Source organism: Lithobates pipiens, unplaced genomic scaffold (genome assembly GCF_037356315.1).
Source record: "Lithobates pipiens isolate NorthernLeopardFrog02 unplaced genomic scaffold, aLitPip1_a1.2 Scaffold_11, whole genome shotgun sequence".
Lineage (NCBI taxonomy): Eukaryota > Metazoa > Chordata > Amphibia > Anura > Ranidae > Lithobates > Lithobates pipiens.
The window spans coordinates 19,040,315-19,112,403 of NW_027507696.1; the positions used below are offsets into that span (position 1 = coordinate 19,040,315).

At 44.6% G+C, this 72,089-nt stretch overlaps 2 protein-coding genes across 2 annotated transcripts in view; both read left to right on the top strand.

Annotated features, from left to right (window-relative positions):
• The window catches only part of PPP1R3E (protein phosphatase 1 regulatory subunit 3E), an 11,361-nt gene extending 9,844 nt beyond the window's left edge, over nucleotides 1-1,517 (top strand). The window contains exon 2 of the mRNA XM_077469312.1: nucleotides 1-1,517. This exon is cut by the window's left edge and continues 4,567 nt beyond it. The gene's annotated coding sequence lies outside the window, so the exon portion shown is untranslated.
• Nucleotides 1,518-12,207: 10,690 nt separating this feature from the next.
• Nucleotides 12,208-55,798, top strand: LOC143960607 (twisted gastrulation protein homolog 1-A-like). Its single transcript, XM_077469374.1, has 5 exons — nucleotides 12,208-12,359; nucleotides 29,957-30,076; nucleotides 31,766-31,865; nucleotides 36,311-36,520; nucleotides 53,886-55,798. Exons 1-5 carry the CDS (start codon nucleotides 12,348-12,350, stop codon nucleotides 54,125-54,127), a joined length of 684 nt encoding a protein of 227 aa, XP_077325500.1. The 5' UTR covers nucleotides 12,208-12,347; the 3' UTR covers nucleotides 54,128-55,798.
• Nucleotides 55,799-72,089: the final 16,291 nt, after the last annotated feature.

Below are 72,089 nucleotides of genomic sequence, written 5' to 3' on the forward strand. Positions count from 1 at the left end.
CACATATTATATGGCAACACTCAGCAGTAATCTCAGAGCTTTTGCACGAGGGAAGCTTTAAAGATAATAACATGCTTGTAATATGTTAAATGCACATATAAATTTATTGAAAGATTGTTGTTGCAATGAATGGTCCAGTGACAGAGTCTCTTTAAAGTTAGCCTGTGCTTCATTTAAACATTTTAAAGTAAACATACTGCCTAAGACTGAACACTACATGATGCTTTTTATTATTACACAGAAAGTTTTTCCCTGTCTCTTATTCATATTGTTTCACCTGGTTACTGGGTCTGTCTTTCTCTAATTTCATGATTTGACCCTAATGACTACCTTTCATTTTCTATCAAATAAGTGGGCTTTAAAGTGGATGTAAACCCACTCTCATCCTTTCTAAACTACTGCAATATTGGTTATCTAGAAGGATATACATGCCTCCTGCATGTATACTTATCTGTCCAATGTCTCCCCTCTGTCTGCTATGAGACCCGAAAACCTGCAGATTTTGTGGGTGGGTCTGTTTTCCAGGGCTCAGTGGGTGGAGTCGTGATGTCTCCACCCACTGAGACATCACGATAGCTATACACTCCCCTTATCAACATGCATTTTCTCCTGTGTATTTCTTACACTGAACTTCTGCTTTGATCACTAACATTCAGTCAAAACCCAGAAAAGTCCCCACATGACTTTAGCATGCCAAATCGTGCTGAGATGTGGAACAGCCAATCCTTGCAGAGCAGCAGAAGAAAGGAATGGAAGGGAATTATAAAATAATGCATGTCTCAGGCTAGTGCACGAGATATGTAAATCGCCTGTCACTCACAGCAAGGGGGAGGATTTGACAAAGTTTGTAAAGATTTATCTCACTGAACAATAAAAGGATTGCTCAGAGCTGGATTAACTCTTTGTGGCAAGACTGGGCTCAAATGATAGGAAATCTTACACTCTACATTATGACATATAAAAAAAAAAAAGAAAAAAAAAAGAAAAATCGGGTTTACATCCACTTTAATGGCTAGTAAAAGCATTCAGATTGGTCACGGTGATGGCAGCTGTTAAAGCTTAGCTAACAATTCAGGGCATCTTGTGATATCTACCCTTAGGCAGGACATTTGGTTTTCAAAGTTTAAAATTGAGTACAGATACATATAAAAGTCAAAATGTGGCAGTGTGAGACTTTAGTAAAATGATTAAGGTAAACTGTACATAGAAATGATTGATGTTCTAGTGATGTATTTAGTGATTTGATATATAAGTGGATCATGTCATGTGCAGGGTGCAGGGAACCAACTGATTAAACAATTCAACTGCCAAATTCATAATAGCTTAAGGAGTAATGAATTATTAGTTTATAAGGGCAGTCTGACTTTCAAATTGATGCCTTTTTCATTACCTGAGAGGCCTTATAGCTGCCTTATTACAGTTTGTTGTTTTTTTATGTATGTTGATAGTATTGTCTCTTGTTCCAGATATCTAATCTTGGTTTGCTAAATGAATATATGCTCTGTTGAAACTGAAAACTTGTGTTTTATTCTTCATTTTATGCCATTATGCCATTTTAAAAATTGTGAACAGTTATATTGTATAATAGTATAGCAGTCATAATGTAATAAGGTCAGTAACCATCATTACCAGTGTGTTTGCACAGAGTTCAGTAGAATGACTATGCTAGCTAACAGAGATGTTTTTTTTTTTTTTTAAATGAATACCTTTAAGCCCCATACACACTATCAGATTTTCTGCTGATTTTTTCCTTCAGATTTACCAAAACCATATAATATGAGGTCAAACCTTAGGAGTTTCAATTTGTATGCAATCAGGTAGTCATAACATGACCTCCTTATCCCCAGAGACCTGTCATTTATGTTGAATTGGGGATTTCATTAATTACTGCAATAAATGACAAACACACACTGAAGGTCAGATTGGCTATTACACTTAATTTGCAATCAGGACAGCAATCTAGACAGAGAGATCTGTTAGCTGGCAGCTTTAGGTAAATGGTTCAATGTTCAGCTGAAACTCTCTTAAGGGAAGCAGAAGTTTTTAAAAATTGCTATCAGTCAGAGGTTTTGGTAGATCTGATGGGTAGAAAGGATTTTGTACATCTATTTTGCCAAAAAAGTTCTTGACTTGTGTGTTAGTGATTTTTTTTTTAATTCAATAGTGCCCGCAACACCTGCACAGTTCATTGTACACTAGCAGCATTTCTAAAGCTGGGTATACTGTACATGTTCAACAAGAGGGTTGAATGAAAAAAAAAAACTAACAGATCCTTGTAACAACACAACAATGTGTGATGTGGGAATCTCTCCTGTTGTGCTATTGTATTTTGACAAGGGGATTATGGGATTGTAGACATTGGATGCAAGCACTGATCAAATTCTGGTTTTCCAGCAAGACCATTCGACAGGAGCCAGTTGTGAGAGGTTTCTGCTGAAAAGACAGAAGTACACATGTGCGTTTGTACCGGGCTTAAGATTGCCAAGAGTGCGCCTGTGACCAGCCAACTCAACATCAGCTTGAAAGGAATACCAAGCACCAGTTAGTAACAGAGAAACCACCTGAGATAAGCATCAGAGATTACATTTATAATTGCTCAACACAACCAATAAGACATTTAATGCTGAGGGTTTGCCTTGTTGGTAACTGGGTACTAAAACTTCACACAGCTTAAAACACATGGCTGAAACCCTCTGGATAATAAACTGCACATCTGTCCAAACATGACCAAGCAGAGAAACAGGAGCATCCACAGAAATCTGTCAGAACAGAGTTGATTTTTGGAACTGGTGTTCCTGCAACAGCTGACTCAGTGAGAAGCAGCAGATGCTCAGCCCAGACGCTCAGGAGCCTTCTACCAACAGTGTGTATGTGCTTACAAGTAGGCCCCCAGTTCATACCCCCATTCCTGGGTGGAATAATTATACCACTGGAGGGTAAATTTGGACAGTTTTCAAACACATTTCTATGATGTGCTGCCATATGCCTCTCCTGCAAAAGACACTTAGAGACTTGTCCTTCTTATAGCCAGTGATGATGTTCTATGTGAGGACAGATTCTGACACTTAAAAAAAAAAAAACAATAACTTTAATTTGCTGGCTAGCTGGTCTGTCCATCCTGCCATATGATCCACCCAAGGGTTAACTAGGCAGTGATGTACAAAACCTTTATTTTTTTATTATCTATTGAGGGACACAGCATAATGATAATAAGCGACCTAGGGTTTTACTGCCACCAACTGCAGAAATGGACACTAAGAGCATAGAAAACCAAAAGCTAGTCTCCTTAAAGTGATTCTAAAGCCCCATACACACTATCAGATTTTCTGCTGATTTTTTCCTTCAGATTTACCAAAACCATGTAGTGCAAGGGCCTACCTGATTGCATACAAATTGAAACTCCTAAGGTTTGACCTCATATTATATGGTTTTGGTAAATCTGAAGGAAAAAATCAGCAGAAAATCTGATAGTGTGTATGGGGCTTAAAGGTATTCATTAAAAAAAAAAAAAAACATGTTAGACTTACTTGCTCCAGGAAATGGTTTTGCACAGAGCAGCCTCAATCCTCTTCTTTCTGGGTCCCCTGCCAGTGGGCCTGGCTCCTCCCCCCTGCTGAGTACCCCCAATAGCAAGCCTTTTATTCAGTGCAATGGAGGCTTGCTATTGAAGGCTCATTGAATTGTGTCAGCAGATACAGGGAGAAAATCCTGTCACAGCAGGGATCGGGGGGGGGGGGGGGGGAGATTGGCCAGTGCATGCATAACATGTTAAATGGTACACCCTGGGGATATGTAACATGTTATTAAAGGTAAACTTATCCTTTAAGGTAAAAAAAAAACTTTCTGCCTTTAGAACTACTTTAAGATTATAACCTCTCCCACCTCACTCCTGCTGAGTTGTGTTTAATGTCCTTAAGAAGTTCTTTTGCTCTACTAGCAACAGGTACTGGTAAATCAAGATTCAATGTTGGAAATCCTGGAGGTCCCTCCAGTTAGCCAATGAGTGCAAGTGTTCTCCAATTTATTAAGTATACTGGTGGTCTCTCTACAATGGCCCTGCAGTAGGCAGCGGCATTCCATTGGAATTCCAGTTCGTACAGGATTCCACACTTCACAGGAAGGGCCAATGTGCAGTATCTGAGCTTCCTTGCAGAAGTTTCAGGACTAGAGTTATGGCAATTAGTCTGTCTTCAGCTCTGCAGACTCACTTCTTGTAAGTGGCTGTAGCAGTTTTCTTGTTGTATCGGGGACCCAAGTGTTTGCTGTATGTGGTAATTATTACACAAATGGCTGTAGCTGTCTCAGCACTGTGTGGGGGAACAGTACAATTCTCTTGTGCTTGTCTGTACATCTTACCGCAGTTAAGCAAGCTGAGCAATGTGTAAAGGCACAGAGGATCATCTTTTTTTCTTCTCTTGGGGCAGTGCTTGTGTTGTTTTTTGGTGACCTGGCAGTGTTTATGCCTGAACCTCAGTTTGAAATTCCCACTGCTTTCATCTTTGGCCTGACGACACAGCACATGGAGGAGCTCATGCACACCTAGGTCTTTTTTTACCCTGTGGTTCTCTTCAGATGCCACATTGCAAGAAGATTTCCAAATGCTTGTGCCATGATTTAAGGGATAAGTTCACCTTAAGTAACATGTTACATGTAATACCCGCTTACTAAAGTAGCACTGCACCCCCCTGATCCCCCGTCTACTGCACACTGTGCACCTCCCTGCACCTGCTGTCAGAATTTAAAAACAGGGCGACTGTGCAGGGGCTCCGACCCACACAGCTGTATAATTCATTCACAGAGTTATGTGAATTAATGAACGACAAGTCCTGTCTGCCACCACCGTAGATGCGTAGCGCCCTCCTAGAGGCAGGGAGTGATCTTCAGAGGCAAGCTAGCATTTACCCCAAGGCTGAATTCAAGGCTATATTCGAGAGTTCTGAACAGAAATTTGGCACCAGTCACTTCTGATATTTTCAAAGCTTTAACCACTTACTGCCCGCACACTGTCAAATGACGGAGGAGTCTTGCAGCTCTCGTTTTGGGAGGATGTCATATGACGGCACCCCAGAACAGCTGCTGCTGCGGGGGGGGGGTGAAGTGAGGCAATTGCGGCCACGCCGTGTTCCTAGCACATGGCACGACCACGATCTCTGTAAAGAGCCGATGACACAGCTCTTTAACCATGTGATCAGCTGTGTCCAATCATAGCAGGTCACACGTAAATGCGGAAGTGCCGTAAATTGTCTCTCCTTGCCTGCCACTGACACAGAGTATGTGGCGAAGAGCCGATCAGCGGCATATCCTTGCAGGGGACACAAGGACAGGTAATCACACTATTTACAGTAAAGCCCCAGCAGTGCCCATCAGTGACACCAATCTGTACACATTAGTGATACCAATCAGTGCTACCTTTCAGTGTCCATCAGTGCCTGCTCATCAGTGCTGCCTATCCATACCGCCTATCAGTGCCCAATGGTGCTGCCTATCAGTGCCACCTATCAGTGACCTCCAGTGCCACCTATCAGTGCTGCATATCAGTGCCCATCAGTGTGGCATATTAGTGCTTTCTCATCATTGACACCTAATGAGTTCCTATAAGTGCCACATCATCAGCGCCCATAAGTGTCACATCAATGCAATCTATCAGTGCCCATCAATGCAGCCTTATCAGAGCACATCAGTGTAGGAAAACATTTTCCTTTTTTTTAGTAATAAAAAAACCCAGCAGTGATTAAATACCACCAAAAGAAAGCTCTATTTGTGTGAAGAAAATGATTAAAAATGTATTTGGGTACAGTGTTGCATGACCATGCAATTGTCTTTCAAAGTGCAACAGCGCTGAAAAATGGGCTGGGCAGGAGGAGGATGAAAGTGCCCTGTATTGGTAAGTAGTTAATGTGGAACTTGAAAGAAGGTAGTAGGAGAGAGGATTAGGGGTTTCAGATACCAGTAGCAGATCACTTACACTTGTATCCAGAAAAAGTATACCTTCACAGTACCAGAACCTTTAAGCCAACCTGGCAATGCTGTAAACACATTTTCACATGCAGAACAAGATCCAGCTTCACAGTTTTAGAACCTTAAGACCCCTTTCACACTGGAGGCATTTTTCAGGCACTTTACCGTTAAAAATTGCACCTGTAAAGTGCATGAAAAAAGCCTCCAATCCCAGTGTGAAAGCCTGAGAGCTTTCACACTGGGGCACTGCGCTGGTAGGACGTCAAAAAAAGTCCTGCAAGCAGCTTCTTTGAGGCACCTTAGGAGCAGTGTATGAAATCAATGGGCAGCGCCTGCAAAGCACCTTGGCAGTGGCGCTTTGTGGGCGCTTTTAACCCTTTATTCAGCTGCTAGCAGGGGTTAAAAAGCCCGAAAAGTGCTGAAAAAACAACAATAAAGCACTGCTGAAACTAGCGACGATTTACCACCGATGCCCAGCAGTGTGAAAGGGCTCTTAAGCTGACCTGGCAACACTGTAAGCACGTTTTAGATGTAGGTGCGTCTTCAAAACGAGTTACCAGGCCCTCCTGAGAAACCGGCCTTCAGCCTGGCTCTCACTAGTAAGGGTCCTCCCCTGGATCTTCTCTATTTGGCTTGGTTCCTTCCACGCTGGGCAAGACAGCCTAAGGACCACCTCAGAATTAGTAGGCCTCAGACAGGCTTCCTGGCCTACTTGCAGAGCTCAGTTCAGCAGCACATTCCAAGACCAGGAGGGCCTGAGGCAAGAGAGCAAGCATATGGCCCCTTCCAAATATATATCCTCTCCCAGAATTCACCAGTGGCCAGGAACCCTGGTCTGGCTGGAAGAAAAATAAATATTCATAACTCAACCTAGTTGTACTATCTCATACTGGCCTTTGGTACCAGTGACACCTACTGGAGACAGTGAAAAATGCACAACCTAAATGAGATTAGGGAAAGACCAGCTATAAACTGTACAATCAATCTGAGCTGCCTACAGCTCAGTCAAAAACTAAATTTGCATGGTAGCCCCAGTTTAGAACCAGAGGACTACAGACAGCTTGTAGTTCTTAATGAACTGAGAGGGTGCTGGGAGTGCCCTTGTAGTTCATTGATTCTTCCTGCTCCTCAGTAACTGTCTTCCTCTACGGGAGGTATGGGCAGACAGCTGTACTAAGAGTCTGCAGGTGTCTGGCATTGACCCCTGCACAGCCATTTACTGGGAGGATCAGTGTCCTACTGTTTCTCCACCCCCATCTCTTCCAGCCCCTTATGCAGCTGAGGATGGAGATTATGTGATCACTAATAAAAATTTTTTGTTTAAATGGTATTTATAATATACTACACATATATGCACAAAAATTACAGTTTCATTTTTATTTTAAACTAAATGGGTTGTTTTACAAGGTAAGGGTTCGCATATACTTTGAAGTTGCCAAGAGGGTTACAGACATACAGAAGTAGTTACGGGGGGGGGGGGGGGGGGCGACGACTCCCTCCCTAAAGTTCTGAGATGCAGGAACTAGGCAGCCTTTGTCAACCTCCAGCACATGTGCCCGAATAGGCACATGATGCCTTCTGAGTTGCCATGCGATGACAGACAGCTTCCTAAACTGTAAATTACAAAGCCTGTGGTAATTATTGAGGAGACCTTTGTGACAGTGGGGGATGTCTAGCTCAGTGGTAGATGCATTTTCAGTGGGTTCCCAGCCAAAAGGAACTTTAGTTTAAGGGCGTGGTAGCCCACTTTTATTGCAAGTAAACAAAAAGGAAAGGTCATACATTCATTTGGTTGCCCAATGTGTTCCCTAGATGTGTTCTAACTGTGGAGGGGAATGTGGCTGACTAGAGGAGGCTAGAGATCTTTGTTCCTACTTAGTAGGAACACACAATCTCTCTCCTCTCCCCTGACAGAACTGATCGTGGGTGCCCGGTGGTCATCACGCTCATCGGTTCCAAGTAAAAAATTAGTTCGCAAAGGATATACCTGGTATATTTTTTTAAACCAAGAAACACCCCAGAAACAATTATTTACTCCCCAGGCCCATGCTATGCAAAAGTAAAAATTAATCATGCAATTTGACACCTTCCTATCCTGCATCAAAATGTTCCTTTTGTTCTTCAAAGTCAAGTTTCAGTTCCTGAACCCACCCTTGGGCTCAGTGGGTTCTAAGTGCCCTTGGCAAACAATGGTAATAAAAGCTGTGGATAAATCTACCTCCCCATGAAGGTCCAACCCCACCAGCTACATCAGAGTTTACAGTTCTAAATTTCAAAAGAGGCATTTGTCCTTTCTTGGATTTAAAGGCCCTAAATGTGTTTGTACATCCTCAAAAGTTTTGAATATAATCTCTTTGGTCAGTTTTTGCTATCCTTCATCATGAAAAATTCTTAGCATCCATTGATGTAAGGGATATGTATTTACACAGTATCCCAGTTCTGGGTCTTCATCATTTCAGAGGTATTCGGCTAACTATCTGCTGCTGAAGGAGCAGATTTTTCTGACCTTGGACTCCAACGTATTAATAATGATGCAGACTTTGCAGGACTTTGGGTGGGTGCTAAATTTTTTTGTCTTCACTGGAAAATTGTCTCGATGGACGCCAGTCTTTTGGGTTGGGTCAGAGCTCTGGATCATCTGTCTGTTCAGGTTTGTTAGTAAAATAATGTAAGCTTCCAATCAACATCTTAAGCCCCGTACACACGAGCGGACTTTTCAACATCCAAAGTCCGACGGACTGAGTCCGTCAGACTATTCGATCGTGTGTGGGCTGCAACGGACTTTTGACTCGCCAAAGTCCGAAGGACTTTAGAATATGGAACATGCTTCAAATTTTTCCGAAGGAACTCCGCCGGACCCGGGCCCTTCAAAAAATTCGCTCGTGTGTATGCTATTCCGACGGACTAAAACCGACGCTAGGGCAGCTATTGGCTACTGGCTATGAACTTCCTTATTCGAATCCAGTCGTACCTCATCACGTTCGAATCCGTCGGAGTTTAGTGTGATTGTGTGTGGCCAAGTCCACTCAGCCGAAAAGTCCGTCAGAACTCCGTCGGAATTCCAGCAGAACTCCGACGGAACTCCTTCGGAAGTCTGTCAGACATAAGTCCTCTCGTGTGTACAGGGCTTTAGAGTTATAAACAATTCAATAATGATTACTTCATTGGACCCCCTTTCTGACTGGACATCTGGTGCAGCATTAATCAGACAATGCCACTGCTATAGTTTACATCCAGCATCAGGGGGCACCCCAAGTGTTGTAGTAGCGACAGGGTAGAGTCTAGTTTTGTCCTGGGAGCAGCTTCATTTTCCAGTGATTTCCATAGTACACATCCCCAAGGTGGAAAATTCACAGCCCGATTTTCTCAACAGACAACATCTGAACCAGATGTCTGCGTAACGGGGTCCAGATGTGGACTTCCTAGCATCTCTGCTCAAAAAGAAGCTGGGAAGGTTTATTTGCAGGATGCTGGATGTGAAAGGAGAGCAGCAGATGCTCTGGTGGCACTGTTGGATCGGTATACCCTGGTCTATGCATTTGCGTCACTGAAACTTTTACCTTGTCTGCTTTGAAGGATTGATTCAGAGAGTATTCTAGTAATTTTCAATGCTCCAGATCTGGTCTTGGAGATTGTGATATGCCAACTTCGTTTGTCTGTTACCGTATTGGTCAGATCTGTTATTGCAAGGGCTGGTCTTCCACCCTCTTCTCGGTCACTGGCTTTGACGGTATGGCTGTTTAAATCCAAGTTCTGATAAACAAGTGCATTTCGCATTCAGTAATCTCGACCATGTTAAAGTTCATAAACTTTTTCCAGCAAGATCTACTGTGTCATCGAACTTTGAAGACTTCTTTCCATTGGAGTGAGTTTCCCTACATGCTTTTTTTGGCAGGTTGTGTTCTTTTTTTTTCTGCAGTGGAAGTAGAACAACACTTGGCCATTAACATCATCAAAGGTCAAGTGACTTCATAGTCCATTCTTTTTCACCATCCACTTGCTAATCATTTGTTGATTCAAACTTTTATACAATGGGTTACACACATAGCTCCCCTGTCAGATCTCCTTTACAGAATTGGAATTTAAATACAGTATTGTTTGGGTTACAAAGACTTCCTTCAGGACATGTTTTTGGCGATGCTATCCTGTAAGGTAGCCTTTCTTGTTTTTAGGAGTGCTCAGTTGTGGTAATAGGGAACCCCATCCAATCATACTTAAAGAGAAGGTTGTTTTGAATTTTTTTTGCTCAAAGTGGTGTAGGGGCTTTGTCCTCATCTGGAGTGTCCCTATCCAAATTTAGTGTTTGCAGCTAGGCTGTAGCCAGGTTAAGTTTTGTTTGTTATTTGTGTTTGTTGTTTTTTTTCAATGCACAGACATTGATGCCTTCTACCTGCTGCTGTTCAGTCTTCTCCATTAGTTTAAATGATGAAGTTACAATGTATTGGGTAATGAATATTTATTCTGGCTTGACCAATCACTGAGGGGTTTATTCCAGTCATGTGAACTGAGCAAGAAGATAAATAGAGAGTGACTTAGAATGGTTCTTGCCTCTCAGACTTTGCCTAGCAAGGATGTCTGTGTAAGAAGATCATGTCTTTTCCTGTGTGGCCTAGGTGTACCCCACCCTTTAAGCCTAGTACACACGAACCGAATGTCAGGAGACATCGGCCAGTTCAATAGAAAGGGGCATGACAGAAAAAGGTCTGCCATTCGGCTCCCGTTCTGCTGTTCAGGAAAGTTCAGGCGGAGGCAGGCCCGTCCCCCTCTCAGAACAAAATAGAACAGCTTTAGAAACGTACAGCAGATAACAGATAGTTAGAACAGCAGTTCCTTCTGAGCTGTCAGGTTTTTTTTTGTTCAGCCCAGCCCCTGCTCTCCAGGGCCTATGATTTAAAAAAAAATTATAATGTTTGGGGGAACTAAGTAATTTTCTAGCACAAAAATTCTGATTTTTACATGTTTGTTAGAAATGTCAGAAATTGGCCTGGTTTTGAAGAGGTTAACGTGTGCAAAAAAAACCTGCAAAAAAAGCTCTTGCAGCGGAAGGGTTAATGGTAAATTGAGAAAATAGAATTTTTGTACTGCCTGTAAAATCCCTTTCTCTGTGTCTTTTGAGGGACACAGCTCTCTCCTCTCACGTTCTAGCTGCTTGCTTTGGACTGCTTGCTCCATCTGAGCAGGTGTAAGATGGCAGAGGTTATAGCCTCAAAGGAGATGGTCTGTAGTTTTCCGTGCCCTTTGACTGTCCAGTCAACAGGCTGGGGTGAGTTCATCCTAGGCTCAGTAAAGATAGGTTGAATGATATTGGCCATTAAGCCCCGTACACGTGGGCCAAATATTGGAAGACATCGGGCAGTTATAAAAAAAAATGGCCGACATTCAGCCCATGTGTATGTTGTTCTGTCGGACGTTTGGCCTGTTTCTGTGGGACAAGTACGTTGGAGAACCAGCAGCTGACCGACTCCCGATCAGATATGAGGAGAGCACTGATCCTGTCAGAACACAACAGCTCAGCTGGGAAGATGGCTATGCTAACTTCATATAGTTAGTACAGCAGCTCTGACTGGAGCTGACAGGTGTTTTTCCGTTTAATGGGTTGAATGGAAAAAACGAATAGTGGCAGAAAGGACATCTAGTGGCAGAAAGGACATCTAGTGGTAGAAAGGACATCTAGTGGCAGAAAGGACATCTAGTGGCAGAAAGGTCATCTAGTGGTAGAAAGGAATTTGCTCTTGATACAGCTCTGGATTAAAGATGAATACTGAAGCAAAAGCTGATTTTACTATTTTATCTTCAATAGGTTATTCATTTTTTTTTCTTGCTCTTTTTTAGCTGCAACATTATGTTTATTCCGCAATAAGTAAGTCTTCCAAGGTTGACATCCCTGACACTCATGGATGCTTTGGGCTATGTTTAATTAGTGGTTAATCACTGCATGCAGGGGGCAAGAGGCAGGGTCCCTGGAAGATGACAGGGGTCCTTGGGGATTGCAACAGTGTAACTGAAAAGTGGGCGAGGATGGAAAAAATGGGGGGACTCCCATGACTTGAGTGAGTTGACATGGTAATTCTGCTTCTTCATGTGTTTTACTATTCATTTTCCTTCCCCCTGTAGCTGCCTTTCCAACTCCAGCTCTGCTCTATCCTGGCAGTGCTCCAAATTATAATCTGTTCCACATGTTCTTTGTTGTTCTTTTCATGTTAGCCATAGAAACTCATTTTTGTCAGTGACAGCCTTCTGCCTTCTCTTTTCTCCCCCCCTTATGTGCGTGCAACTCACAGCCCCCTTCTTCCTCTTCCCTCCTCAGTTCACCCTCCCCTACCACACGCACTCTGTCCTTCCAGACACAGAAGAAAAGAACTGATCCTGGGCCTAATCTATGTGCTGGGATGGCAAGGAAGGTAAGTCGCAGGCTATATAGGACCTAGCTGGGAGCACAAAGGGTATGCTGCAGAGGGTCCGTCCACCACGTTTTAAAACAAATTGCTCACTTTTTGTTCTATTTAATGTTTTCTGATTGACTGGCCATTCACATAATATTTTTCTCTAAGGAAATTTAACATTGCTTGCAGTTGTTGATATGCCTGTATAACATTCAAATATAAACCCCACTTTAATTTTCATTATTAGGGTAACTGCAGGGTAACACTATTCACTAAGCTAAGTTATTTTAACTTAGTTGCTTAGTGCACACGGAGGTGAGAGACTGAAAATATGGCCAGCATAAAATCCTGGACCCCCTTTCCTGAGCCTGGGGAGTCACAAGTACTGTGTACAGCCTGCCATACATATGCCATACAGCTTCTGTGCATCAGTGCTTACCTGTGCATGTGCATACAAAGTATTTCCCAAATGCATAGATTTTGTGCTCTTTTTGATTGCTCTTTGGGTAATTACATGTGGATAGCCGTGGACAGTGTCAGCCTGTCATTGATTCATACAGACTTTCCTGTCTGCAGCTTATCGCAAGCACCTTGATATTTTTTGCATTGGAAACTGTTTTTGAGACTCATGTTTAGCTAAATTTCTTTAAATCTTTGACACGACAAAAAGGGTTGAGAGGCAGTGTCAGAGTTGTGGCTTATTTTGTATGGGATGTTTCTAAAGGCTCATGCTTGCTTTGTTGCCCCTTACTAAGATGCTAACTCATTTTAGGTTACCAATTCATGAAGAGTATCTAACTACAGGTACTCCTCACTTAAAGTGGTTGTAAACCCTAGCAAATAAAAAAAGCCCTGCAAGGCAAAGTCATAATGAGCTAGTATGCACCACTCCGGCCGGCAACATCGCTCCTGGAGTTACTTCCAGGTATCGCGGGCTCCGGCGCTGTGATTGTACGGAGCCGCAATGACGTCACTCCCGCACATGCGCTCGGGAGCCGCCCTTTAACGGCAACATCTAACTGAAGCAACGCCACTTCAGTTTGCTTCAGTGCTCATTTGCCGATGACGTCGGCACATGCAAATACAGGGGATATCTCCTAAACCTGAACGGTTTAGCAGATATCCAGGGTAGCTACAGGTAAGTCTTATGATAGGCTTACCTGTAGCAAAAAGTATGTTGTAAGGGTTTACAACCACTTTAATGACCAGGTTCTGTTCCAGTGACCAGGTCATTAAACGAGGAGCCACAAGTAATCAATATTTTAAGCATTCTTAACTACTGTACTGTTTTGTGAAAAAAAGGTCAAACCACAAAACTCCAGCTCAATAACGTTTTAATTTGCATAAGTACAGAACACAAATGAAAATTCTGTACTGTACTGTACAATGCAATGATATACAGCGCGCCGTTTGGGTCAGGAGTGCTGGTCATACGTCAGAGCGGTCGTTAAACAGATAAGTCGTTAAACGAGGAGTATCTGTATAGATAAACAGTATGCATTTTATACAGCAGACCTCCCAAAAGTCCTGGGGGACTGTGCTGGATTTTGACACAAATCCTAAGGTCCCGCAGATCCTAACATTGTCCCATAACGCCCTACTGCCCAGCATAGGGGAAATGACAGGGGATATTAACCAGTTAAGGACCAGCTGTCGCAGTTGTACTGCAGCAATGTGGCTGCTTCCTGTGTTATTGTATGCCGGCTCGTACAGTGATTTGTCAGTGCGCACCCACTGGCCAGCAGGGGAGCCAATCAGCAGGTGGGGCAGACTCGATACCTGCCGGCCACCCGCGATTGTTTCCCGCAGTGACAGAATGGGGATCTGCCTGTGTAAACAAGGCAAATCTCCATTCTGACAGGAGAGATCATACAGATCCTGTCTTTCTGCTTTGCAGGAAGACGGATCTGTGTGTTGTTTCCCCATTCACACAGTCCCCCATTCAGTTTGTAAACACACTGAGGGAACACATTTAACCCTTTGACGTTAAACCCTTCCCTGCCAGTGTCATTAATACAATAAGAGTTCATATTTTTTTAGCACTGATTGCTGTAATAATGTCATTGGTTCCCAAAAGAAGTGTCAAAAATGTCAGTTGGGTGCCCGATCTGTCGCAGTCCCACTAAAAGTCACTGATTGCCGCCATTAATAGTAAAAAATAAATTAAAATGCCATAAATCTATCCTCTATTCTGTAGACGCTATAACTTTTACTCAAACCAATCAATATGCTTTTTTTTTTTTTTTTTTAACAAAAATATGTAGAAGAATACATATGGATTTAGCAGAGCGGATAGGATGTCAGTGGACATGTCACCGCTGACATCCGTCACTCCATAGAGGTACATGGAGCGCCCGTTCAGGTCTGCCTGAAAAACTGACTGGCAGACCTGAGAGGTCCGTAGGTATGAAAGAACCCTTAGCAATCCCGGCATTCCAGGAATAACTGTTTTTTGGAACCATTAAATCAATAGGTTTAGTTCCACTTTATGATTTGCTGTTCAGGGCTCTGGGCTTCAGCAAAATAGCAGACTCCAGCAAGAGGAAACTGGAACAATGCTGGGGGCAATTTATAGCACACATGAATTTTGGCAGCATAATCATTAATGTGGAATGTATGTTCCTTCCTAAAGAACATTATTTTTTATTAAGTTGTTACGGGTAAAGTTCTGCTTCAATCCGGCAATAGATGGTTCAAAACCTAGCAGGTTCAGCAGGGACCAACTGAGATTTGAACCATGTATGGGAAGGCTGCAACCCGTGGTCGCAGGAAAGAAAATCACACCATCTATGGCAGGCTTTACTAAACTGTGAACTGGCTGATGTTTAAATAATTAATGTCAATGTAAACACAAGGACCCTGGAAGTGGGGGAAAAAAAGGAGGCATGGAAGCATAGACACACAGAAGGAACAGAGCACAACCTTACACACTTCACAAAGAACCTTTAGTAATAGCAACAATGTTTTCCGCCTCTGACTGTATCTGTGTGTACACATGTGTCAGGACGTGCACTGATCTGTGTGTGGGTTTATCTGAGACTCTCACTCAGTACAGTAAAGCTGTCTATAGACGATCTGTGATTTTCTTTCCTATAACCAGTGGCAGGACTACCAGGTCGCAAAGGTTGCACTTGCGATGGGGCCCTGACATTCCGCCACTGTGAGGATGCTCCAGGAGGGCAGGAAGGGAGATGATCTGTATTGTAAAGACTAAACACTTTTCTCCTGTCTGTATGTTCATGACTTAATGGATTTTTGCACTGGGGCACTGAAGGTTCTAGTTACGCCTCTGCCTACAACCACGAGTTTCAGGAAAGAAAATCACTTCATTCCCCCCATCAACACAATCAGTATTGATAGGGGACTTTCCCCTGTGGAGCTTTTGTGTTCTCCCGGCAGGAAGGTGTGGGGGGTAGGTGTCCCTGCCAGGAGAACACAGTGATTAACATCTATAGCTGCTAGCAATAATCGCATGAAAAATCTGAGATGCTGGTTGTACCCAAGACATACAGCAATCGAATTGGGCACAATCAGCCTGTCCATAGATGGTTAGAATCTCAGCCAGTCCCGCTGAACCGGCCTAGATTTGAACCATCTAAGGCCGGCTTAATTGTACAATATGCTGTGGGTTCAGGGACTGAAGGCTGTATACAGTGCATACTGTATGCAAACTTAGACCCTATTTAACCAAGCTCCTTTAAGCTATGCCCATAATTCAGCGCATATTAGTCATGCCCATTTTTGCTGCTGAGTGCGCCACACATCTTCCCCATCTCAACGTGTCCCTCATTCTCATTTTCAAGTCCCATGTTGGGAGGTGAGTACCCAATGAATTCTTACAATGATATATGGATATGTCTGGACAAAAAGTTCATTATCCTAGAATAGTGATGGCGAACCTTGGCACTCCAGATGTTTTGGAACTACATTTCCCATGATGCTCAGCCACTCTGCAGTGTAGTTGAGCATCATGGGAACTGTAGTTCCAAAACATCTGGGGTGCCAAGGTTCGCCATTACTGTCCTAGAAGATCCTGGTTAGTGGCTGAAAGATGACACTGTAGCAGAATGCCCATTTACTCACCATGCTCAGGTGCAGGTGCAAGCCCATTAACTTTTTTTTCCCACAGATCACTGGGTTCCTGGGCACGCCCAGGGAGTAGAGGTTCCTCAGCTTCCCTCTTTCAGCAGCTCAGAGAGGCCACACCAGATTAGGGAGGCAGCTGGGCAAGTGAGATGCAGCGAGGTGAGAGGCTCTCCACTGTCAGAAACCTATTAGCACACAGCTTCTTTGGAAGACCCATCTACTGTGTGGAGTCCTTCCCCATCTGATACCAGACCAGAGTACTTCAGTTCCAGTGGGGTGATCTTTGGTCCTTATATCTCTCCAGCTGTTCACTTGTCACCAGACCTACCCCAGACTTTACTGAGAGGGACTTTGCAGGAACTGAAGTAGTGATTCTCAGCTTGACTCTGTTGTTATAGAGTCTTATAGACACTATAGACATAGAGAAAGTCTGCACCATTCCAAGCCCAAGCCTACACATATTCCTCCAATTCCCCTCTGGGTGCTGGCTTTTGGAACTCATCCCACTCAGCACCTACAGTAAAAACAAAGAACAAAGCTGCAGTTCCATAAAGTCTTACCATGAAATTCAATCAAAGCAGTTGGCTTCCGACATAGTCCCCACCCTTAGCCACTTCCTGCTGACACATTTCACCCCATTTGGGCTTATTCACACGTAGCACCCTCTACTTTAGGTAGGTGCTAGAAGTAGGAGTTTTGTCAGTACAGGTACATTTAATCAGGCCTAGCTGTTGTTTTGATCTGTGTGGGCAGGGAGTCGCCCAGAGTAGCATCATCTTTCGGTTACCTCCCTTCTGCTTCCAGAGGCTTATAGAAGGGAGGAGGGGAAGAGAGGTGGAGCTGCCTGGGCTGTTCTAATGAGCCCTGACCAAACCCCAATCTGGATTGGCAGGGGCAGGCCTCCTTAAATGCCTGGAGTCAGCCCAGCTGTGAAGGAGTTGTTTGGGTGGAAGAACTGGAGATGGAGTACTAGGCTGTCAGGGCCTTTGAGGAAGCCCCCTACTCGGGGGGGGGGGGGTGACCTTGGGCCAGGGGGCTCGGAGCTGAACAGGAATCCGATATAACCCAAAGGGTGTCCTGAACAGGAGCAGGAGAGGATAGTGGGGAATACTGCAGGACAAGTCTCCAGGAGGGATCCACCAGGTGTCAGTGAGTGCAGGCACAGTCGGGAGAGCTGGAAGAGGCATTCCGGAGCGGACTGGGACTGTGCAGTCTGAGAAGGATGTAGAAGCAGCGAGAGAGACTGTGATGTTGAGCAAACAAGCAGGACAAAACTATGGATAGCTGCACACTGGAAAAAGACTTGAAATCCCATCTTTTAATTGAAGCAACGTGGGTCACATCAAAACAAAATAAAAAAATCCACAGCAAAAGGAATAACAGGGTACAGGAAAATACTGGTGCATTTCGCACCATAATCGGTGCTTACTCATAGCTATGAGTAAGCACTGATTATGGTGCGAAATGCGTCAGTTTTTCCTGTACCCTGTTATTCCTTTTGCTGTGGATTTTTTTTATGTTGTTTTGATGTGACCCACGTTGTTTCAGTTCAAGGTGGGATTTCAAGTCTTTTTCCAGTGTGCGGCTATCCAGAGTTTTGTCCTGCTTGTTTGCTCAGTGTGTGTGTAATGATCAGCATCTGGGGCTCATCAATAGGAGACAGAGCTTCAGTCCTCGAGGATTACTTTGGAGCGGTGGTTCATCCTTTCTATCAGAGACTGTGATGTTACTGGCAGTGAAGTCAGGCCACTGCAGCCGGGAGGGCTATCAGGGTCTGCAAAGAGCTGACTGGGATCAGTAGTTCACCAAAGAGGGCGCTTAGCACTCAAACTTTTGTTTCTACACTATAGGGGCCCGCGGCCCCTGCATGTAATAAGGCACTTTTGCTAAGACCTGGCTGAAACCAGCGTTAGGCCTAACCATATGCTAGCTGTGCCTGAAGAATTGTGCTGGAATGAGAAGGAGAGATAGTCTGCAGCAAGTATTGTGCAGGAGAAGAATAACTAAATTGTCCCAAATCATGCAAGAATCTTTTTCTGGGCATCCCATGAATTCCTTAACGCCATCCAAGTTCTAATCCCTCAATAAAATACAAAAAAACAACAAACTGATGGACTTTTTCATTGTCTAGGCCCTTGTACACACGGCCGGAGATTACATAGTTACATAGTTACATAGTTAGTCAGGTTGAAAAAAGACTCAAGTCCAAGTTACATAGTTAGTCAGGTTGAAAAAAGACACAAGTCCATCCAGTTCAACCACAAAAAAAAAAATATATATATACACATATATAAATATCATACCAGCCCATATACCCAATTCTATACCCACAGTTAAACCAGAGGAAGGCAAAAAACCCCAGCAGAGCATGATCCAATTTGCTAAAGCAGGGGAAAAAAATTCCTTCCTGATCCCCCGAGAGGCAATCGGATTTTCCCCGGATCAACTTTACCTATAAATGTTAGTACCCGTTATATTATGTACACTTAGAAAATAATCCAGGCCTTTCTTAAAGCAATCCACTGAGCTGGCCATAACCACCTCTGCAGGGAGTCTATTCCACATTTTCACAGCTCTTACTGTGAAGAAACCTTTCCGTATTTGGAGATGAAATCTCTTTTCCTCTAGACGTAAAGAGTGCCCCCTTGTCCTCTTTGTTGACTGTAAAGTGAATAACTCGACACCAAGTTCCCTATATGGACCCCATATATATTTGTACATGTTGATCATATCCCCCCTTAATCTCCTCTTATCAAGAGTGAATAAATTCAGTTCCTCTAATCTTTCCTCATAGCTGAGTTCCTCCATGCCTCTTATCAGTTTGGTTGCCCTTCTTTGCACTTTCACCAGTTCACCGATATCCTTTTTGAGAACTGGTGCCCAAAACTGAACAGCATATTCCAGATGAGGTCTTACTAATGATTTGAACAGGGGCAAAATGGTATCTCTCTCTCTGGAATACATACCTCTCTTAATACTGGAAAGGACTTTGCTTGCTTTGGAAACCGCAGATTGGCATTGCATGTTATTATTGAGCTTATGATCTACCAAAACCCCCAGATCCTTCTCCACTATGGATTCCCCCAGTTGTACTCCCCCTAGCATGTATGATGCATGCATATTCTTAGCCCCCAAGTGCATAACTTTACATTTCTCAACATTAAACCTCATCTGCCACATAGTTGCCCAATTAGACAGAGCATTGAGGTTGGTTTGTAAATTGGAGACATCGTGTAAGGACGTTACTCCACTGCATAGCTTGGTGTCATCTGCAAACACGGAAATGTTACTTTTGATCCCAGACCCAATATCATTTATAAAGATATTAAAAAGTTAGGCCGCGTACACACGCGGGGACTGTGCGCGATGACGTGTACGGCACGTACGACGGGATGAAAAATACGACGTCCTATACACTGCATTATAACTTTCGGCGTGTAAATCCTTTCTGAGCATGCGCGGAACTTAGTTTGACGAACAAGCCTACACACGAGGGGACTGTTCGCTGAAACAAAGTTTCAGCGGACAGTTTTTCGGAATTTCCGAAAAACCTTGTTCAGCGGACTGTTCGCTGAAACTGTCCGCTGAAAGCCCACACACGGGCGGACTGTCCGCCGAAACACTGTTCAGCGGACAAAGTTGGCCGAACAGTCCCCGCGTGTGTACGCGGCCTAAGGGTCCCAACACTGAACCTTGGGGTACACCACTGATAACCTTAGACCATTCAGAGTAAGAATCATTAACCACTACTCTCTGAATTCTGTCTTTTAGCCAGTTTTCTATCCATTTACAAATTGATATTTCCAAACCTGTAGACTTTACCTTACACATGAGCCGTGTGTGCGGAACTGTATCGCACGCTTTTGCAAAATCCAAATATATCACGTCCACCGCCACCCCTCTGTCCAAGGTTTTACTTACCACCTCATAAAAAGAAATCAGGTTTGTCTAACAACTTCTGTCTTTCATGAATCCATGCTGTCTGTTGCTCAAAAAAATTTTTCCTGCAAGAATTCATCTATGTGGTCTTTTATTAATCCCTCCAGTATCTTCCCAACTATAGAAGTTAAACTAACAGGTCTATAGTTACTTGGTAAAGACTTTGTTCCCTTTTTAAATATAGGCACCACATTGGCCCTGCGCCAATCCAGTGGTACTATTCCTGTCATTAACCACTTTCAGACCGGACCATTTTGCTGGTAAATGACCAGAGGTCTTTTTACACTTTGGCACTGCGCTGCTTTAACTGGTAATTGCGCGGTCATGCAATGTTGTACCCAAACAAAATTTGCGTCCTTTTCTTCCCACAAATAGAGCTTTCTTTTGATGGTATTTGATTGCCTCTGCGATTTTTATTTTTTGCGATATAAACGTAAAAAGACCGCAAATTTTGAAAAAAAATGATATTTTCTACTTTTTGTTATTAGAAAAATCCAATAAACTCAATTTTAGTCATACATTTAGGACAAAATGTATTCAGCCACATGTCTTTGGTAAAAAAAAAGTCAATAATTGTATATTTATTGGTTTGCGCAAAAGTTGTCACATCTACAAACTAAGGTACGTTTTCTGGAATTTACGCAGCTTTTAGTTTACGACTGCCTATCTCATTTCTTGAGGTGCTAAAATGACAGGGCAGTACAAAACCCCCCCAAATGACCCCATTTTGGAAAGTAGACCCCCTAAGGAAATTGATAAGAGGCATGTTGAGCCCATTGAATATTTTATTTTTTTGCCTCAAGCGATTGAATAATGACAAAAAAAAAATTTTTTTTTTTTTTTTACACAAAGTTGTCACTAAATGATATATTGCTCACACATGCTATGGGCGTATGTGAAATGACACCCCAAAATAAATTCTGCTGCTTCTCCTGAGTACGGGGATACCACATATGTGGGACTTTTTGGGAGCCTAGCCGCGTACAGGGCCCCGAAAACCAAGCACCGCCTTCAGGCTTTCTAAGGGCGTCAATTTTTGATTTCACGCCTCACTACCTATTACAGTTTTGAAGGCCATAAAATGCCAAGATGGCACAAAACCCCCACAAATGACCCCATTTTAGAAAGTAGACACCCCAAGCTATTTGCTGAGAGGCATGTTGAGTCCATGGAATATTTTATATTTTGCCACAAGTTGCGGGAAAATTACAAACTTTTTTTTTTTTTTTTTTTTTTTCACAAAGTTGTCACTAAATGATATATTGCTCATGCATGCCATGGGCATATGTGAAATGACACCCCAAAATAAATTCTGCTGCTTCTCCTGAGTACGGGGATACCACATATGTGGGACTTTTTGGGAGCCTAGCCGCGTACGGGGCCCCGAAAACCAAGCACCGCCTTCAGGCTTTCTAAGGGCGTAATTTTTTGAGTTCACTTCTCACTACCTATTACAGTTTTGAAGGCCATAAAATGCCAAGATGGCACAAAACCCCCACAAATGACCCCATTTTAGAAAGTAGACACCCCAAGCTATTTGCTGAGAGGCATGTTGAGTCCATGGAATATTTTATATTTTGCCACAAGTTGCGGGAAAATTACAAACTTTTTTTTTTTTTCACAAAGTTGTCACTAAATGATATATTGCTCACGCATGCCATGGGCATATGTGAAATGACACCCCAAAATAAATTCTGCTGCTTCTCCTGAGTACGGGGATACCACATATGTGGGACTTTTTGGGAGCCTAGCCGCGTACGGGGCCCCAAAAACCAAGCACCGCCTTCAGGCTTTCTAAGGGCGTTACAGTTTTGAAGGCCATAAAATGCCAAGATGGCACAAACCCCCCCCCCCCAAATGACCCCATTTTAGAAAGTAGACACCCCTAAATTTAGGGGTACACTAGTGAGACTAGGTAATAAATGGCGGGTGCCCTGAAACTATAAAAAAATAACTAACCAACCAGCGTCACCTGTAACAGTTATATGGTGATCACTGGTGAAAGGGTTAACTAGGGGGCAATCAGGGGGCTTTATGCGGTAGTATATGGGGGTCCCTGGCGCTATAAAAAGCTGCGGCGAACCTAAATACCTACCTGCCTAACTAGCGTCACCTGTGACACTAATACAGCGATCAGAAAAACGATCGCTTATTAGGCTGGGTTCACACTGGAGCGATGCGGGAACGCCACGAATGCGCGGCGGGTTCCCGCATCGCATGCCTCCCGGCGGCAGTTCACACTGCCCTATGCGAACTGCTGGGAGTGTCAGTGAAATGTTAATGACACCCCCAGATCAGTTCGCATATCGCAGTGCGATCTGCAAACTTGGATCGCATGGTGTGAACACCCATGCGATCCGATTCTGCTGCGGACCAAAAAAAGGGTCCCGTGCGAGTTTGCGGCGGGTGCGACACGAATTCAGCCATACTATCTGTATAGCTGAACTCGAATCGCACAGAGATCGGATGTGATTTGCACTGCAGTGCGGTGCGAATCACATCCGTTCTCATAAACCGCTGCAATGTGAACCCAGCCTTAGTGACACTGGCGACGGGGGGTGATCACGGGGTTAAACCTTTATTGGGGGGGTTAGGGGGGTACCTTAGAACTAAAGGGGGCTAACCCTAACTGCCCTAACAGTTATTAGTCACAAATGACACCTGCCGGGTGATCAGGGGGTTAAACCTTTATTAGGTAATAAATGGCGGGTGCCCTGAAACTATAAAAAAATAACTAACCAACCAGCGTCACCTGTAACAGTTATATGGTGATCACTGGTGAAAGGGTTAACTAGGGGGCAATCAGGGGGCTTTATGCGGTAGTATATGGGGGTCCCTAGCGCTATAAAAAGCTGCGGCGAACCTAAATACCTACCTGCCTAACTAGCGTCACCTGTGACACTAATACGGCGATCAGAAAAATGATCGCTTATTAGGCTGGGTTCACACTGGAGCGATGCGGAAACGCCGCGAATCCGCGGCGGGTTCCCGCATCGCATGCCTCCCGGCGGCAGTTCACACTGCCCTATGCGAACTGCTGGGAGTGTCAGTGAAATGTTACTGACACCCCCAGATCAGTTCGCATATCGCAGTGCGATCTGCAAACTCGGATCGCATGGTGTGAACACCCATGCGATCCGATTCTGCTGCGGGCCAAAAAAAGGGTCCCGTGCGAATTTGCGGCGGGTGCGGCGGGTGTGGCGGGTGCGGCGGGTGCGGCGAATGGCTGAACTCGAATCGCACAGAGATCGGATGTGATTTGCACTGCAGTGCGGTGCGAATCACATTCGTTCTCATAAACCGCTGCAATGTGAACCCAGCCTTAGTGACACTGGCGACGGGGGGTGATCACGGGGTTAAACCTTTATTGGGGGGGTTAGGGGGGTACATTAGAACTAAAGGGGGCTAACCCTAACTGCCCTAACAGTTATTACAGTCACAAATGACACCAATGCAAAAAAAAAAAAAAAAAAAAAAAAAAATGACATTGGTGTCACTGTGACTGGGGGGCAGGGGTAATTGGGGGGGTGATCGGGGGGTAAAGGGGGGGTGTGAGTGTGCCTGGCATGTTCTACTGTGTGTGGGATGTGTTGGTGCAACTCACTGATCCGCTCTCCTCCGTGTCGGAACGAAAAATACCGACACGGAGGAGAGAATACATCACTTCCTCTCCTGTGTTTACATTACAGGAGAGGAAGTGATGTCACCGGGGATTTCCATTCGTCGGGAGCGATCGCGAGGGGGTGGCCATGAATGAATGGCCGTCCCCTCGTCCGGGATCGCTCCCGAACGAAAACCGACCGCCGCAGGCACCGGGCGGGGGCCCGATCGGGCCCCCGACCCGCGGGAGGCAAAGGACGTACATATATGTGCTTATGCCTGCCCGTGCCATTCTGATGACGTACATCGGCGTGAGGCGGTCGGCAAGTGGTTAATGAGTCCCTAAAAATTAGATACAATGGATTTGAAATTACAGAGCTCAATTCTTTTAGGTTCCGTGGGTGGATGCCATCAGGTCCAGGTGCTTTATTCACCTTTATTCTGTCCAAATATTTCTGGACCATATCACTCTTGAGCCATTGTAGATTTGGGGCTGCGTCAGTACCACCCCCATTATGGACATGAGCTCCCCCATGCTCCTTTGTATACACAGAGCTGAAGAAAGTATTTAATAAATTAGCCTTCTCTTTGTCCTCAGTCACCCACTCCAGATTATTTTGCAAAGGGCCTACACGCTCAGACTTAACCTTTTTACTATTAATATATTTGAAGAATTTTTTGGGTTTGTCCTACTATCTTTTGCAATCTGTCTTTCATTTTGAATTTTTGCATCCTTGATTTCCTTTTTACATATTCTGTTATATTCCTTGTAACATTTAAATGACACTAGCGTTCCTTCATTTTTATATTTTTTAAAAGCTCTTTTTTTTATATAGTTTATAGCTTTTTTAACTTTGGCTGTGAGCCACATCAGTTTTATTTTTAACCTTTTAAACTTATTGCCCATGGGAATATACTTTGCCGTGAGAACACAAACAGTCTTTTTGAAGAATTCCCATTTCTGTTCTGTGCTCATTGGTGCCAATATTCTCTCCCAGTCTAAGTCCTGGAGAGCAGCCCTCATCCTTGGAAAATTTGCTCTCTTGAAATTAAGTGTTTTTATCTTTCCCGTATGTGATTTTTGCTTACAGCTAACATCAAATGAAATCATGTTATGGTCACTGCTACCCAGATGTTCCTTTATCTGAACATTAGTAATACGTTCTGCATGGTTTGAAATTACCAGGTCCAACAGAGCATCATTCCTAGTTGGGGCCTCAATAAACTGGCCAATAAAATTGTCCTGTAATAGGTTTACAAATTTTTGCCCTTTAACTGTCCCAGCAGTGCCATTACCCCAGCCAATTTCTGGGTAGTTAAAATCCCCCATTATTATCACTGTCCCAGCCCTTGCAGCCCTTTCTATCTGTGCAAGGAGCTGAGTCTCCACCTCCTCATTAACATTGGGTGGTCTATAACAAACTTAAATGATTAACTTTGAACTACGCACATCTGTATGCAGTTCCACCCATAATGCCTCAGACTCATCACACTCTCCATCCACCAGGTCCTCTTTCTCACTCGCTTTGAGATCACTTCTCACATACAGACAGATCCCTCCACCTTTCCTTTTTACTCTGTCTTTCCGAAAGAGTGCATAGCCAGGAATATTAATAGCCCAGTCATGTGAGGAATGAAGCCAAGTTTCAGCAATACCAATTACATCATAGCTCTCCTGATGTACCAGAGCTTCCAACTCGCCTATTTTGCTTGGCAGACTTCTGGCATTGGTGAACAAACATTTTAATGTATTAATATATTTTGACCAGTCACATACTATCTTCTTGGGTGTTCCAAGAGTACAACTAGGACTTGCTACTATATTTACCTTGGGTTTATGTGCTTTGGTTACCCACCCACTAATGCCCCTAATATTACACTCTGGAATATGCTCCACGCTGACTATCTCTATCTCTGAACCCTCCCCCCCATCGCCTAGTTTAAAAACCCCTCTAACTTTTTGGCCATCCTTAATCCCAGCTGATCTGCACCCTCCTCATTTAGGTGCAGTCCGTCCCTTCTATAGTACCGACTGAGAAGTCGTCCCAGTCCTCCAGGAACCCAAACCCCTCCTTACTACACCAGCTTTTGAGCCACTTGTTTACTTCCCTAATCTCCCTCTTCCTTTCTGGTGTGGCTCGATGTACTGGTAGTATTCCTGAGAATACTACCTTGGAGGTCCTTTTCCTCAATTTAGCTCCCAAGTCCCTAAAATCATTCTTTAGGACACTCCATCTGCCTCTGACTTTGTCATTGGTGCCAACGTGCACCATGACAGCTGGGTCTTCCCCAGCCCCTCACAGTAATCTGTCCACCAGATCCGTGATGTGCCGAACCCGAGCGCCCGGCAGACAACATACAGTTTGGCACTTAAGGTTGTTGTTACAGATTGGCCTCTCTGTCCTCCTAAGAATTGAGTCCCCTACCACCAGAATCTGTCTTTCCTTTCCCTTCGCTCCCCCCTCACGCTCACTGGGGGAGTTCTTCTCCTGGCAGCTAGGAGAATCCCTCAGCTCCAGCAGTGCTGGTCCCTGACTGGGATCACCAATGTCACTCAATGGAGCGTACTTATTGGGATACTCCAGCCCTGGATCGGCCTCCCTGGCACTTGCCCCTCTACCCTTCCTGACTGTCACCCATCTACTCTCTGCCAGTGCCTGCACCTCTTTGTCTCCACCCACCCTCTTTGTCTCCACCCACCTCTATGCTGGCCCCTGCCGGCACCTGCCGTGTACGTTCCTGGCTCTCATTTAGGGTGGAGGGTCCTCTCAGTGCTGACAGTTGCTTCCCCAGATTCAGAACCTGGGCTTTCAGGGAAACAATGTGCTTACATTTTGCACAGCAGTATTCACCCTCGATCAGATGATCAAGGAACGCATACATGCCGCAAGATGTACACCGAGTCGCCTCTCCACACCCGCCAGTCATCGTACCTATTAATTTAATGAGGATTAGAGATTATACCCAGTCCAAATTACCTAACAACTAGCTTCCTGACACTAATACTCAACAAGACAGTACACGGGTACTCACAGACCAAAGTGCACCCACAATTCACAAGTACTAACGATACACACACACTACTCAGACAACACTCAGGTACTCACACTACACAGCTACTATGACCCCTGTTATAACCTCCTGTTTTAAACTCTGTTTTTTAACTCACCACTTGGACCAGTTCCACTTGGACAGAGTTCTCACAGACTCAAGATGAGCAGGCTCAAATGAGTTCTACCCAAACTTATATAGACCTCAAGCACCTGTGCCCAATTAAACCCTCCCCTTAATTAGTAGGCTGAAGGAAGGAAAAAAAAAACCTATTTAAAAAGTGTCAGAAAAGGGTATTAAAAAGCTACAAGAAAAAGCCCCAAAAGAACCTAAAAATGCAACCCAGCAGTCACCAGCAGTCAAAAAGCAATATTTATATTCACACTCCACTCAAGGCTCCACTGTTCAGCTTGCAACCAGCAGTTTGGCTGTCCGAATGTTTCCTATCGGACCGTTTTGTCGGATATTCCGACTGTGTGTGGTCTCCATCGGACTGTTTCCGTCGGTATATCCAACGGACCAACTTTTCCAACTTGTCGGTAAAACTTTCCGACAAAATGCTCCTATCGGACATACTCCAATCATGTGTAGCCTACTCCGACAGACAAAGTGCCACACATGCTCAGATCAAATTCCTAGGCCAAAGCTATTGGCTACTAGCCTGAACGTAGTCCCGTCGTAATGAAATAACGTCATCATGTTATGTACAATCGGATTTTCCGACAACTTAGTCCGACCGTGTGTATGCAACATCACTTCCGGACCTCTTCCGGAATTAATCCGTCGGAATTTCTCCGATGGATTTTGTTGCCGTAATCTCCGACCGTGTGTACAAGGGCTTGGAGTGTCTGGAAGTTAATGCCGGGCTGGGCAGGGTGACAGGTGGGCCACATCACTCAGCAGCCCCTACACATAAAAGGGATCAAGGCCCACGAATAATCCCAATTGGAGTAAAACATGTCAGAGGGATTTAGCCTAAGGGTGGAGACTATGTTGGAAGCCAACTGCTTTGATTAAACTGGTGAAACTTTATGGAAGTGCAGCTTTGTTCTTTGTTTTTCCTTATAGATACTATGGGGGTTATTAACGAAAGGCAAATCCACTTTGCACTACAAGTGCAAAGTGCACTTGAAATTGCACTTGGAAGTGCAGTCGCTGTAAATCTGAGGGGTAGATCTGGATGAGTGGAAGCTCTGCTGATTTTATTATCCAATCATGTGCAAGCTAAAATGCAGTTTTTTATTTTCCTTGCATGTCCTCCTCGGGATCTACAGCGACTGCACTTCCAAGTGCACTTGTAGTGAAAAGTGTATTTGCCTTTAGTAAATAACCCCCTATGTTATGCAGCCAAATGTTACCCTGATTAACTCACAGAGACATTGCTATGAAGAGTCCTAATTTGTGCAGCATAAGCTTGTTCTTTTCCATCATTAGCCTGTTTTTGATTATTTTGTGGTGTATGAATATTTTTGCCATCTTAACCTGTTTTGCATTATTGATTCTAACTTTGCACTTCTTGAGTAAACTGAAAGAAACAGTTATTCCCTGTCTAATCTCCCTGTCTGGCAGATTACCTATTCCTTCCATAGGCTGTGGAAGCAGTAGAAGGCAGCATGGGAATATGTTTGTGTCTCACATCATGTTCAGAAATTTCTCTCACTTTTTTTTTTTTTTAATTCCAAGTGAATTTCCATCCATGGAATATGAACATTAACCGTATACTTCCTCTGGTGGTGAGTAGTACTGACATAAGATCAATAATTCTTTCTTTGCAACTCAGGAACATGAAAGGTCAACATAAAATGTATTCATAACTTGATAAGTTAATTAGGAGGGAATGGAAAACTGTTTCCAATGACGAGCAAGGAGGAAACTAACATTTTCCATAGAAAACCACGAGCCTAATTTTTGAGATGTCGCTGGCCCTGCAATATAAACGAACACACCACAGAAAAGGTCAATCTCTCCTTTGTATACAGAGTAAATACAGCTGAGAATATATCTTTCAGCATATATTGTGTTTAGACATGTGTTTTTGCCTCCTCTTTGTCCTTTTTAAATTCCAGGTATAGCAATTTCACATATTTACATTGGTCCAGCTTGGGCCATTGTGGGCCATTGTAAGTATGTACAGTATGTGCTATACCTGTGGGATCCCCATGGAAGCTGGAGACTACTGTAGTAGGCACAGGGTACCGTGATTGCTATGAGCTTCTGGGTCCTGTGCCAAGCAGCTGCACTTCTGCTTACTGAACACAGGAGGTCACCTGCTCAGTGTGGATTCCACTCGGAACACTTTCCATTTTTTTCAATGCATGCAAAGTGTTCTCTTTCCAGAAGAGGTGGAGATCAGAACATCACCACCCCACCTCTACCTCATCCATTCGAAGAATTTGTATTCATTGAGTAAATGCAAAACATTCTCTGAAGCTAGCAACTCCTGTGTTCACCATTCAGCAGGACAGCCACTCGCACTGGGAACCGAAAGTTAGTAGAGATCAGTGACTTCCAGCTTCCACTGGGATCCCACAAGTATGGTGCATGTATACTTACATTGGTCCAAGCTGCACCAATATAACTACGTAAACATTTCTATACCTGGAATTCTTTAAGCGTGTAGGACGGTGCAGTCTATTTTCTCCACTACAGTTGGCACTCATCCACAGCAGCAATGTAGGTAGAGGAGGAAATCGAGAGGAACCTCGTTCCTCTATGGTTTCCTTGGCCACGGAGAGGCAGCATCCAACTGGAGAAGGCAGAGTCTATTTAAGACCCTGGCTCCGGGGGTTTGACATGCATCTTGTGTGTGGCTAGAGGAGGGACAGGTTACCTGTCTGGCAGGGAAAGTGCAAGTCTGCACTAGCTACACTAGCCATAAGTACTGGACATTCTTTACCCAAATGTTACAAATATAACCATATGGTTCTTTATGACTGCAGGTGAGAAAATGGTATCCAGTAAAGATCCTGATTGTTGCAGTATGCTACTCTCTGATTGCATCTGTAACTGGTTGCAACAAAGCCCTCTGTGCAAGTGATGTCAGCAAGTGCCTCTTGCAGGTAAGTGAGGATTTTGAATTTGCAGCTATGGATGTAAAGACTTGAGTAGAAAGAACTTGTGAAAACAGACCTGGGCTAGCTGATACAAGCTGGTGTGTGAATATTCATAGGCCTACTGTATATGTTGTGCACCTAATATTGTTACTGAGATATAGTGAGGCCTATAGAAAAGCTTATTTTAGGGGTATTTATTTATTTATTTATTTTACTCCTAATTAGATAAAGAAAAAATACCATGTTACCAATGGCAGCCAATCACATATCATCTTATTAATTACAAACCACTATTAACTCATGCTATGAACAATATAAAACGGAATAGATCATTTTATGAACTGTTTTAAGGAACTAAGGCACGTTCAGTGTTGCCGACCTACCAGACTGAAATTTACTGACACAAGATCCAAAATTTACTGGCACAGCCAAATTTTTACTGGCATTTCCAAAAGTTACAAAAGTTACAAAATTACAGTTTTAAGTGCAAACTTCTGTATTTAGGCTACAAACAAATACAATATGCAATTAGCAATGTGATTATGCTAGATATTAAGGCAAAAAACATATTTCTTATTTTATTTTCAATATAGTAAGTAAGTAGCTCAAGGACAGGACTCAAGAAATTCTCACAGTGACACTGACAGCAGTGTGCAGCAGCACAGATGATGGTGACACCTCGCCGTCACGACACATCCTGTCCTGAGTCACAGTGACAGTTTCTCTCCATGCCAGGTTGCCCCTACAGTCCAAACAGCACTGACAGTGCCGCTCCGGGCGTGTCTTGCTTCCACTCTGAAGACCCGCATACTAGTCTCTGGCCACTCCGCTTGGCTCCCTTTCACCATGACATCACACAACACATTTTCAGACACCACCTCCGCCAGACCTCTACCCTCCGCTGCCACCTGAACACACTGTAGCAGGCACTCGGATGGCCTTGGCCGGCTGCAGACTAGAACTGTGCATGTGCAGACCTAAGCCAATCGTCGCAGCCATATTTGTTACTGGCAACTTTTTCCTGTCTCTGGCATTTACTGGCAGGAGAAATGTGCCTGTTTTTTTACTGAGGATTGGCAACACTGACCATGTTGTCTTCTCTTTGGCTCTTTTTAGTAGTCTTTTTAAAGTCCATATATTTTACAGTCTAGCCAGGTAGTTATTCATTAGATCGTAAGCTCATAAGGGCTGGATGTGTAAACTATGTGACTTTTGTATGATCTCCTTACCCAATCATAGAAGGAAATAGGCGTGCAGTCTTATAGTTGAAAGTGCAGACACTCTACACTCAAACTAGCAATCCTATCACTGGCAAAAGCTTACCAGCAACAGGATCACTAAAGAGAACACTCACTTGCTTATACAGCATTACTCACTCACTTGCCAAATCACTGCAGAATCTTCCTTGCTGGGGAGCAACGTTGAGTCATGCCTTGCTGGTTAAACCAGTGAGGGAGTGACACCATAGAAGCATATTTCTTTGCTATTGCAAAATATTGTTTCAGTTAACAGGATTGCTAGTGTAGTATGCCCTTATTCAATTTGCAAAGAACCATAAGGAGCAGTGTGCAAGGGCCACTGAAAATGTGCATGCTGCCTTGAAAAATGAATTTGTATATATCATCCCCTTGGTACATACTGTTTTCTCTAGACAGACTTTCCAGTTATTATTCCCCATATGGATTCTCCCCGCAGGAGCTCTGTCAGTGCAGCATGAAAGGAGATGACTGTCCTTGCTGCCAGGACTGCATGATGTGTCTGGGCAGTCTTTGGGAACAGTGCTGCGGTTGTGTGGGTAAGTAAACCTCGATGATATCAATGTGGATTTTATGTTTTAAAGGACGATATGCAAAGACTACCAATGGCATAGGCATTTAAAACGAATAGAAGCTAATGTCTGTTGTCTGTGCATACACCCATATTTTAATCTATCCATGTGAGATGGTTAATCTTGAGAGAAGAGTAGGAGGTTGCTGAGGCTGTTTCCTGCATATTCACTGCTTGCTACTATAAAACTTTTGGCAGGCTCTGTGTATACAGCAACTGTGTCTTTAGAACAAGGTTTCTCAACCAGGGTTCCATGAAACCGTAAGGTTCCTCCAAAGGTTGCTAGAGATTCCCTGAGCAATGAGCAGTTTCTGCCTCTCAGATTGCCCACACACGGAGTAAAGTCCGTTCATTTTGAACGTGGCTCCAGGTAGACGGGACTCACGCAGGAAGTCAATGTCGCCGCCTCCGTCAGCGAGATTGACACCTCGCTGGCCCCGTCACTTGGTATGGACTTAAAGGGGAAGCCCTACGCTGAAAAAATGGTGTGGGGGTCCCCCCAAAGTCCATATCAGACCCTTATCCGAGCATGCAACCCGGCCGGTCAGGAAAGGGGGTGGGGACGAGCGAGCGACTCCCCTCCTGAGCCATACCAGGCCGCTTGCCCTCAACATGGGGGGGCCCCCACCCCAAAACACCTTGACGAGGACAAGGGCCTCTTCCCGTCAACCCTGGCCGTTGGTTGTCGGGGTCTGCGGGCGGGGGGCTTATCGGAATCCGGGAGCCCCCTTTAATAAAGGGGCCCCCAGATACCGGCCCCCCACCCTATGTGAATGAGTATGGGGTACCATGAACCCCTACCCATTCACCTGATGAAAAAAAGTGTAACACATGTTTTTAAAATAATTTATTGGACAGTTCCGGTGGTCTTCCGTCTTGGGGGGTCTTCTCACCAGACTCCTATCTTCTGCTCTTTTGCTATCTCTTTTACTAGCGGAGGAGCCCGGCTTTCTTCTACGTCGTCGCCGCCTCTGCCGCCCGGGGTCTTCTTCCGACTTCGGGGTCTTGTCCCCCTCTTCGGTTCTTCTGCCGGGCCTCCGCTTTCTTCCTCCAGCTCTTTTACTAGTGTTGGCCCGGTCTTCTGTCGCCGCCGCCGCCGCCTTCTCTTCTTCTTCCTTGAGATGTTGACTCGACGCTCTCTCTGGCCGCAATGACAGGGAAGCGTTGTGCGGCGACTTATATAGGGACAAGGGGTGGGGTCACCAGGTGATGTCACATGGTGACCCCACCCCCTTATGATGTCACAGTCCCAGAGGATGCTGGGACTATGACATCATAAAATTACATTTTTGGTAAGATACTCCCGTTAGGAAATCATGTCTAAAGGGATGCAGACCCTGCAGTTTTTCCTTATTAGAGCCTTGACTCTGCAGCGGCTGGTTAACCACTCAAATTAGACTCACTCAGGGCAGAGGCACAGACGAACACACAGGGATTTCTCCAGAATAATAAAAGTTTCGGAATCTGCCACAAAGTTTGTTAAAATCTTTGCAATGTACATAGATCACCCAGAGGGGGATCTACGCTTTACAGAATATGTAAAAAAGTTGATTTACGCTTTACAGAATATGTAAACCCAACATTTCATATTCCTGATATATGACTGCTGTACCATGTACTTGTATGAAAAAGTAACTTGTTTTCTTTGATTGCTTCCATTGTGTGAAATCCCTGGTGTTCCTGTCAGTCCCTCTGATTTCCTATTAAAAACTGACCACACTAAGCAGGAGACCACACAGCAGTCAGTTCTCTAGTGCTGGGAACTCAGCCTGTTCTGCTCCAATGATCAGTCTTGTTCAGACATTCTATCTCTGGTTGCTTTCTTTTTTACCTTTCACTACGCAAAATAGAAAATAAGGATTTTGTGCCTGTCAAGAATTGCAAATAATAAGACGGGCTCCATTTCTTGTGAATGATGGTATTATAAGAAGGTGACATGTTATCACAGGAAGAGGTCCCTTGAAAACTTTTTTCTTGTATCACAGGAAGAGGTCCCTTGAAAACTTTTTTCTTGGATGTCTTATTTAAAAGCCAACCCTGTCAAGAAATGATTCTGGCTTCCCATGTCCCGCGAGGTCTCCAGTGATGAAGTAGCTTCCTAAATCACCTGGCTGCCCGGACCATTTAAAAATGACTGGGTTCATACAAGGCCAAATGATACCATCTAGGTTTCTCCATTATGTAGAATAAATAAATCAGAGGTAAATTCTCTGCCAAAAAATGTGACCTTTGTTATGCCACTGCAAGAATGTGCTGGGAGCCCAATACCGCAGGGAAATCTCACAAATGGAAGGATTATACAGTAAATTATAAGAAACCAACAAGTGGAAAAACCTCTTTAACTACTTCAGCCCTGGAATATTTGGCTGCTGAATGACAGGGCCATTCTTTGTGATTCGGCACTGCGTCGCTTTAAATGACAATTCGTGCGATGCTGTATCCAAACAAACTTGACGTTCTTTTTTTCCCACAAATAGAGCTTTCTTTTGGTGGTATTTGGTCGCCTCTGTGATTTTCATTTTTTGTGCTATAAACAAAAAATGCAACGATTTTGAAAAAAACACAATATTTTGTACTTTTTGCTATAATTAATATCCCCATTTTTCTTTAAAAAAGGTAATTTTTTCTCAGTTTAGGCTGATATGTATTATTCTACATAGTTTTGGTAAAAAAATAACAATAAGCATATATTGATTGGTTTGCGCAAAAGTTATAGCGTCTACAAAATAGGGGATAGATTTATAGCATTTTTTTTTTTTTTACTAGTAATGGCAGCGATCTGCAATTTCTATCATGACTGCGACATTATGGCGGACACATCAGACAATTTTGACACATTTTTGGGACCACTGGCATTTATCAGTGCTATAAAAATGCATTGATTACTGTAAAAGTTTCACTGGCAGTGAAGGGGTTAACAGGGGCGATCAAGGGGTTAACTGTGTTCCCTGGGAGGTGATTCTAACTGATGGGGGAGGGGACTGACTAGAGGAAGTGACGGATCATGGTTCCTAGCTAATAGGAACACACGATCTGTCACTCCTCTCAGAAAAGAACAGGGATTTGTGTGTTTACACACACACTTCCGTGTTCTGTCCCTTGTGCTCGCGATCGGTCGTGTTCGGCGGTCATCGTGGTCATAGGCAGCGAACATCGGCAACCACGCTGTGCAGCGTGCGCACGCCTGCTATCCCGATCCTGCAGGCCGACATATAGCTATGACGGTTCGCAGGATCGTACCAATAAAATTACGGCGGCTGGTCTGCAAGCAGTTAAGCTCACTCAAACCTAAATTATTTAAAGTTGGCTTTTCACTCGTCAAAGGCGTAAAAGTTAGATTTCTGTAGCAAAGTTTATAAGCTTGATGGGTCTTTGGATTTACTTTTCTCTAACACAGCATGTACTAGACATGTGCAATTCATTTAGTTCCAAATTCATTTTATGACTAAATTCAACAAATTTGTTCACTTGTGAATATTTTAATGAATTTTTCAGAAATTCGAAAAGCCAAAAATGTGAAAATTTGAATATTCGAAAATCAGAAATTTGAAGATTCGGAAATTCGAATATCCGGAAATCGAAAATTCGTAAATTTGAAGGTCTGAAAATACAAAAATAAGAAACGAAAATCCGAAAATTTGAAAACCTGAAAATTCAAAAATTTTAAATAATAGCTAACTAACTAATAATAACTAACTATTAAATTATAGATATTGGAATTTCTTTTCAAATGTGGCTGTTAGTGATCCGAAAGAATGAATGCTGCATCTATACGAATGGAACATAACAAATCAATAATAAATAATAATAATATTTATAATAAAAAAAGTTTTATTATTGTTATTTATTATTATTAATTTGTTACGTTCCATCCGTTTAGATGTGGCGTTCGTTATTACAGAAAATTCGTAACTTCGGATAAATTGGTATTCGCTACTTTCACTAACAGACAAATTTGAAAAGGAATTCCAATACCTATAATTTAATAGTTAGTTATTATAAGTTAGCTAGTTGGTTATTTCAAATTTTCTGATTTAAATTTTTTTGAATTTTCAGATTTCTTTTCTTATGTCTGAATTTTTGCATTTTCGAATTTATGAATTTTCGAATTTACAAATTTATTTGAAATAACGAAATTTCGATCTTGACGAATGACCCGAAAAATGAAAAAAAACGAAAACAAACACATTTTTGGGCAGTGCACATGTCTAGCAAATATGTCTAAAAAATATCTTGATATGCTTCAATGAGTATAAGAAGTAGAGAGGCTTTACTTTATACAAATACATTCCAGAAGGTCATGTATTTAGCACTGCACCCCTACACCCAGACTTCAGGTGTTGGTACGGCCGTAGTACAAAAGATTATTTGCTGGTCCTGAGTTTTTTTTCTTTGCATCTTTTTGTTTCTAAGGTTTATGCAACGAGCATAAAGTAAGTCGCAAACTTGCAGCTCGAAGAAGTTCGCTAGAGGAGCTACCTTTCCCCTTGCCTTCTCTGTTCAAGTCAATATGTGAGCTGCAGGGGGAAGCAGCTGTAGATTGGACTATTCACACCCTGCCAGTGTCCAAAGAATTCAGCCAGAAGTCTCATATGGATCATATTCTTCTCAGCACTCATTCAGGTACAGTAAAAAAAAAAAAAATTTAAATGAGCAATTCTAATAAGGGAACTTATTTATTATAAAGACTCCTCATTCCAGCTTAGCCTACACGGTCACCATGCTAGCAATACAGCGGGTAACAACATTACAATGTAAGGATGCATCTAATCATACTAGTGCAATAAATGTTTTTTTTTATTTTTTTTTATAAAAAGAAAAAAACTAATAAATAAAGGCTATTTCACGTAGGGAAAGCATTAAATATTTTTATGAATATTTCAAATGTACCTCTTACAACCAGCAGATTACGCAGACACTATTCTAGGATTTCTTTCATTTGATTAGCTACTTTGCAGTGAATAGCCTCCGTTGTAATACCTTACATAGTCTACATATCTTCAATAAAAAATGGTCTGACTGGAACTTACCATAAAACACCATTGTTCGTAAAATAAATTCTATATGTTCAACTTTTATGCAGCAAAAACTCGATATAACTATCTCTTATGCCCTGTACACACGGTCAAATTTTCCGACGGAAAATGTGCACTCAGATCATGTTGTCGGAAAATCCGATGGTGTGTGGGCTCTATCTGACTTTTTCCATCAGAGTTTCCGACACACTAAGTTTTAAAGCAGGATCTAAAATTTTCCGATAACAGAATCCGATTGTTTAAATTCCAATCATGTGTAGACAATTCCGACGGACAAAGTGCCACGCATGCTCAGAATAAATTACGAGACGAAAGCTATTGGCTACTGGCCCGTTTATAGTCCCGTCGTATGTATTCTACATCACCTTGTTCAGAATGATCGGATTTTCTGACAACTTTGTGTGATCGTGTGTATGCAAGACAAGTTTGGGCCAAAATCCGTCTGAAAAAATATGACAGATTTTGTCGTCGGAATGACTGACCGTGTGTACGGGGCATTATACTTTTCATTGTTCCATACTCTTTCTAAAGCCTCATACACACGGTCGGACTTGTACAAACTTTTCCGTGGACTTTTGTACAAAGGGCGTGGTCCACAAGTTTGTATTGCATACACACGGTCGGACTTTTTGACAACAAACACGAACGTGGTGACGTCACAACGTACGGACGCCACTTCAAAAGAGGACGTTCAATGACTCCAGCGCCACCTTTGGTCAACTTCTGTATTGTAGTCTGATCGTTTGCATAGGTTCTGAGCATGCGTGTTTGTACCTTGTACAAAAGTCCGATGCTTTTGCGTACACACGGTAGGACTTTGCTCCATCGGACTTTTGTTGCCAGAAAGTTTGTCCGTTCGCACAGCCAACAAAAGTCCGATGAAAACAGAAAAAGTTTGTCCGATGGAGCGTACACACAGTCGGATGTTGCTCCAAAACAGCTAATTTGCATGTTTGTTGTCAAAAAGTCCGACCGTGTGTACGGGCCTTTAAGCCTCATACACACGATAGGACTTTGTACAAACTTTCCCTTGGATTTTTGTACAAAGGGCGTCGGCCCTGAACTTGTATTGCATACACACAGCAGGAATTTTTCAGCCAACTTTCACCAAATCATGTAGTTTTTCTGCTCTTTACCGCCACCTTTGGTCAACTTCTGTATTGTTGTCTGATCTTTTGCATTGGTTCTGAGCATGCCAGTTTGCACTTTGTACAAAAGTCCTATGGTTTTCTGTACACACGATCAGACTTTGCTCCATCGGACTTTTGTTGCCAGAAATTTTGTCCGTTCGCACAGCCAACAAAAGTCTGATGAAAACCAAAAAAGTTTGTCCGATGGAGCGTACACACGGTCGGATGTGGCTCCAAAACAGCTAATTTGCATGTTTGTTGTCAAAAAGTCTGATCGTGTGTATGGACCTTAAAGCCCCATACACACGGTCGGACTTGTACAAACTTTTCCGTGGACTTTTGTACAAAGTGTGTTGTCCACAAGTTTGTATTGCATACACACGGTCGGACTTTTTGACAACAAAAGGCCCGTACACACGGTCGGACTTTTTGACAACAAACATGCAAATTAGCTGTTTTGGAGCAACATCCGACTGTGTGTACGCTCCATCGGACAAACTTTTTCTGTTTTCATCGGACTTTTGTTGGCTCTGCGAACGGACAAACTTTTTGACAACAGAAGTCCGATGGAGCAAAGTCCTACCGTGTGTATGCAAAAGCATCGGACTTTTGTACAAGGTACAAACACGCATGCTCAGAACCATTGCAAACGATCAGACTACAATACAGAAGTTGACCAAAGGTGGCGCTGGAGTCATTGAACGTCCTCTTTTGAAGCGGCGTCAGTACGTTGTGACGTCACCACGTTCGTGTTTGTTGTCAAAAAGTCCGACCGTGTGTATGCAATACAAACTTGTGGACAACACACTTTGTACAAAAGTCCACGGAAAAGTTTGTACAAGTCCGACCGTGTGTATGGGGCTAAACACGAACGTAATGACGTCACAACGTACTGACGCCGCTTCAAAAGAGGACGTTCAATGACTCCAGCGCCACCTTTGGTCAACTTCTGTATTGTAGTCTGATCGTTTGCAATGGTTCTGAGCATGCGTGTTTGTACCTTGTACAAAAGTCCGATGCTTTTGCATACACACGGTCGGACTTTGCTCCATCGGACTTCTGTTGTCAAAAAGTTTGTCCGTTCGCAGAGCCAACAAAAGTCCGATGAAAACAGAAAAAGTTTGTCCGATGGAGCGTACACACAGTCGGATGTTGCTCCAAAACAGCTAATTTGCATGTTTGTTGTCAAAAAGTCCGACCGTGTGTACGGGCCTTAAGAGTGCCTCACTCTGGATGAAGTTGCACAGGGTGCACTTTTGGACAGCAGCATTGTCAGTCTGGGGGGGAGGGAAGTGTTAAGGCCCATACACACGATCAGACTTTTTGACAACAAACATGCAAATTAGCTGTTTTGGAGCAACATCCGACCGTGTGTACGCTCCATCGGACAAACTTTTTTGGTTTTCATCGGACTTTTGTTGGCTGTGCGAAGGGACAAACTTTCTGGCAACAAAAGTCTGATGGAGCAAAGTCTGATCGTGTGTACAGAAAACCACAGGACTTTTGTACAAAGTACAAACAGGCATGCTCAGAACCAATGCAAAAGATCAGACAACAATACAGAAGTTGACCAAAGGTGGCGGTAAAGAGCAGAAAAACCACATGATTTGGTGAAAGTTGGCTGAAAAAGTCCTGCCGTGTGTATGCAATACAAGTTCAGGGCCGACGCCCTTTGTACAAAAATCCAAGGGAAAGTTTGTACAAAGTCCCATCGTGTGTATGAGGCTATAAAGCCTCATACACACGATAGGACTTTGTACAAACTTTCCCTTGGATTTTTGTACAAAGGGCGTCGGCCCCAAACTTGTATTGCATACACACGGCAGGACTTTTTCAGCCAACTTTCACCAAATCATGTGGTTTTTCTGCTCTTTACCGCCACCTTTGGTCAACTTCTGTATTGTTGTCTGATCTTTTGCATTGGTTCTGAGCATGCCTGTTTGTACTTTGTACAAAAGTCCTATGGTTTTCCGTACACACGATCAGACTTTGCTCCATCGGACTTTTGTTGCCAGAAAGTTTGTCCGTTCGCACAGCCAACAAAAGTCTGATGAAAACCAAAAAAGTTTGTCCGATGGAGCGTACACACGGTCAGATGTTGCTCCAAAACAGCTAATTTGCATGTTTGTTGTCAAAAAGTCTGATCGTGTGTATGGGCCTTAAGCCTCATACACGAGATCGGACTTTTTCAGCCAACTTTCACCAAATCACGTGGTTTTTCTGCTCTTTACCGCCACCTTTGGTCAACTTCTAGCCCGATCGCGTGTACAGAAAACCATAGGACTTTTGTACAAAGTACAAACACGCATGCTCAGAACCAATGCAAAAGATCAGACAACAATACAGAAGTTGACCAAAGGTGGCAGTACAGAGCAGAAAAAGCACATGATATGGTGAAAGTTGGCTGAAAAAGTCCTGCCGTGTGTATGCAATACAAGTTCTCGGCCGACGCCCTTTGTACAAAAATCCACAGGAAAGTTTGTACAAAGTCCGATCGTGTGTATGAGGCTTAAGATACACCAACAAATTGAAGCTAAACTCCAGCTTAAGCCTCATACACACGATTGGACTTTGTACAAACTTTCCGTGGATTTTTGTACAAAGGGCGTCGGCCGTGAACTTGTATTGCATACACATGGCAGGACTTTTTCAGCCAACTTTCACCAAATCACGTGGTTTTTCTGCTCTTTTCCGCCACCCTTTGGTCAACTTCTGTATTGTTGTCTGATCTTTTGCATTGGTTCTGAGCATGCGTGTTTGTACTTTGTACAAAAGTCCTATGATTTTCTGTACACACGATCAGACTTTTCTCCATCGGACGTTTGTTGCTGGAAAGTTTGTCCGTTCGCACAGCCAACAAAATTCAGATGAAAACCCAAAAAGTTTGTCCGATGTTGCCTTAAAACGAATTTGCATGTTTGTTGTCAAAAAGTCAGATCGTGTGTATGGGCCTTTAGGGCCGGTTCACACAGCGAGGCGAGGCGAGGCGACACGGCTCGCCTCGCCTCGCTCCCGCAAGTCGCCCCCATTCAGTACTATGGAACCGTTCTGAGAGGAGCGACTCGAGTCGCTCCGACTCAGAAAAAAGGTTCCTGTACTACTTCGGGGCGACTTCGGGGGCGACTTGCATTGACTTCTATACAGAAGTCCTCTGCAAGTCGCCGCTGAGCTCCCCGCAGGTCGCGGCGAGGTAAGTCGGAGACGCCTCGCCGCGCCTCGCTGTGTGAACCGGCCCTTAGGGGTACTAGAAGATTTAGATACACCAACAAATTGAAGCTAAACTCCAGCTAACACTTTATGAGCAGTTGCAGATGTTTTTTCCCTTTGGGATAAAGGTTTTGTATAAATAAAATCTGAAAGTTGTAAGGATCTATCGGTGGTTAATGTTTTATCTCATCCCTCTAACTGCCACATCTCCAGGATTGCTTGTTCTGTTAAAAAAAAACTAAAAAAACAGACTTACTGGGCAGATCACCAGGTGAAAGTAAAGGAAAGAAGTTCTAAAAAAGAAAACAAATGCAGCCACCACATCTTAGAATTGGTAAGCTGCAATATAAGAAAGGTTTTCTTTTGGGTTTAACCACTTGCTTACTGGGCACTTAAACCCCCCTCAGTCCCAGACCAATTTTCAGCTTTCAGCGCTGATGCACTTTGAATGACAATTGCGCGGGCATACAACACTGTACCCAAATGAAATTTTTATCATTTTTTTCCCACAAATAGAGCTTTCTTTTGGTGGTATTTAGTTACAGCTCGGAGTTTTATTTTTTGCTAAACAAACAAAAAAAGATGCAAAAAAAAAAAAAAATCATGTTTTAATAGTTTGTTATAAAATTTTGCAAACGGGTCATTTTTCTCCTTCATTGAAGTGCGCTGATTAGGCGGCACTGATGGCTGCATTGGTGGGCACTGATGGGCTGCATTGGTAGGCACTGATGGGCTGCATTGGTGGGCACTGATGGGCTGCACTGATGGGCACTGATAGGCATAGTTAAGGCGGCACTAATAGGCACAGATAAGGCGGCACCGATGGGCACAGATAAGGCGGCACTGATGGGCAAAGATGGGCACAGATAAGATGGCATGGATGGGTGGCACGGATAAGTGGCACGGATGGGTGGCACGGATGGGCACTGATAGGTACCACTGATAGATGGGACTGATGGGCACTGATAGGTGGCACTGATAGGTGGCTCTGATAGGTGGCACTGCTGGGCACTGATGGGCGGCACTGCTGGGCACTGATGGGCGGCACTGCTGGGCACTGATGGGCGGCACTGGGTCGCAGCACCTTTGAGGCAGATTGTGGGCACTGTGGGTGGCACTGTTGGTGGCACTGCTGGATGGCACTGTGGGTGGCATTGTGGGTGGCACTGTAGGTGGCACTGTGGGCACTATGGGCACTGATGGGGGGCACTGATGGGGGGCACTTACTTTTATTCAGGATGGCACTGGCAGGGGGCAGGTGGTCAGCTGTATTGCTGGCCGTGATCGGGACTGATGTCCCGATCACGGCCGCCGGTGATCGGCTTTTTTTTTCTCTCCTCGCGCTGTCAGCGCGAGGAGGAATAATAGCCGATTACCGGCTCCGTTCTATCACATGATCAGCTGTCATTGGCTGACAGCTGATCACGTGATAAGGGGTCGGGATCGACCCCTTGCACGGATCGGTGATCAGGCGAGTCTCACGGACTCGCCGATCACAGAGCGCGCCGCGCGCGCCCCTCAGGGGGCGCGCAGGCCGCTCGTATCCGGGACGACGTCAATAGACGTAGTCCCGGAAATGTAGGTCCGCGCTGATGCCGTCATTTGGCAATAGCGCGGATCTGTAGTGGTTAATACCACTTTAAGCTTTTAAAGCGGAGGTCCAGCTGAATTATTATTTTTTAAGTCAGCAGCTACAAACACTGTAGCTGCTGACTTTTAATAAGCACACTTACCTGTCCAGAGTGCTCGTGATGTTGGCCACCTGAGGCCGATCCATCCATTGGATTGGGTCCCGGTGCCGCCATTCGAACTAAGGGAAACAGGCAGTGGGGCCTTGTGGCTTCGCTGCCCGTTTCCTACTGCGGTGCTTTGTGAATGGCTGGCTGTGTTCTTGGACACACACAGTTCCCAGAACACAGCGCACCCCATTCCCCAGAAGACAATGCAAGGAGGAGAAGAATGAAGATCACTGCGGAGTAGGAAGTGGCAGATTAGGGCAATCTACCTAGCAACAGCCATTTCCGGTAAGTAAAACATTTTTTTTTCAATTTTTTTTTTTCAGATTTTTAGGAGCATTTTTATTAATTTTTTTTTTTCAGGGTGGACTTCTGCTTTGAGCTGCAATGATAGCAGCTCTTCATCCTGGTGAAATGTGCCTTTTATCACTGGGGCATCGATCTTAATTTCTTGGAATCAATGTGCTGTTGTTAAGAGCTGCAATTACAGTGGAGGGGCTGGGAGCCAAATATATTGACACCCTTGAAGTCATGATCTATTGAAGGTCATGAAGGAGTTAAAAGGATACAACATTCAGGAAAAAAAAACTCTTAAAAAAAAAAAATATATATATATACATATATATATATATATATATATATACGGTTTTCCTGTAACATACTACTTTTCAGTGCAACCAATCCTTAGTCCTTATCAGTGTCTCTTGGTCAATATATGTGTGATGGGGTAATTGCAGGCAACACCAGCAAATGTTGATATCAGGTCCAGAAAGTATTGCTTGAGGCTTTGAGCTTCCATTTCTGTATCCTAGCAGTCTAATTTAATGACACAGCAAGAAAATGGTTAGGCTTTTTTTAATGACCATCATTACAATAAATTAGAGCTACAAAGCTGGCTTGGGGATCAATCAATTTCCCTGGCACTGTAAATGCTGAGAAATAGTGTTCAATAATGCAGCAAAATTAGGAACTGATGTCTACATTTTAAAATGGGTTGTCACACAAAGTGCTCATTTGTAATGCAAGATGTAAAGACGATGCCAGAATGAGATGAAATAAAATGTAAAATGTGGAATGCAATCTGCCAATGTTGAAACATTTAACAACTGTTTTTGCAACATCCAAGCTGTCACTTTCTATTCAGCATGTTTATTGTTTCTCTGGAAAGCAAGGAAAAGTGTTACAAAAAACAGTGATACAAAAAAATCAAGGAAAATGCTCTGTACACACGAGTGGAATTTCCGGCGGAAAAATCTTGGACGGTTTTTCCGACGGAATTCCCCTCAAGCTTGGCTTGCATACACACGGTCACACAAAAGTTCTCCGAACTTTCGACCGTCAAGAACGAGGTGACATACAACACTACGACGAGCCGAGAAAATTAAGTTCAGTGCTTCAGAGCATGCGCCGAATTGTTTCCGAGCATGCGCAGGAATTTTGCGTGTCGGAATTGCTACAGACGATCAGAATTTCCGATCTGAACTTTTTCCAACCGAAAAATAGAGAACCTGCTCTCAATCTTTTGCTGGTGGGAATTCCACCAACAAAAGTCAAATGTGGCATACACACGGTCGGAATTTCTGACCAAAAACTCACATCGGACTTTTGCTGGCAGAATTTCCGATAGTGTGTACAGGCCAAAAGTGTTACCCTGATCACATAATCACTATCAGTCATGGTTTGGTGTGAGGTATTAATATTTATGGGCGCTGTCTATCTTATGTACTATTTTGGTTAAAACTTAAGCTGGCCATACACGGTTCGGCCCAGACTCGAACCATTAATGGCTAGGCTGAATATACCAAGTTGATCAATCGATCAACTTGATCGATTGTACAACTTACTTACAGCCAACTGTCTGGATTCTCTTGCAACCAGGCCCGGATTGGCCATAGGGCAAACCAGGCAATTGCCCGGTGAGCCGCACCCGCCGGGGCTACCGGGCTGCAGGGCACAAGGCTCTTTGAGCTCGCGTCGATCATGCAGCCTCTACGCGGCCACCCGGGTGCCAGTTAAACTCTGCTAGCTCTGCTGGAGCTAGATGAGAAGCCTTCGGCCTCTCCGTGGCTGCCCGTATAGGTCAGCCATCGGTACAAGGGGGCATGACTGCGAGGGGGAGGAGCCAGAGCAGACACCTGCTGCAGAGTCCTGACAACTTGAAGCCGGATAACAGAAAACGTGAGTGCACCCCCATGCTTTGAGCTCACCACCCTAACCTGCATAGGAGGAGCGTGGGGGGCGGTTGCATATAGAACAATCATTCTCTCCATCTTCCTCCTGCAGTATCGGAATGTCTGCAAGAGGTAGAGGAGAAGCAGGAGGAAGATGGAGAAAATGATTGCTCTATATCCAGCCGCCTCCACCGCTCCTCCTATCCTGCTTATTTCTGCTGCCTCCCCCCGGGCTCTCCACACCACCCATACTCTTTGCCTCCTCATGCTCTCTGCCACCCCCCCCCCCCCCCAGTGCATTCCACCTCTCCCATGCGCTCTGCCACCCCCCAGTGCTCTCCACCTCCCCCATGCTCTCTGCCAGCCCCCTACTCTCTGCCACCCCCCCACAGTGCTCTCCACCTCCCCATGCTCTCTGCCCCCCCCAGTGCTCTCCACCTCCCCCCTGCTCTGTAACCCCCCCAGTGCACTCCACCTCCCCATGCTCTCTGCCCCCCCAGTGCTCTCCACCTCCCCCATGCTCTCTGCCAGCCCCCTACTCTCTGCCACCCCCTCCCCCACAGTGCTCTCCACCTCCCCCTTGCTCTCTGCCCCCCCAGTGCTCTCCACCTCCCCCCTGCTCTCTGTCACCCCCCAGTGCACTCCACCTCCCCCATGCTCTCTGCCCCCCCAGTGCTCTCCACCTCCCCCCTGCTCTCTGCCACCCCCCCCAGTGCACTCCACCTCCCCCATGCTCTCTGCCCCCCCAGTGCTCTCCACCTCCCCCATGCTCTCTGCCAGCCCCCTACTCTCTGCCACCCCCCCACAGTGCTCTCCACCTCCCCCTTGCTCTCTGCCCCCCAGTGCTCCCCACCTCCCCCCTGCTCTCTGTCACCCCCCCAGTGCACTCCACCTCCCCCATGCTCTCTGCCCCCCCAGTGCTCTCCACCTCCCCAATGCTTTTCACATCCCCCTGCTCTCTACCACCCCCCCAGTGCACTCCACCTCCTCCATACTCTCTGGCCCCCCAGTGCTCTCCACCTCCCCCATGCTCTCTGCCACCCCTCCCCCAGTGCACTCCACCTCTCCCATGCTCTCTGCCACCCCCCCCCCCCCCCCAGTGCTCTCCACCTCCGCCATGCTCTCTGCCACCCCCCAGTGCACTCCACCTCCCCCATGCTCTCTGCCACCCCCCCAGTACACTCCACCTCCCCCATGCTCTCTGCCACCCCCCCAGTGCTCTCCACCTCCCCCATGCTCTCTGCCACCCCCCAGTGCACTCCACCTCTCCCATGCTCTCTGCCACCCCCCCATGCACTCCACCTCTCCCATGCTCTCTGCCACCCTCCTGCTCCCTGCTCTCTGCCACACCCCCAGTGCACTCCACCTCTCCCATGCTCTCTGCCACCCCCCCAGTGCTCTCCACCTCCCCCAAGCTCTCTGACACCCCCCCCAGTGCACTCCACCTCTCCCATGCTCTCTGCCACCCCCCAGTGCTCTCCACTTCCCCCATGCTCTCTGCCCCCCCCCCCCCAGTGCTCTCTACCTCTCCCATGCTCTCTACCATGCTCTCTGCCACCCCCCAGTGCACTCCACCTCCCCCATGCTCTCTGCCACCCCCCCCAGTACACTCTACCTCCCCCATGCTCTCTGCCACCCCCCCCCTAGTGCACTCCACTTCCCCCATGCTCTCTGCCACCCCCCAGTGCACTCCACCTCTCCCATGCTCTCTGCCACAACCCCCCCCCCCCGTGCACTCCACCTCTCCCATGCTCTCTGCCACCCTCCTACTCCCTGCTCTCTGCCACACCCCCAGTGCACTCCACCTCTCTCATGCTCTCTACCACCCCCCCATGCACTCCACCTCTCCCATGCTCTCTGCCACCCCCCCCATGCACTCCACCTCTCCCATGCTCTCTGCCACCCTCCTGCTCCCTGCTCTCTGCCACACCCCCAGTGCACTCCACCTCTCCCATGCTCTCTGCCACCCCCCCAGTGCTCTCCACCTCCCCCAAGCTCTCTGACACCCCCCCCCCAGTGCACTCCACCTCTCCCATGCTCTCTGCCACCCCCCAGTGCTCTCCACCTCCCCCATGCTCTCTGCCCCCCCCAGTGCTCTCCACCTCTCCCATGCTCTCTACCGTGCTCTCTGCCACTCCCCAGTGCACTCCACCTCCCCCATGCTCTCTGCCACCCCCCCCCCCCCAGTACACTCTACCTCCCCCATGCTCTCTGCCACCCCCCCCCAGTGCACTCCACTTCCCCCATGCTCTCTGCCACCCCCCAGTGCACTCCACCTCTCCCATGCTCTCTGCCACCCCCCCCCCCCCCCCCGTGCACTCCACCTCTCCCATGCTCTCTGCCACCCTCCTACTCCCTGCTCTCTGCCACACCCCCAGTGCACTCCACCTCTCTCATGCTCTCTACCACCCCCCCATGCACTCCACCTCCCCCATGCTCTCTGCCACCCCCCGAGTGCACTCCATCTTCCCCATGCTCTCTTCCACCCCCGTGTTCTCCCCCACCCCCCATGCTCTGCCCTAACCACCTGTGCTGTTCATATCCCCCACGCTCTCCGCTTCCCCCCTGTGCTCTCCACATCCCCCTCATGCTCTCCGCTGCCCCCTCATGCTGTCCGCTGCCCCCCTGTGCTCTACACTTTCCCTAGGTGCTCTTCACATCCCCCCATGCTCTCCACCAGCCCCCCCGTGCTTTCCACCTCCCCCCATGCTCTCCGCCGCCCTCCCTGTGCTCGCCACCCCCCATGCGCTCTTCACATTCCCCATGCTCTCCGCCACCCTCCCTGTGCTCTCCACCTCCCCCCATGCTCTCCACCACCCTCCCTGTGCTCTCCACCTCCCCCCATGCTCTCTGCTGCCTCTTGTGCTCTTCTCTTCCTCCCTGTGCTCTCGCCCCACCCCATGTTCTCAAGGTTCTTCCCTGTGCTCTCCATCCCCCCCATGCTCTTTCCTGGTCCCACCTCACCCCCCCCCCCCGCCCACACCACTGCTGGGTTCCCCTCTCCTCTTTCTCAGGGGATCTGTCAGGGTGGAGAGTGGGGAAGGGGCCGGTTAACATTTCATGGGCTGCTCAATCCAAAATGCCCGGGCCTATTTTTTGTCCCAGTCCGGGCCTGCTTGCAACTATCAGTAGCGGCTTCTATAGCTGCTAGCGATAATCCCTGTCTTCTCCCTGTGAAGATGGCTTCTCCTACTCGCCTGGAAAAGACAATGACCCAGCAAGAGGAATTCCTGCATAAGTACTGTCTGTGTTGATGAGGGAATGGGGCAACCATGGGTTGCAGGAAAAACATTTGATCCATGTATGGTCAGCATTATTGTTGTCCATTTTATAGCAATTTGCGGCCATGCAGTGTTAGACACAGCTAAAATGATAAGCGAGGTCCTGTACCATTTTATACTCTAGCCAAAACCAACCAGAGAGAAAATGCTGGTAAATTAAAGGGATGGTAAAGTCTATTTTTTTTTTCTAATAAAATAACAAACATGTTATACTTACCTGCTCTGTGCAGTGGTTTTGGTAGAGCAGACCAGATCCTCTTCTTCTCGGGTCCCTGGCTGGAGCTCCTGGCCCCTCCCTCCTGTTGAGTGCCCCCATAGCAAGCTGCTTGCTATAGGGCCACCTGAGCCGAGCCAAGCTGCAGCTCCCTGTGTCCATTCAGACTCCTCTCCTGATTGACAGCAGCGGGAGCCAATAGTGCTGCTGCTGGGTCTCAGTCAATCAGGAGGGAGAGTCCTGGGTGGCCAAGGCGCTCACTGGATAGATATAGGGGTTAGGTAAGTATTAGGGGGCTGAGGGGGGTTGTGCACACAGAAGTTTTTTTTTTTTTATATTTGCATCAAGATAAAAAAAAACTTTCGACTTTACAATCATTTAAGGTAAAAAAAAAAAAAACCTTCTGCCTTTATAACCACTTTAAAGATAGTTAATGTTAATAGGGAGAGAGAGTTTAGTTTCCTTTAAAGTAGAACTACAGGCAAAACTTTTTTTCATTTTGGATTGAGAAAGCGAGGGTTATAACCCCTGTCAGATTTTTTGATTTTTTTTTGCCAGTTGTGTCCCATTGCAGAGATTTCCCTTCACTTTCTGTCCCATAGCCAAACAGAAAGTGAGAGGAAATCCCTACAAATTTAGGGAATTCCTTGGGAACCCCCACGTCACCAGAACTAGTGTCCCCATTTGAAGATTTCTCCTCTATTACTTTACTGGGGAAAACCCAAAATTTGGGATTTTCTTTTACTTTCACTTTGAACGATAATGTTAACTAGAAAGGGTGAATCTCCTTAACGGGAAAATACAACAATAAAATTTGACAGGTGTTCTAATCTCTCTCCACTCTATCCAAAACTTTAAAAAAAGTTTTGCCTTTAGTTATACTTTAAAGTGATTGTAAAGTCTAATTTTTTTTTAGGTAAAAATAACAAACATGCTACACTTGCATCCTCTGTGCAGTGGATTTGCACAGAGCAGCCCACATCCTCCACTTCTCGGGTCCCTCTTCTGTGTTCCTGGCCCCTCCCTCCCATTGAATGCCCCGACAGCAAGCAGCTTCCTATGGGGGCACCCGAGCCGAGTCACAGCTCTGTGTGTCCATTCAGACACTGAGCTGTGGCCCGGCCCTGCCCCCTTTCTCTCCTCATTGGCTGACTGACTTTGATTGACAGCAATGGGAGCTAATGGCGCCACGCTGCTGGCTCAGCCAATGAGGAGGGGAGTCCTAGCTAGCTGAGTGCCATGTGCAACATCGCTGGATCTAGACGGGGCTCAGGTAAGTATTAGGGGGCTGAGGGGGGCTGCTGCATACAGAAGGCTTTTTATCTTAATGCATTCAATGCATTAAGATAAAAAACCTTCTGCATTTATAACCAATTTAAGTATAATGAATCAGTTACTAAGAGAGTGAACGGCTACACAGAATTAATACTGTGTCATAGTGATGAAACTTCAGTGTTTAAGTTTACTCAACTGGACTAAAACCCTTTACATATCACCTAAGGTAAACAGAGTTCTGTCCCTGCAACATTGTATTGATTCTGTATAGCCATTCATTCTCTGCATAAGCTGATTCATTATGCTGTCAGTAGTGAGCGCAGGAATCTCCATACAATTAAAGTCATACTAAACACACTGTTTAATTTACATTGTCCCTTCTATTTCTGTATATGGATGATGGCACTGTAATTATTTTAATAAATAAAAACATCTAAGTACCTTTTTCCTAATCCATATACAGCTGTCAAATGATCCCCCACATCTTTCCCAGCCTGTCTGTAGGGAAACATAAGCAGGAGGAGCTTCTAGTCCTCTGCTGCTGGTCACGTTAATAAAAAAAAACAAAAAAAAAACAAAAAAAAAACAGCCTTTGGAATGCAGAGTAAAAATAAATAAATAATATCAATAAACTGTTAAATCATCATACAAATATATATTTTAATCTTTATTATTTTTGGCAATAAAATGGTGTGGGTGGATTTTTGCCAGTCACATGCTGTGTCAGGCCCCTCCAGTCTGTGTCTTAGAATAATGGGGAGGTGAAGCCTCCATCAGTCAATATCCTGCCCCCATTGTGTTTAGCTGGTTAATGTGCATGGAGGAGGAGGAGGGAGGGAGTGGGCTGTCATTTACCACTGCGTATACACTCGCAGTATAAACAAATCTTATAGTGACTGAGTATGAACATCATGTAATACATGTAATACACCATTTATTGATTTTTATGATGTGGGTTTAGTGACACTTTAACCAAGATCTTCCTCATTATTTCCTCTTCTGCTTCATTTTTTTAACCTATAGTGTAAGGGGTTAATCATCTGCATTGTGTAAAAAGGCTGTTTGAGCCTGTCGTCTCTGATCCTCCTTTTCTTCCGCTGTCCCCAAAACATGCCCGGATAAGACAGAGTTACTGGAGCCAGGCTGCACATGCTCAGTTTGGTGTGTATTGCTAGATCTTTGTTCTTGGGAGAGTGCATGTGATCAGCATAGGTCAAATCAGCACTGTCCAGACAAATGGTCAGGGGTCCTGCATCCTGATAGGATAGCCAGTGCAGTATAAAAACTCCTCCTACAATCTTTAACCAGGCACTGATAGAAGTCACAAGACTGCTGTATACTGCTGATGAGAAAAGGTATTTAGGAGTTTATATTTACAAAAATAATTACATTTGCATGTTATGTGTACTGTGGGAGACCAGATATACTGAATGCAGGGTCCTGGGTTTAGTAACACTTTAAGCATACATCCATGCAATGGTCATGTTTGCCCACACAGGGATGCACACGTGTTCCATGCATACCCATACAGGCAGTCCCATTTTTGTCAATTGGAACACGGACACAACCGCTGCTAGCAATTTGGCAGGTGTGTGTGTGCAGGTGCATGCGGGTGTGAGTCTCCGAATGCATAAGTCTGTTAAATTGGGAGCAGCGGTTGTATCCGTGTTCCAATTGACATGAAAGGGATTGCCTGCATGGGGATGCATGGAACATCTGTGCATCTCTATGTGAGCAAACATGGCCCTCACATAGGTGTACACTTAATACACCTGTGTGAACGAGGCCTTAGAAGCTGACTATTCAGATGTATTATAAACAATATAGATATTTTTCATGACTTTCGCATGGATGCTAAAAAAAAAAAAAAAAAAATCTTCAATCACCTAGCAGCTTCACAGCTGGTTCCCCCTTGCACAGTGCTGCACTTTGTGAATGGTCCTGCAGTCTTCTGAGACCTATGATGTGTCCCAGAAAGCCTCAGGGGAAGGAGGGGGGGGGGATTTTCTGCTCTGACCGCTGCAGCTGTCAAAACCAGGTACCCGCCCCCCCCCCCCCCCCCAAAAACGTCCAATAATTAAAGAGGAAGAGGGGGATGCAAAGAAGCAGAACTTCCCCTTTTGGGTGAAGTTCCACTTTAAAGCAGTTGTATACTTAAATTTTACACTTTTACCTACAGGTAAGCCTATAATAAGGCTTACTAGTAGGTAAAATTAATATCTCCTAAACCTGTGCGGTTTAGGAGATATTCCCTATGCATGCGGCGCATGCATTCTGAATGCCCCAGCTGAAGGTCCGGCAGCATTTCCGGACCTTGCCGGGAAGAAAACTCCTGCGCATGTGCGCGGGAGTGATGTCATTGCGGCTCCGGCTACTCACAGCGCCGGAGCCGCGAACCGGTGTTCTGCCTAATAGAGTCCACCTATCAAATGCTGTCCGCTCCGTACTGCGCATGCGCAGTACGGAGCAGACGAAGCTTCGGAAAAACTCGAAGCTGAACGGCGCCTGCGCCGTGAGTGGAGGAGGTAGCCCCACTATCGAAGCGGACATAGGGTTAAGAATTTTAGAGGGCCCCTCGCGGGCGAGCTTCGCTCGCCACGCTTCGGACTCGGCCTCGCTCCGCTCGGCTCTTTTTTATTCTAACTCTATGTCCACTTGGATAGTGGGGATAGAACCTGGACTCACGGCGCAGGCGCCGTTCATCCTCGGCAATTTTCGGAATCTGTGTTCCTGTGTACTGCGCATGCGCAGTACGCAGGGGACACCATCTGATGGAGGACACTATTTTACAAGACACCGGGAAGACACGCTGAGGGCAAGATGTCAGCTCCCTCGGCGCGGAACAGGCACCAATAGGGGGGCTTCGTTCTGAGGTAAGTATTTGATAATGAGCTAGTATGCGCTGCATACTAGCTCATTATACCTTTGCCTTGCAGGGGTTTTTTTTTTTAGTTTTTTTTAATGTGCGGGGGGTTTACTACCGCTTTAAAGAGGAAGTAAACCCTGATGAGTTTACTTCCTCTTTCATTCCATGCAAAGGCAAAGCATAATGGACTACTATGCATTGTATAGTAGTCCATTATGTGTCACTTACCTGATACAGGAGCCAGCGAAGTCACCGCTGTCCCCTGTAGTCCGGCGCATCCATCTTCTCGGTGGGGTCTCACAGCTCCGCCGCTGTCATTTGGCGAAGCTGCGATGACGTCACTCGGAAGCCGACACGCGCGGCAGCTCCGTCGTTGAAAATGCCGCGCTCAGTGCGCCTGTGCGCCGCTGTCTACGGCGCATGCGCCGTAGACAGCGGTGCCTGTATTCGGGCAAATATCTCCTAAACCGTATAGGTTTAGGAGATATTTCTTGGACCTACAGGTAAGCCTTAATCTAGGCTTACCTGTAGGTCAAAGTGTGTTGTAAGGGTTTACAACCACTTTAACAAGTGGAGATGAGGGATCACAACTGGGTGCTTCTGCCCTCTAGTGGCTAACCTATAAATTGCTATGTTTCATACAATAACAAACATATAGAATAGTAAGCATGTAAAAATGTGAGTCATAACTAAACACACTTTTAAAGAGGTAATAAAAACATAACAAAAATGTAATTTATCGCATCTTACCAACTGTTGGATGATTGCATTAGTTTTCTTTTTTATCCTTTTATCTCCTTTTTTCACCTGGTTACCTTTCACCTGGCCAGTATATCGTTTTATTTAACTGCAGATTAGCAACTGCAAAAAGTAGAAAGTTTTAATAAATGTCTCCCTCTGTATCTATTTGTGTGGCATAACATGATGCTGTATTGTCAAGAAATTGGTTTGATAAAAACTGCAGCTTCATGTGTTTTGGAATAAAATGCACATGAATTATTATACATGTTATGCTGCCATGGATTAGTTGCCTTTACACATTCACATTTTGTTTTTCTTTTATCTGCTTTAGCATTACCTTCCCCATCTACGGTGAATGTATCTGCCATTTGCACAGTGATGTATTTTAAACCCTGTATGACTATGAGACGTTGCCAGGAGTCCTGTGAAGTTACTGGCTCTTCGAGGTACCGTTGGTTCCATAATGGCTGCTGTCAATGTGTGGGGCCCGACTGCTATGGAAACGGCAGCAAAGAGCCACTTTGCCAGCAATGCCATCCTAAGGGAATACTGTCAGCTGTGGAAGGAGATTAGTTCTGGAAATAATTGATCAGGAAGGTAATGAGAAAAAAGAACCTGATTTGAAAAATCGATTCATTTGTGCTTTCCATAAGCTGAAAGTCATGAGAAGACAGAGTTTGATATTCAGTATGTACTGGTAAAATGTGTGTAATTTTGCATAAAGCAGATGCATTTTAGGGGTGTGTGTGGGGGGGGGGGGGCAGGGTAGCATATTTAAAGACTGGCAGATGAATAAAAAGTTCAGGGTGAAATGAGGACCTGTGTAGTAAGTCTTCTTACTAATTGTTTCTGGGAGAAAAGATAGAATGCAAATGTGAGGATTTTTGGGCTACATCACCTAACCAAAGCAGTTTTCAGGTCACACGCACATTCATTTCAATAAGCTATCCTATGCGTGTCAAACAAAGAAAAGTGGCGCATTTTGGCACGATTGTTTTGCGCTATTGAACAAGACAAAATAGGCATTTGCTTGCTGTGTTTGGAGTGCCATTATAAAATGAATGACACCGCAAATGCGACACTTGCAATTTTGTGCATGTTTACAAAACACGCAGGTGTAAATGAAACCTTAGTTTGCATCCTGTTGACTAAAAAGCAACATCACCAAAGTAACGAGCTAATTAATATGCATTTTTATTAGAAGCTACACCAGTACATTTATACACTAAAACACAGCTGTGTGCTTTATAAATGTGCTTTGCTTGCCTTCAGACTAAAGTCAACTTTATTCTAATAAATGGGGGGAAACATAGCTGCAGAAGGCAACGGAAACCATTGACCTGACCTGACATGGTTTATATGACAGCACTTACCTCCTATCTGTGAGTATTCATTTCAGCATTATGCACAAAACCCACAATAGGAAATCAGAGCCATCAAACTGCACGCTGCTTTTTAAAAATAAAACTTTAATGTCCTACACTCTGCAGAAAATGGAAACCAAAGATCTTTGTATGTAGGCCCCAATGTCATGAATTTAATGCTCAATTCACAAAGCTTTAAAGTTGAACTCCAAGCATGATCTCAATGGCAAAGTTGCATACTTACATTGGTTTGTGCTGCATCCTGGGCAAGGAAGAGGGAGATCTTGAGGGCGCATTAGAAAGACTTGGTAAGGTAGGTCAGGTCTGTCTTTATTGGGACATCATCTAGGAGAAGTTGTGGACTTACTGGCCCAATATTTACCATGCATACCTACATTTGGGAACTGGTGCATAGTGACATTTGCTAATCAGCTCACTACTAGCGGTCACTCATTGGTGGAAACATTATTTTATGCAGATACCATGGGTTGGCCTCCTTTCCAGTAGTCTCCTGGGGTCCCGCCCCCCCCCCCCCCCCCCCATAACTGGTGGACAATAATGGCATGCACACATTTGGAATGGTGGCTTTATAATAAATAGTTTTTTTGGACCATAGAGACATCATACAGATATCTCCTTCTCTTCTCCTGAAGAAGTGTATTGTTCACACAATGTGTCGAGATCCTTTGAAGGCCTCCCCATCTTTGCTGAACTGTTCAATCTTAGGATGGTGCAAGTTGTATATGTATACTAAATTATAAATATAGGTGTTGGGTTAGGCTTGAGAGGCGTTAGAACTAGAATAAGTTGTTAATATATCCATGAAGCATTTTAGGATGGTTTTAATAAGAATCAATAAAATGTTATTTAACAGAAATAAGACTGGATATATTATTTGTGCACCTAAAAAGTCCCACAGGGTATTTCTTGTCTGTATGTTTCTTGTATGTAATTATTTTTCCTAATTTTTGCTAAGCTTATACCTGGAGTTCAACACAAGGATACGGATTTTTATTTAAGCCACATGAGTGTAATTTGTAGATCTCATTAGACTCATTTAAAGTGGGAAATGAAATAAACACTGCAATAACGCTGTCTTTTCTGCAATAAAACAAATATATCTACCTGTTCACAATCTTCTTGGAACTAGAATGAATTAACTTTCATGTGCATGTACAGGAGTTATGTCATTCCCTGGCTGTCCAATGAAGACGGTCAAGGACCCAACACCTTGAAGAAACTGGGAGATGATATCAGCACTAGCGAAGGACTTTGTGGATATTGCATGATTTGAGCCAAGGTAAGTATTTACAGAGTTTAAAGCGATAGTAAAGGTTAAAAAAAAACAAAAAACCTGCAGGTAAAGGTAGCCCTCCAATGGAGTGAGGGCTTCCATCTTCACCCAGTCTTCCCTCTAGGTTTGCAGGCTGTGGCTGCTTGAATGATCATGCCACAGGTATGCCATTCCTTCAGAGCGCATGCACCGATGACATCACCTGTTGCTGCTCCTTAGAATATCTCCCAAACGGTACACGTTTAGGAGATATTCATTTAACCTACAGGTAAGCTTTATTTAAAGCTTACCTGTAGGTAAAAATCTAAATACAGTCTATGCTACCACTTTAATTCTGCTTTAAAAATACCTGTATAGATGAAACAAAGACAAAAATTGAGGACACCCCAGCCTAGTGCATTGCCATAAAAATTATTTATTTAAAAAAAAATGCAATTCCAATACACTCACAAGTGTGAAACTTCAGGCATATAAAATCAATCCAGTACAGATACTCAAACAATGCCCCTCCACGAGGATGTGACTTACGCGTTTTACGGGTATAAGAGCTGATGAAGAGCAAACTGCTCTTGAAACGTGTAAGCCTAACCCTTGCGGATCGGCATTGTTTTAATATATGTACTGGATTGATTTTATATGCCTGAAGTTTCACACTTTTGTGAGTATATTGTAGTTGAATTTTTTTTAATAGATAATTTTTATGGTAATGCACTAGGCTGGTGCGCCCGCTCATATTGTCTTTGTTTCAGCTATATGGTCTAAGAATCTCCCCTATCTGAAGAGGGCAGCAAGGTTTATGCATTGCAGAGTTTCTCAAAGACAAATTTTTTCTCTTATGAGAGTGGAAGAAGTATGCTACACATGATTGTTTCTATTGACTTTAACAGACTTGAAGCTCCTATTCGCCTAGTGCTGATGTTTTTCATTCCCATACTTGTGTTAAAATAACTTTCACCTTTTTATTTTTTATTTTAAATAGCGATCCATATCCTGGTGTGTTAGCTTTGTGAGTGCTGCACTGCAGCCTTTCCTACACATTGTGTAGTACGATATAGAGGCTGCGTTCACATCCAAAAGCATACCTCCCAACTTTTTGAAATGGGAATGAGGGACACCTACTAGCAAAAGTATGTAAGCATAGGTCACGCCCTCCTGTCACTCCCCCTTAAAGGAGAATTAACCAAAAAAAAAATGATTAGTTAAACCCACAAGGGCTTTTTTTAACCACTACTATTCCTTTATATTGGCTTTTGAAATTTACAAATGCAGCAATTTAGATTTTGGATGAAAGGTTTAGCACTGGGTAACATTTTCTGAAAGATAAGAAGTACATTTTATATACAACTATATAAATCAGACCAAAATGAGGGACAAATGTGGAGGAAAGAGGGACAGAGGGACATTAATCCAAATCAGGGACAGTTGGGAGCTATGCCAAAAGTCGTTTGCAAAGTTTACTAAATTGGGTTGCATTTATATTTTTAACCAACACCATGTTAAGTTAGATTGAATTGACCTTCTGTCTTCAAGTGGACCTTCACCCCAAAAAACAAGTTATTTGTCTACCAGTCCCCTCTCCAACAAAGCTTTTTCTGTGCGCACTTCCTCCTTTCTCGCCTATGTAAGAATGGTCTTCACGTGTACACCTTTGAAACATCTTTGCAATTGTGGAGGTCCCAGATCTAATATTGTCTGTACATGTGCAGGGAAACTGGGTGCACAGTTGTGCCACAGGTCTCTGCTATGTCACTGAAGGCTGAGCAGAGACCTTCAATACATCTGCGCATGTACTTGATTTTGAAGATGTCAGCTCTGGTGGGAGGGGGGGGGGGGGCAGCATTACAGGCACTGAAGTCCCTCTTTAACCACTTCAATACAGGGCACTTTCACCCCCTTCCTTCCCAGCCCAATTTTCAGCTTTCAGCGCTCTAGCGCTTTCAGTGACAATTGCGCGGTCATGCTACACTGTACCCAAATGAAATTGTTATCATTTTGTTCGCACAAATAGAGCTTTATTTTGGTGTTATTTATTCACGACTCCGTTTTTTTTTTTTGCGATATAAGCGCAAAAAAAGCGGAAATTTGGGAAAAAAACAATATTTTCTTTTTTCTATTTGAAAAGAAATCCAATAAAATCAAATTTTGTCATAAATTTAAGCCAAAATGTATTCTGCTACATGTTTTTGGTAAAAAAAATTCCGTTAAGTGTATAATAATTGGTTTGTGTGATCACGGACATATGTACGCAAATGATCATGTACATATGTGTGCAGGTGATCACGTACATATGTGTGCAGATAATCATTGGGACATGTGATTTTAGTGGGACATATGTGGGGGACATGTTTTTATTATTAGGGACATGTGTTTTTATTATTTGGGGACATGTATGTTTTGGGGACATGTGTGTTTTGGGGACATATGTGGGGACTGTGTTTTCACTGTGTGGTGTGTTGTGTGTTTACACTACACTGATGATCAGTGAGTAAAAAGCTGTGAAAAGCAGCCCATACTCACTGATCATCAGCCGGCTGCAGCGTTCTGCTCTCCTCTTCTCAGCGGTGACTTCCGTGTGAGGAGAGGAGAGCCGATTGCCTAGCAACCGGCTGTTTGTTTACATCACATGACGGCCGTGATTGGACACGGCCGTCATGTGATCAGGAGGGCCAATCACAGAGCCCTCCTGCCGATCTGAGATGTGCCGTGTCCGGGTGACACGAGCACATCGGGATCGCGCCGCTGCGCGGGCGCGCGTGCGCGCGATCCCGCTGCTCCTGAATGACGTTCCTGAACGTCCTATCAGGAGCAGGCGGCTCCCACCCGGCCGTATATATACATTGGCCGGGTGGGAAGTGGTTAAGCTTAGATGCATGATTTCCTGAATAGCATAAGCAGTTTGTGCCTGCATGTCAGTGGCTAGCTTAAAGTCATCCATAGACATAATGAGGTGGATTTACTAAAGGCAAATAAACTGTGCACTTTGTAAGTGCATTTGCAATAATTTTCCCAAAAGCTTAATTGAGGGAAAGCTCTGCTGATTTCCATCACCCAATCCTGTGCAAGCAAAAATGCAGTTTTTTCTATTTTACTTGTAGCTGATTGGGTATTCTTTACAAAGTGAAGCTTCACTGCATTCACTAAGCTCTGGGGAAAATTAGTGCAACTGGACTTTGAAAGTGCACAGTCTCCTTTAGTAAATCCACCCCAATATTGCACACTTCTAATTGGGTAATTTGTCCAATTTCAGACAGTGCTTATGAAGATCTTGGGAGGACCAGGGGCTCCACAGGTTCAAAAAGTTTGACTGAATGCTATTGTCACCATGATAAGCTGGTGCCAGGACTGTCTGAAGAATGAAAACCACACCTCCCCCCTCCTCCCTTATGCATAGCCTATACATAATACTTGTGCAGGCCTAGCAATCCAGTTTAAGGCCAAAGTTGGGCCAAAAAAAGTCATTGTGATACAGTTAGATTCTTCCTACACATCCAGCGATTCACTTTTGTCTCGATTTAGACAAATACCATTTGTAATTCAGTTGAAACGTTTATTGATAAACATCTGTCACTCAGTCAGTCTAGGCGTGGAGAGACAGATGCTGCTTTTGCTCGCTGATCCCCAGCACTGCTTTAGGAAATGTGGGCAGGAATGCCCTATTCACCCTACCTTGTACTATTGTTCTGGCTCCAACCCCCAACACATCCCTCTGAAGAACCTAGATCCTATTATAGCATTTGCCCTGAGGGTCAGTTCACTAAGCTGTTCACTATTTTAAAACATTAGGTTCAAAAGCATAAATACTTCATAAATCCTAAATCTCCCTAAAATTGTTGTGAGCTAAATGCTTTTTACTTTTTTTTCCTCATAAAAAAAAATCTTGTAAATCTGTTTTTTTTCAATAGAATCTCATAATTAACACCAATTTTTGTAAAATGACCAATACATACAAAACATAACAAAAATGAAAAATATAATATGCTTGTGCTTTTTTTCCCACAAATCAGCTATGTCTAGCTGATTTGTGGGAAAAAAATATTTTATTTAAAACTACTTTTGTTTTTAAAAATTGGTCACATATGGTAGTTAATATACAGCATGCATTAGTTAATCGACCCAATATTCACTTTGAAATAAAGGTAACTGTTTTAAAGCGGAGGTCCACCTTAAAGTGGACCTTCCGCTCATTGGAATCCTCCCCCCCCTCCGGCGCCACAATTGGCACCTTTCAGGGGGGAGGGGGGTGCAGGTACCTGTACAGTACAGGTATCTGCACCCACTTCCGGCGTAGATTCTGCAGAAGGTACGCCCCTTTCCGCAGAATCTACGCCCCTTTCCGAAAGTCCCCCGCTGCCTGCTGGGAAACACACGGATCCCAGAGACAGCGGGGACCATCCTTATTGCGCAGCACGACTCGCGCATGCGCAGTAGGGAATCGGGAAATGAAGCCGAAAGGCTCCACTTCCTGATTCCCATACCCAAGATGGCGACGGCAGCACCCGAGAGACGATTGAGAGATCGGCTTCGGGTGCCGACATCGCGGGCGCGCTGGGCGGGTAAGTGTCACTATTTTAAAAGTCAGCAGCTACAGTATTTGTAGCTGCTGGCTTTTAAAAAAAAAAAAACGGCGGAACTCCCGGCGGAACTCCCGACGGACTCCCGCTTTAAGCTCATAAACAATAGGTATGATTTTTTTTACCAGTGCTGTATGAATTTTATTTTTTTGACTGGTATTTCTGCATTTTTTGTTCTTTGGAACCATATATCTGTAGGATTAGGCTACCAATAGACCATAAAGGGCATAGGATTGTGCACACACAATCCATTCTTCCTCAGGGCAAGGCATCATTGATGTCTTTCTTTTGTTTTCTTTCCCGTCTTTCTTTCCCTCCCTCTCTTCCCCTCCCTCTCTTCTCTCTCTTCTCCTCTCTTTCCCTCCCTCCCCTCTCTCTTTCCCTCCCTCTTTATCTATCTATCTATCTATCTATCTATCTATCTATCTATCTATCTATCTATACTCAAGTATAAGCCGACCTGAGAATATAAGCCGAGGCACCTAATTTTACCACAAAAAAACTGGGAAAACGTATTGACCTGAGTATAAGCCTAGGGTGTGAAATGCAGCAGCTACTGGTAAACATGCCCATCTAAAGCCTCACTGTGCTCATTTGCAGCCTCACTGTGCCCACCTGCATCATCAGTGCCCATTTGCAGCCTCACTGTGCCCATCTGCAGCCTCACTGTGCCCATTTGCAGGCTCATTGTGCCTACCTGTATCATCAGTGCCCATCTGGAGCCTCACTGTGCCCATCTGCAGCCTCATTGTGCCCACCTATACCTTTGATTACAAACAGCGAGTGTCGCCCGCTGTATCATACAACTGCAGTCTTAACTGTTCAGCAGCTGTCCACTGTAACAAAGCCCCGCCTCCACCTCGTTCATGATAGACGGAACACTGATTCAGTTTCCCAGCATTGTATCAGTGTTCAGTGTTCCGTCTATCACAGACGAGGAGGAGGCGGGGCTTTGTTACAGTGGACGGCCAGCGAACAGTTAAGATTGCAGTTGCATGATACAGTGGGAGACACCCGCTGTTTGAGATCAAAGGTACAGGTGGGCACAGTGAGGCTGCAGATGGGCACAATGAGGCTGCAGATGGGCACTGAGACCCTCACTCAAGTATAAGCCAAGGTGGGCTTTTTCAGCATTAAAAATGTGCTGAAAAAAGTTGCCTTATACATATATATATATATATATATATATATATTTGTAAGCTTGGTTTATTCGAGTCAAGAGGGGAGCAGATGGGCACACCAGAAAACAGTAATAATTGTGTGTGGTATGCATCAGACTGTTTTCGTCGGAATATCCGCCGGACCAAATTTTCCAACTTGCCGGAAATATTTTCCGACAAAATGCTCCGATCGGTCATACTCCGATCATGTGTAGAGAATTCCGATCGGATAAAGTGCCACGCATGCTCAGATAAAATTCCTACATCAAAGCTATTGGCTACTAGCCTGAACGTAGTCCCGTCGTAACGAAATAACGCCATCACGTTCTGAACGTTCGGATTTTCCGACAACTTCGTCCGACCATGTGTATACAACAGTTTCGACAAAATCTGTCGGACAAAATCCAACGGACAAAATCCAACGGATTTGGTTGTCGGAATCTCCGATCGTGTGTACAAGGGCTTACTGTTGTTCCTCAGCCAGTATGGGCTCCCTGTTCCTGCTCAGCCACTTTCCCCTCTACACAAAAGTACCTTGTAAGCTCGGGCCGTCTGCAGCAAACGGACACATAATACAGCTGTATGTCTTATGGGTTGATGGATCACATTCGTACGACTGACCACCTTCTGAAGTCTTTGGGCATCAGTATTTTAGGTTTAACGTGACACTAAACTCAGGTTAAAAATATATAAATAAATTATATTCATGTACACTATATTACCAAAACTAAAACTAGGAAGGGATAGAGAACAGAGATTATGACGGTGCCCAAAAAAAATAAAATATGGTAGAAAATATGATTAAAAAAATGTTTTATTATTACAAAAATCACAGTATAAAATTCAAACACAGGTGTGTAAACAAACAAAGCAAATAAGTACATACAGATATGGCCACCAAGTATAACAGGTGTGTAGTCCCTACACGTTTCACCAAAACATTGGCTTCTTCAGGGGAAAGCTGTATTGAAAACCTGTATATGTATGTAGACTCTAAAAAAAAATATAGACAATTAGAAAAGGTTTGTTCGTAAACACTCAATTACATGCAAAAAAAAAATAATCATAGTCATATCAAAAGCAATAAATTGATTACTGTGACGAGAGCCTAGCATAAAAATGATATGCTGGCCACAACAGGGGACCGCCACCCGTAATAAAAAAGGGGTTTAACGTGATCGCGATTGCGTTTGTAGAAGGGGGGCTTAGTCTTGCAGACATAATAACCACATTGGCAAGTGGCTAATTACATGACCCCTATAGTTTTACAGGTCATTGTGTGTCTGATGACATTTTTTTTATATATTCTTTATTTTTATTTTTCCTCTTTATACATACAAATTTGTAAAAACATTTAATACATTTTATTAAGAGGTCTTCTTTCGCAACCTCTTACACATTACATTCCAATTAAACAACCCTCTCGTACCCTCTTCCCCCCTCCCCCCACCCAGGGGCAAAAGAAAAGAGGTATGCCCCTCTAACTCCCCTTTCTCACTCACTTCCCTCTCTGTCCCCTTATCACTCAAGCATTGCACGACAATCCCCCATCTCCAAGAATGTCAGCCATTGCTGCCATATCCCATGGTATTTCCCTTCTGTATCTTGTGTTTTATGTATCGACTCGTCTATTAGCCTGATTTTCTCCACCCTCTTCACCCACACCGGTATTGTTGGAACCTGTGTAGTTTTCCAATGGCATGGGATCAGCGCTTTGGCTGCATTCAACAAATGCGGGACTATCGTGCCCTTATATTGCATTACTTCTTTCTCTGTGTCGTGGAACAAACATACCCATGGGCATTTTCCAATCCTATTTCCTGTCACCAAAAATATCATTTCTATTATTTTATCCCAATAAGGGGTTATTTTAGAGCAATCCCACCATAGATGTTTAAGGGAACCCTGTTCTGTACATTCCCTCCAGCAAGTTGATTGCTCTTCCCCTCTGAGCCTCTGCATTCTTTGGGGCGTCATATACCACCTCGCTATTAATTTGTATGACATTTCAAGCGTTCGGATATCTCTTGGGAGCGAGTGAGTCATTTTAATTATTTTCATCCTGTGCTCTTCATTTCTTAGTGGCCCTAATTCCCCTTCCCATTTTCCCAAATATGCCGGTAGCTCCGAATCTGCCTCCCGCCTTAATATTTTATACATTTTCGATACCCTTTTCACTAGACATTTTGCGTCCTTGAGTAATTTCTCTAATGGTTTTAACAGTGTCATTCCTCGTAAGGGCTGTGACAGCCCTCGTGTAAAGTGTAATAATTGAGTGTGTCTCCATCTTTCTAGTGGTTTGTGACCCCAATCTTGTGTGATTTCCCTATACGTGTATAACCTGATCCCTTTAATCACCTCCCCTAGTGTTATTTCCTCTCTCTTTGCCTATCTACTAAAATATAAACGCTCCTCCTTCCCTGGCAAAAAATAATTTGTGTCCAACAGTGACATTAATTGGGAATTGTAAGTCCAGTTATGTGCCTTATTAATTTTATCCCAAATTTTCAGTGTATGTCTTGTTACAGTACTAGTGCTTACTCCTAAATTCCGCCAGTGAGGTGGTATCCATATCATTTTTGCTATTTCCGTCCCACACAGTCTAGTTTTTAACTCCACCCAACTCTTCTCTTTCTGATTATGTGACCAGTCCGCTACTCTGGATATTACTATCGCCTCGTAATATTTTTTAAAGTCTGGTAATGCCACTCCTCCTCGGTCCTTTTCCTTCACTAGAACATTATACGCAATGCACGGCCTTTTCGGGGCCCATATAAATGACACGACCAAGGATTTTAACTTTCTAAAAAAACTCGCTGGTAGCGGAACAGGTATCATTTGAAATGTGTAAATTACGATTGGCAATATGAACATTTTTATTACATTTATCTTACCCATCCATGATAACGCTTTGTACTTCATACTATTCATATGCACTTTCATTTTATTCAAGAGGGGTATATAGTTACCTTCATATAGATTAGACCCTTGTGCCGTTAATTTTATACCCAGGTAACTCAACTCTCCTCTACACCACTTAAAGGGAAGGCTTGCAGAGAGAGCTCTGATCTATTTCTGGTAAATTCAAGTTTAGAATTTCTGACTTCGTCAGATTTATTTTGAAATTTGATAGTCGTCCATATTGTTCTAGTTCTTTAAGGACAGACGGGATCGATGTTCTGGGGTTTGCTATATATAACAATGCATCATCTGCAAATGCAGATACCTTGTATTCTCTCCCTCCCACCCAGATTCCCCGAATATCCTGATTTCTTCGGATCGCTACTAAGAGGGGCTCCAGAATAACCACGAACAGAATCGGCGATAGGGGGCATCCATGTCTCGTCCCGTTAAACAATTCAAGGGGACGAGACAGAGACCCATTCACTCTAATCCTGGCAGTCGGCTGAGTATATAACGCTTTAATCCATTTCATCATTCTCTCACCCAGCCCCATATATTTTAGGGTCTCATTTATAAACTCCCAATCTACTCTATCAAAGGCCTTTTAGGCGTTTACAGATAAAAGTACTGTGGGAGTCTTCCTTCTAATTGCCTCCTGGATCAGAATGATAGACTTCAAGGAGTTATCCCTCCCCTCCCGTCCCTGCACAAATCCCACCTGGTCGGTATGCACCCAACCTGGGAGGAGTGTTTTCAATCTGTCGGCCATTATTTTTGCATAGATCTTTACATCCGTATTTAATAATGATATCGGCCGGTAGCTCTCCAGGGCTGCAGGATCTTTACCCTCCTTTAAGATCAAAGCAATATGGGCAAGAAGAGCCTCTTCACGAAAGGTCTCCCCCGCTCCAGCTGCATTAAAGTATTCACAGAGTTTTGGGGCTAAAAAATTCTGGAATTTTTTGTAATATAGGATGGAGTATCCATCTGGACCAGGACTCCCTCCCAGGGCTATATCTTTGATTACTCTCTCTACTTCCCTTATTGAGATAGGGGCCTCTAGTGCCTCCATCTCCTCCCTCTCTCCTTTTGGGAAGTCCAGGCTGTTAAGGTACTCCCGTATAACTCCTTCCCTTTCCCCCCATCACCCCCTCTTGCTCCTATATTATACAGAGCACTATAATAAGTATGGAAGTTCTCTGCAATGTCTGGAGTGGCGAACTTCATCTCACCCCTTTTATCCCTAATCCTTGGTATGTAGGTCCTATTTTTCTGTTCTTTTACTCTTCTCGCCAGCCACTTGCCTGATCTGTTCCCCAACTGGTATCTCTCCTTGTTTATTTTATGGAAAGCTGTTCTCCTCTCTTGCTCCAAGAACTCTTCCAACTCCCTTTTTTTTGTAATTCCTGACTCTCTTGAAGCCCCCGGGTCTGTTTTTTTGCTCTAATTCCTCAATCTCTCTATATAATTGAACTTTCTTTTTCTCCCTTTCCTTCTTTTTCCCTGCTCCAATCCCAATCAGAATCCCTCTTATGACTACCTTATGTGTCTCCCAGATAATAGCTTTAGAGATTTCTGCTGTATCATTAAGCTCAAAGAAGTACCTCAGTTCCTGTTCAATTTTACTGCTCACATCCTGTTCTTGAATGAGTGAGTCATTCAACTTCCAGGCTCTACCTATCCCCATGTAACCCTGGATATCTAATTTAATTATTATAGGGGTGTGATCTGACAGGGTGATAGGTTTAATTTCCGCTTTTTTCAAGTTAGTCACTAATTGATGCTCTATCAATATATAGTCCAATCTTGCAAAGGTTTTATGGACCGCCAAGAAGTGAGTGTAGTCCCGTTCTTTTTGATGACTAATCCTCCATGAGTCTTGTAACTGGGCACTGGTCAATGCTTTGTTTACTGTTCTGTATCTCTGTTCCAACACTCATGCGCCTCCCCCCGAGGTATCCATCTTAGGATCTAGGCACCAATTCAGGTCTCCTGCTATAATCACTTTGCCTGATCTAAACTCCTCCAATCTTTTTAAAACTTTCTTTAAGAATTTGTCTGGATTTCTATTTGGTGCATACACATTTACTATAGTACATTGCATCTCCCCCAATTTCCCTTTTATAAATAAATATCTTCCTTCTGGGTCAGCCAAACGTTCCTCAATTTCAAACTTTGATGATCTGTCAAAAACAATGGCCACTCCTCTTGAGTGAGCAGATGGCGTATCCCCATAGAACCAAAGTGGGAATTGAACTGATGTCAATTTTATCCCTGAATTGTTAGTAATATACGTCTCTTGAAGGCATATTACATTCCCCCCCATAAATTGGAGTTCTTTGTTAATTTTGTACCTTTTTTCCTTTGTATTTAAGCCCCTCACATTGTATGTTATCACATTATTAACTACCATTTACTGCTATTCCATTGGTTCGCCGATCTACATGCGCTGACCCAGAGGGTGTTTTGCTAGGGGACAGAGAGGGCGCGAGAAAAAAAAAACCCATCCCTTCCCACCCCCCCGAGGAACCCCCCAGTGCTCCCACCCACTCACCCCTTTCTCTCCCCCTTCCCTCCCCTCTCCCCAACAATGCTCCTGCAAAGGTTGGTCGGAGTCTCCCCCCTTTTTTTTTTTTTGGATATATGGACCTGACTTATATCTCCTTGATATTGTCTATTCTCCATATTTACTCGGGGGCTCACAACGGCGACCAACTGGAGGGCACCTCCCTCCTCTCCACCTCCTCCTTTCCCCCTATCCCCATGCCCCTTGCACCCCAGTACCCTTCCACTCCCCTATCTTGCCTGTTCCCTAATACTATTTACCCTTCCCCCCTTCATTTATCTCCTCTCCTCTCCCTCTCTGCCATCTTAACTTCCTTTGGGGAGGCCTAGCTTCCTTTTCTTCCTGCCAGCCTGGTAAAGGGGGAGGGATTATATCCAGATGCTCACAGAACCCTCTCAGGTCTTCGGGAAAGCGCAGAACTGCAGATCGTCCATCTTTTTTCCCCCTCAAACAAGCTGGAAAACCCCACTGATAGGAGACTCCCGAAGCGGTCATCCGTTCAATTAAGGGTTTTAGTAGTCTCCTTCTCCTCAGTGTTTCTGCTGCTAAATCCGAGAACACCTGAAGTTCTGCGCCCTCGAAGGCCACCCTTGTCAATGTCCTTAAAGAGGAAGTAAACCCTGATGGGTTTACTTCCTCTTTTTTTCCCTGCAAAGGTAAAGCATAATGGACTACTATGCATCGCATAGTAGCTCATTATGTGTCACTTACCTGACACAGGAGCCAGCGAAGTCGCCGCTGTCACCTGTAGTCCGCCGCATCCATCTTGGTTGTGGCGTCTCTCGCAGCTCCGACGAATGACAGCGGAGAAGCCGCGATGACGTCACTCCCGCGCATGCGCACGGGAGTCGCGTCTCGGAGCTCCGACGCTGCCATTCGCCGGAGCCGCGATGACGTCACTCCCGCGCATGCGCACGGGAGTAGACAAATTTGGCAAATCCATTCTTGGACTTGCCGCATTTAGTGCGCCTGCGCGCCGCTGTCTACGGCGCATGCGCCGTAGACAGCGGTGCCCATTTTCGGGCAAATATCTCCTAAACCATATAGGTTTAGGAGATATTACTTGGACCTACAGGTAAGCCTTAATCTAGGCTTACCTGTAGGTCAAAGTTGTTTGGAAGGGTTTACTTCCATTTTAATTTCTCCATTATTTGCCCTTTCCCTTCTGCGTAATGGAACCTCACTATCACGTCTCGTGGGGAATCCTCCCTTGCTGCCTTCTGCCGTGCAATCCTATGAGCTCTGTCTATCTTTAGGGTTTCAGCTGGCTCTCTTTCTAGTAACGGATTAAATACCTGCTGCACTATTTTGCCGAGTTCCCCGCTGCCATACTTTTCCGGGAGACCTTTAATATGGACGTTCTTCCTCCTACTCCTGTTCTCTTGATCCTCCAGTTTGTACAGGAGGGTTCTGTTTGCTTTCTGGAGACTCTGGACTTGTTCTGTTATCTCATCCATCCTTTGCTCCTGGCTATCTAATCTTTCCTCTATCTCCTCCACCCTCTCCAAAACCAGGCCTATGTCTGCCCGTACTCCTGCTATTTCTATCTTTAGGGCTGCCTCCATTTTTGCAAACATCTCCCCCAACATCTCCTTTATTGAGAGGGATTCTTCTTGGGGAATGAGTCGCGAGCTCCCTTCTTGACTAACTTCCTCTTCTGCTAATCTCCTCTCCTCCCTTTCCTGGTGAGCTTTGGCCCTGCTTTGTGGCGTATCACTTACCTCTTTTATCCCTCCCATTTTTGAACCATTTGCTTTCCCCCCTTTACCTTCCTCCATTATCTTCTGTCTACTCAGTCCTGACCTCCGCACAGCCCCTTGTTTAGGACTGTTTTGCCCCTCCTCTGTTGTGCTGGTGTTACTGATGTTGCTTGCCATGTGCCTTTGAATCCCTCCCGGGCTTGAAACCGGTGGAGCATTTTTACCTGATTTTGCTTTCCCCCTCATTTTTCTCCTTTACTGCACCCAAGGGTTTTCTGCTCTCTCCCCCCTTTCCTTCTCTCCCTTCCTCCTTTCCCTCTCTTGCTTTATGTCAGTATTATTTACTGCAGGTGTCCCAAGGCCTCCCCCCGTCTTTCTCCCCGTCTTCCCACTTCTCCTTCGTCCTCCAAAAAGGGGGTCAGGGAGCTGGTCGGCGGATTGGCCGACTGGTTAGGGTGAACTACCTCTGTCCCCCCGGGTTTCTTACACCCCCATTGCCGCCAACAACCAAGCTGGCACAACAAAGGGAAGAAAACAAGAGAAAAGGCAGATAAGAACAGCAGCACAAATTAGAAAAAACAAAGTCAACTGCAGCCACCTCTACTGGCGAATAGTATCTAAAAAAGTCTTCCGCTCATATCCATGTTGAATTTCTGTGTTTATTTATCCCCTTCACGGCCCACCTCTTCTTAGTTTTGAGGTCTTAATTCTAGGAGTGTTGGGACGACCAGTTCTTCAAACTCTATTCCAGGGTCACCCTTCCATCCCACGTGGGTGTCCGGGGCATCCCGGCAGCAACCCCCTCAGCCGGGGAACAAGGATTTTTTTTCACCCTATTACAGTCCCCTGAAATCTGTTCAGTGCTGTGTCCTCCTAGCTCCTTCACCTTCTCCTCCTCCTGCAGGTTCGGGACTTGGGTTATCCCTGCAATTTGCACAAATTCACCAGGTTGAATAAAGTGTAGAAAGTCTTTCTGGGCTATGGGCAAATCTCTTATGGAAGTGACAGCGTTGTTCTCCACTCTAAGTTAGATTGAAGTAGCTGCTCTTATAATAAGAATGGGGGAGGTAGACCCCTGCAGAAAGAAAGGGCAGGGAGAGGAGGGGACCCAAAATTAACAACCTTCGGTATCTCCTAAAACACAGCCTCTTCCTCTGTTTAATATGCTGCAGCTATGACGTTTAGACTTTAGACTTCTATGGAGGCAGTATGAAAGTCTGACTATAGGATAGTAAAAACAGGGGTGAACAGCGGCGCTAGATATGGTGATAACATAAAATTATATAGCAACTGGAATATAGGTATACATAAAATGTGTGTGAATAAGCACACATAATATTAAAACATTTGTTAAAACATAATGTCCATAAATGATCCGAGATCTGGTATGATTAGCACCTGGAGGCAGCTCCCTTAGAGTGAAGCGATGTGCTCTGAGTAGAAATGGGAACAGAGGGGCACCAGACTGAGTGCAGTATAAATCATATATTTAATAAAAAACAAGTAGTAACTCACAGGTTAAATTAGATGAGTTCAGTATGTGGTGAAAATCGCCAGTCCTGGAGTCTCATAAAAGTCTTCCCTTTGCAGCCTGGGGCACTGGTGTGATCTTACAGGGATCCAGAGAATGCTGGGAACCAGGAGGCAGGAAACAAGAAGCAGCTGGTCGTGACTTCACAGGAACAGGAAATGTGATTATTCACACTGGCAAGAAATGGTAATGCATTTCGAAGCTACAGCTTCTTCATCAGACCATGATTGGCTGGCAAACCTGGCAGTCTTATATTACAGAGGAAATAGAAACAGAGAGATCTGATGGGCTGGCCAGCCCGTCAATCCAATACACAGATTCAAAGAGGTAGATGGCTGAAGACCGAAGTGAATGTAAATATGAGTAAGAAGCTTGCTGATTAATAGTAGAAGATAAGTTTATAACGTTTGCAGAAATCGATCAATTCACTAATTGATTAAATACATAAATATAAAATGTATAAATATACCTCAAATTTAAAATGAATAAATTTTTATAAGTAAATTAACTAAAAAATGAATTAAGAATAGGATAGGAATAGCATTGATGTGGCGTTATGGATGTAACTTCGGGAGTAGAAGTATGCTTCGGGCAGGACAGTTCCACAACTTTCCCCAACTATACTTTGGTTACTATCAGGTGTACTAAAACAGTAAGGCCGCGTACACACGCGGGGACTGTTCGCCCAACTTTGTCCGTCAAACAGTTTCGGCAAACAGTCCGCTCAAAATTAGCATGGACGGACATGGCCACACACGACGGACGAACAGTTTGCTGAAACCGTGCGCGATGACGTGAACGGCACGTACGACGGGACGAAAAATACGACGTCCTATACACTGCATTATAACTTTCGGCGTGTAAATCCTTTCTGAGCATGCGCGGAACTTAGTTTGACGAACAAGCCTACACACGAGCGAACTGTTCGCTGAAACAAGGTTTCAGCGGACAGTTTTTCGGAAATTCCGAAAAACCTTGTTCGTCAAACTGTCCGCTGAAACTGTCCGCTGAAAGCCCACACACGAGCGGACTGTCCGCCCAAACACTGTTCAGCGGACAAAGTTGGGCGAACAGTCCGCCCGTGTGTACGCGGCCTCAGTCTGCGGAATTAAAACCAGTTTCAATAATGTCCTTCCAGCACCCTTTGAGTGGAGAGCAGTCAGGCAGACATTTCATTCATCAATCCAGTGTCCTTGCTTACTTAATATAACACCAGGTCTTTCCACCAGACCAGGTCTTCCCAGCATCATCCCAAGCGTATTTACATGTTCACTTGACAGTTTACACAGTCCACTCACCACTCCATTTTCGGATGCCTTCAACCTGCCGCCTCTCCTTCGTAGCTAGGCTCAGCTGATTCCTCTCTCTCCTGCTCCCGCTCGTTTGGGGATTGGGGTGAATCACCCCTGCACTTCTCCCCCCAGCTCTCCGGTCCTTACCAGGGG

What these genes read in the sequence shown, in the direction of transcription:
- LOC143960607 (XM_077469374.1), top strand. An exon ending in ACAGTGCTGCGGTTGTGTGG is followed by an intron (nt 31,866 to 36,310) that starts GTAAGTAAACCT and finishes TTTGTTTCTAAG; the next exon opens with GTTTATGCAACGAGCATAAA. An exon ending in TCTTCTCAGCACTCATTCAG is followed by an intron (nt 36,521 to 53,885) that starts GTACAGTAAAAA and finishes TATCTGCTTTAG; the next exon opens with CATTACCTTCCCCATCTACG.